General features: G+C 37.0%; 3 protein-coding genes across 4 annotated transcripts in view; 2 read left to right on the forward strand and 1 right to left on the reverse strand.

Annotated features, from left to right (window-relative positions):
- Positions 1–1964: 1964 nt before the first annotated feature.
- On the forward strand, positions 1965–11734 carry LOC107583790 (ankyrin repeat and SOCS box protein 2-like). Of its 2 annotated transcripts, XM_016270110.1 has the most exons (11): positions 1965–2087; positions 5904–6180; positions 6888–7007; positions 7459–7628; positions 7725–7880; positions 8269–8514; positions 8595–8766; positions 8923–8973; positions 10308–10869; positions 10966–11119; positions 11209–11734. In XM_016270110.1, exons 2-11 carry the CDS (start codon positions 5912–5914, stop codon positions 11352–11354), a joined length of 2046 nt encoding a protein of 681 aa, XP_016125596.1. In that variant the 5' UTR covers positions 1965–2087; positions 5904–5911; the 3' UTR covers positions 11355–11734. The 2 variants fall into 2 exon arrangements, with proteins under 2 accessions (XP_016125596.1, XP_016125605.1); XM_016270119.1 differs by lacking the exon at positions 8923–8973.
- A 10245-nt stretch (positions 11735–21979) lies between these two features.
- LOC107583807 (proline-rich membrane anchor 1-like) lies at positions 21980–50984 on the reverse strand. The gene is made up of 4 exons (XM_016270145.1): positions 50170–50984; positions 49147–49297; positions 30005–30137; positions 21980–22230 (listed from the first exon to the last, which is right to left on the reverse strand). Exons 1-4 carry the CDS (start codon positions 50260–50262, stop codon positions 22128–22130), a joined length of 480 nt encoding a protein of 159 aa, XP_016125631.1. The 5' UTR covers positions 50263–50984; the 3' UTR covers positions 21980–22127.
- Positions 50985–71603: 20619 nt separating this feature from the next.
- LOC107583814 (BTB/POZ domain-containing protein 7-like) overlaps positions 71604–72089 on the forward strand; it is a 64828-nt gene continuing 64342 nt past the window's right edge. Inside the window, exon 1 of the mRNA XM_016270158.1 lies at positions 71604–71990. The gene's annotated coding sequence lies outside the window, so the exon portion shown is untranslated. The remainder of the gene's footprint in view (positions 71991–72089) is intronic.

Here is a 72089-nt window from a genome sequence, read left to right on the forward strand (position 1 = left end):
TAACAAACAAACTCCAACTAGTCCAAAATGCAGCAGCTAGAGTTCTTACTAGAACCAGGAAGTATGACCATATTAGCCCGATTCTGTGAATACTGCACTGGCTCCCTATTAAACATTATATAGATTTTAAAATCTTGCTAATTACTTAAAAAGCCCTGAATGGTTTAGCACCTCAGTATTTGAACAAGCTCTTATTGCATTATAGTCCTCCACGTCCACTGCGTTCTCAAAACTCTGGCAATTTGATAATACCTTTCAAAATCAACTGCGGGCGGCAGATCCTTTTCCTATTTAACGCCCAAACTCTGGAATAATCTACCTACCATTGCAGACACACTCTGTCAATTTAAATCTAGATTAAAGACCCATCTCTTTAACCTGGCTTACACATAACACACTAACACATTTCTAATATTCAAATCCATTAAAGGATTGTTAGGTGGCATTAATTAGGTCAACCGGAACCGGGAACACTTCCCATATGTACTTGTTACATCGTTAGAAGAATGGCATCTACGCTAATATTAGTCTGTTTCTTTCTTATTCCGAGGTCACCGTAGCCACCAGATCCAGTCTGTATCCAGATCATATGGTCACTGCAGTCACCCGGATCCAATACGTATCCAGCCCAGATGGTGGATCAGCACCTAGAGATGACCTCGACAGCCCTGAATGTCAGTGGAGACCAGAAGAACTAGATGAGCCCAAGAGACAGATCCCAAGAGACCTTGTCTCCTAGACGGCCACCGGGATAAGACCACAGGAACCAGATGAGTCCTCTGCACAATGTGACTTTGCTGCAGCCTGGAATTGAACTGCTGGTTTCGTCTGGCCAGAGGAGAACTGGCCCCCCGACTGAGCCTGGTTTCTCCCAAGGTTTTTTTCTCCATTCTGTCACCGATTGAGTTTTGGTTCCTTGCCGCTGTCGCCTCTGGCTTGTTTAGTTGGGGACACTTATTTTCCAGTGATATCGTCGACTTGATTATGCAGATACTATTTAAACTGAACTAAGCTGGATGATGACATCACTGAATTCAATGATGAACGGCCTTTAACTGAAAATTTAGTGTTTACTATTGTCATTTTGCATTATTGACACTATCTTCCTATTTAATACTGTAAAGCTGCTTTGACATAATCTGTATTGTTAAAAGCGCTATATAAATAATGGTGACTTGACTTGACTTGACAAAATTGTTTACGAATGTCAAGCAGAATCAAGATAGTTAATAGTCAGAACATTAAAATGCCACTGGTGTCTGTACAAACACGGAGGTGTCTTCTTTCTGACCCTTGGAAGACCTTATAATGAAACAAGGTCACACAAATGCAAAAGTGCAAATCTGCAGACTAACCTAGTGTGTTACACAACCCTCTTGCTTATTTGATAACCTTTGTCAAATTATTCATCCATTATACACAATGACATCTAAAAGGGGCTCACCGTTACATCAGCCCAAACAAAGTACGAAATGAGTTTATAACCTTGATATGTCCACTTGACCTTAACTTAACAGCTTCATCTAAAAATAAGGAATAAGGTATTCACACAATGCTATTCTATGTCCTGTTTGTCTCGTAGCCTTGACACACCTGTAACCTGACACAACAAAAACAGCCAAACAATTTAACCCAGTTAGGCACAAACGGCTTCACTTAACAAAGCCAATATATGAAGGGAAGCCCAACTATTATTTACAGATGCATCTTTATAAATCCACTTCAATCGAGAAATCATCTGTATTGGGTATTTTCAGCTAATATATTTCTGGAAGCACAATTCATTGCATTAGAGCCCAAAGATTTTTTTATATGATCTACACCAGGTCTGCAACCCTTCAAGAACAGCAATAGCTAAGAGGTTGATCTTGGCATACTGCGTATCACGTGTACTCAGAATGCACTCTAAACAGTTGGGTGTGGGGTGACAGTTAAAGGCCTCTCTTTGCAGAGAGCTAAACAGGTCCCAGTGCAAGCAAGTGTCAAGTGTACCACTAGACATTGGGATAAACAAAACAACCTTTCCTGTTTGGAAATCTGACACGTAGTTAAAGAAGGGAAAAGGAAAAGGAAAACATTTTGAAGTGGTAAGTAGCTTGTTTTTTGGTGTTTGTTCTGGCTTGTGTTTGTGTGTTTTGGATGAAGGTGCAGTATACTTTGGTGCATTAATATTGTAAAAATGCTGAGAAGGATCATATTTTTTTAGCAATGGTAATGAGTCACACTCTTTGGTTTAATAAAATTATCTTTTATTTTAAATGCACATTTACCTGCTATTTAAAAAGTTTTAATTGTACGATTGATTTTTTATGCTAAAAATACTTAAAGGGATCATTCACTCAAAAATTAAAATTCTGTCATCATTTACTCACCCTCATGTCGTTCCAAACCACTTTCTTCTATAAAAATATATTTTGAGAAATGTCGTGGGGGTTTTTTGTTTGCTTGGGTTTTATTTTTCTGTCCATACAATGGAAGTCAATGGTTACCAACATTCTTTAAAATATCTTATTTTGTGGTGCAATTATTCTCGTCTAAAACAACATGAATTAATTTAAAGTGAATGATGTTAATACATGATGACAGAGTTTTTAGTTCTGGTGAACTATCCCTTTAAGGGTAAATGTCTGTATATACAAACTTATAAATTATAAATTTCCTGTGACTGACTCTTCAGTTATTTTTTGCATTTTATTGCAACCTTTTCTCAATGAGGCTTGAAAACACACACACACCACATTTAAAACAAAAAATTAAAATGTATTTGTACAATATTGTTTATATTCTATATTTAAAATACATTTATTTCATACAAAGTACAGTTAAAGACTATTGACATATTTACTGACATATCACTCAAGGCTTACTGGTATAAAAATTATAATTAAACTTACAATAATAACATAATTTATTCAACAGTCCTTCTCCCTGAGTTACTGTCTTCCACCATTTTGGAGAGTACCACAGAACGTAGTCAACGTAATCATCAAATTACGTTGATTACATTCTGGGGTACTCTCCAAAATGGCGAATGGCGGAAAATTACAGTAACTCGGGAAGAAGAATTGCTGAAAAAATTATGTTATTATTGTTGTCTTTGCACACAAAAAGTATTCTCGTAGCTTTGTAAAATTATGGTTGAACCCCTGATGTCACATGGACTATTTTACCGATGCCCTTGCTACATTTCTGTACGTTGATCGTGGTAATATCCTTGCTGTCTATGGAGGGTCAGAGAGCTCTCAAATTTCATCAAAAATATCTTAATTTGTGTTCCGAAGATGAACGAAGGTCTTACGGGTTTGGAACGACATGAGGGTGAGTAATTAATGACAGAATTTTTCATGTTAGGGTGAACTAACCCTTTAAATGCAAGATATTTAAAGTGTAACTAAAGTATAATTAAGTAAAATAAGGTATACCAAAAGTACAATTGCAGGGTATTTTTATTAAGCACATAAATATGTAAATGTGTTTGTAGTATACTTAGCATGAAATAGATGTATTTCAAATACATTTTAGTATATTTATTTTTCACTAGGGTGTATATATACATGATTTGGAAAGGCACACACCTCTCTATAAAAGGCCTCACAGCTGACAATGCATATCAGAGTGAAAACCAAGCCATGAGGTCAAAGGAACTGCGTGCAGAGCTCAGAGACCGGATTGTATCGAGGCACAGATCTGGGGAAGGCTACAAAAAATTTGCTGCACTGAAGGTTCCCAAGAGAACAGTGGCTTCCATATTTCTCAAATGGAAGAAGTTTGGTACAACCAGGACTCTTCCAAGAGCTGATCGCCCAGTCAAACTGAACAATTGATGGAGAAGATTACAGATGGAGCCACAGTGCTGTATGAGGCCCGTAAAAAAGGAATTGTGTAGACTGGTGACCAAGAACCTGATGGTCACTCTAGTTGAGCGCCATGATCATATATGCAGATGGGAGAAACCTAAGGACAAGCATCACTGCAACACTCCACCGATCTAGGCTTTATGGCAGTGTGGCCAAACTCAATCCTCTCCTCAATGAAGACACATGAAAACACACATGGAATTTGCAAAACAGCACCTAAAGGACCCTCAGACTCTGAGAAAAGACTATCTGGTCTGATGAACCTCAATTCTAAGCATCATGTTTGAAGGAAACCAGCTCTGCTCATCACCTACAGAGTACCATCCCAAAAGTAAAGTATGCTGAGAGAAGTCTCATGCTGTGGGGTGTTTTTCAGCAGCAGGGACTGGGAGACTGGTCAGGGTTGAGGGAAAGCTGAATGGAGCAAAATACAGAGATATCCTCAATGAAAACCTGTTCTACAGCACTCAGGACCTCAGACTGGGCCGAAGGTACACCTTCCAACAAGACAATTACCCTAAGCACACAGCCAAGGCAACACAGGAGTGGCTTAGGGACAACTGTGAATGTCCTAGAGTAGCCCAGCCAGAGCCCTGACTTTAAGACTATCGAACATCTCTGGAGAGGCCTGAAAATGGCTGTCCACCGACGGTCCCCATCCAACCTGACCGAGCTTGAGAGGATTTGCAAAGAAGAATGGCAGAAAATCCCCCAATCCGTGTGTGCAAAGCTTGTTGTGTCATACCCAAAAAGACTTGAGGCTGTAATTGCTGCCAAAGGTGCTTCAACTAAGTACTGAGTAAAAGGTCTGAATACTTATGTAAATGTGATATTTCAGATTTTCTTTTTAATACATTTACAGAGACTTCTAAAATTCTGTTTTCACTTTGTCATAATGAGGCACGGAGTGTAGATTAATAGAAAAAAAATAATTTAAACAGTTGTAGTATCAGATAGCAACATAAATAAATTGAAAATGTGAAGGGAGTCTGAATACTTTCTGAATGCACTGTAAATATACTGTATATACAAAAGACAGGTATGTACAGTATATGTTAAAAAGACTTGAGGCTGTAATTGCTGCCAAAGGTGCTTCACCTACTGAGTAAAGGGTTTGAGTAATTATGTAAATGTGATATTTCTTTTTAATGAAATGTACAGACATTTCAAAGATTCTGTTTTCACTGTACGTACGAAGTATAGATTAATGAGAAAAAATTAATTTAAACAATTCAGGCTGAAACAACAAAATTGAAAAAAGTGAAGGGGGTCTGAATACTTTCTGAATGCACTGTGTGTATATATATATACACGTATGTGTGTGTGTGTATATATATATTAGTGCTGTCAAATGATTAATCGCGATTAATCGCATTCAAAATAAAAGTATTTGTTTACATAATGTGTGTGTACTGTGTATATTAATTATGTATATATAAATAGACACGCATGTATATATTTAAGAAAAATTTTGTTTATATATTAAATTATATAAATATTTACATGTAAATATTTTCTAACCAATTAATCTCAATCAAATTGCAGTTGGGTTATTTTGATTAAGTTAAAAAAAATAACTAAAAAAACAGCTAACTAACACAAAGCACAATCAAAACATGATGATATAATAAAAAACATGATTTTTGAAAATTTTTAAAAACTGAGTTATCTGTTTTTGCAAATAAACTCTTCCTATATATATATATATATATATATATATATATATATACACATGCTGTATACTAGAGTGAGACTGAAGAACTGATTACATTTTAATAGAAAAAAGTTATTTTAAATTGTAAATATATTTTACAAAATTACTTGTTTAACTGTATTATTATTCAAAAAAAGTCTCGGGCATATGACACTTTTTTTCAAAGATATTACATCAAAAATCTGTCAGATTTACCATTAAATAATTTAGTTGTCTGTCCTAATCAAGCAAGCTAATGAAATTTCCAGTAACAGTTTTCTGTGATAAGTATGCAAGCAAACAGATGTTAGTCCAGTAGTTTAATTAAGTAATGAATGTTTTGATTGTCTCAGGATCCATCATGGCAGCCGCCCGTGTGTCCATGCCGGGTGCCACAGACTCCAACCTGGAATTTGCTGACTACAGTCTCTATAGCAACCTGTCTGATGATGAGCTCATGCAGCTGGCAATCGAGCGAAGCATTGCTGATGCCCAGAACTCTGAGCCAGGCACTGAAAACTCAAAGACCCCTGTTGTTCTAAACAGGCCAGCAGGCCCACGCCGAGCTCCACCATCACATCATCCCCAGCAGCAGACAGAACCAGCTGCGTGTCCAGCCAATCCACCCAGGTACAGTTTGATGGGCTTCATTCAAACTGAAATGAGGTGCCGTCATAAATCAAACTCTCACTGTGAGTATAAAAATAACCAGTGCTTAGTAAATCATACTCCCACTGACCTATCTTTTAATAGATATTAAACATGTTTATTTTCAAACTTATACAGCAAGCAAAATTTTTCTTTTAAATAGATATTTATTTTATATTATTTATGCAAAACAGGAAATTAAGACTGCATGTAAAACATAGAGGTCAGTTTATTGCCACATCAAATTTCCTGTCATGTTTTGATGATTCATCTCACGAGGGTCACAATATCAATTACAGATGCCTACTGCATCTTCTCTGATGACTGACACAGCTGCTTCACACCTGTTCCTCTTCATTCAGAAGCCAACATTGCAGCAAGCATAGTTCAAGTTCACATGCCACCATGCATAAAAATAGAGACCCTATCCTTTGCTGTGCCCCAATCCACTTGTTTAAATTTCCCCTGAAATCTGACATTAAAACAAATCTTCCAGTGGTAGATTTTTGTTTAATTGCAAACTTAACACATAGGTAATTTAATTTTCAAAATACTGTAGGTTAAAAGAAATACCAATTCTGAAAATGATCCCATCCCCTTTCCGTGGCAGCCCAGTGATTGTGCAATAGCTAAAGATCTAATGCAACATTAATTTAACTCATATCAACTCTTTTCTTTTTTGTCCAAAGAGAAACAATAAATCTACAGGATGTGATTTCAGTAAGTCACTTTGTGACTGGTTATGGCAAGCGAATGGTGGCCTACCGAAAATACGATGGAAGTATGCAAGTCGCCCCTGAGCCTGAAGAGTGAGTGATTGCACAATTACATGACAATGTGTGCTCATTAGTAAGCATATATGTAAGAAAAGTGAAAAGATTTTTTCCAAAAAAAAAAATAAAAAATCATACTCACTAAGGCTGCATTTATTTTTTTTTAAATACAGTAAAATAGTAATATTGTGAAATATTATTCAAATTTAAAAGGACTGTTCATATTTTAAAATAGAATTAATTCCTGTGATGGCAAAGCTGAAATCATAAAATGTCACATGATCCTTCAGAAATCATTCTAATATGCTGATGTGCTTCTCAAGAAACATTTCTTATTATCAACGTTGAAAAAAGTTGTGATGCATAAGACCTAAAACTTTTGAATGGTAATATGTTATGTGTTTTAACATTTATGAATATGAGAGGGGTAATGAACATCTCATCTGTGACGCTAAATGCATAAAAGTGAAAGCAGTTTCTTCTTTAGGGAGCTTGAGCCTATTGTTAAGGCAATTTCAGAAGGAGATGTGGGATCAGTGAGACTGTTGGTTAAGCAACCTGGGTGCAACCTCCTTAAACCAAATAAAGATGGATGGATTCCTTTGCACGAGGCAGCATATTATGGACAAGATCAATGTATTAAAATTATCCTGAGAGGTAGAGTGCACTCATTTGACAATTACTCCATTGAACTTTATTTAGCCAAGCTCTATCAGATTGTTCTGGCTTTGATCATGAACACTATTCTCATAGCTCAACCTGGGATGATCAACCAGCGCACTTTAAAAGAGCAGACGGCTTTAATGATAGCTGTGACCAGGGAACATCTTGCATGTGTGGAGCGCCTTCTGGAGAAAGGAGCTGATCCTGATATTGCCAATAAAGAGAAGGAGACTCCCCTTTACAAAGGTAATATCATATTAGTAAGTATATAATTATCTATCTATCTATCTATCTATCTATCTATCTATCTATCTATCTATCTATCTATCTATCTATCTATCTATATATCTATATATAACCTGATAGATATCTATCTATCTATCTATCTATCTATCTATCTATCTATCTATCTATCTATCTATCTATCTATCTATCTATCTATCTACCTATCTATCTATCTATCTATCTATCTATCTATCTATCTATCTATCTATCTATCTATTTTGAAGTTTAAAATCCTGGATTACCAGTCTAGAGCCACATCATTTTATTAAAAACATCAATTCTTAAAAAATATATATTTTTTGTTCAGTGGTGTTATGGAAAATGTTAGCATTTCTATACATATCTGTAGCTTGTGAGAAGGAGAACCCAGCGATGGTTGCCATGTTACTGAATTACGGCGCCTCTGTCAATAAGAACTGTATTCAAGGCTGGACAGCTCTCCATGAGAGTGTGTGCAGGAACAATGTGGAAATCTGTGAGATGCTGATAAAAGCTGGAGCCAAAGTCAGCATGCCCAACATGTACGGAATCACTCCTATCTTTGTGGCTGCCCAAAGTGGAAAAGTGGATGCACTTCGCATGCTTTTAAAAAATGGTAACATTATTTTTGTTTCTCTTCCATTGCTGCTTTGTGATGAAATGCATCTGACATGTAATGCATCTCACCTCATTCAGGTGCAGATCTCAACAGCCAGGCTGCAGATGGAGCCACAGCGCTGTATGAGGCCTGTAAAAATGGTCATGAGAACATTGTAGAGTTTCTTCTGTCTCAAAATGCAGACGCCAACAAGCCAGGCAAAACAGGACTGTTGCCAATTCATATTGCTGCCCAGCGTGGCAATGACAGGTATCAATTCAGAATTCACTTAATAAGAAATTTGTATGAATTAATTAATTTGCTTTGGGAGGAATTTTCTCGGGTCACAGTTTATTTATATGCGAAGGCCATTGGTTGTTAAGAGTTTAGGTTTAGTACATCTCATAATCTTGCATTAATTTTCAGCAAAGACCTCCTCACTTTCGGGTGTACCCACAAAAATGTCAGGGCAACTAAGTAAGTCTCAATGGGTGCTTTAGAGCAGTGCTGTGGCAAGAGGGTGCTAATCCTGTAACCTGTAACCTTAACTCAAGCTAACTCAAGTAGGAGTAAGTGGTTTCATTTGCAAAATACCATTTCAGATAAGTGCTCTTTCTTCTGACACATATGTTATAACTCTTCTAGTTTATTGTGTGTAGGGTCTTTTCTCACCTAACAGTAAAACTAATCATCCCACAGAGTAATTCTTGATAGCATGACATGTTTAGGGATGGGAATCGTAAAGAATTTGATGATCCTGGCTTCCGGTTCCTTTTAACTATTTAAATTCCTTAACAGCTCCATTAAAATTTATTTCAGTATTTTTAAGCAATAAATATTTATTACAATTATTGCATTAGGTGTGTTTAACTGTTAAAAAAACTGAGTAGTCGGCGCCAATAGCCTCGTAGGAAGCGCATTGACATATAGTGCTGAACAACAAGCTCACGGACCTTTCCCGATCCCGTCCCCCCTTTCTGTGTCCCACTTCGCTTCCTGTCTAAATACTGTCCTATCCTAATAAATGCCAAAAATAAATAAAAAAAAAACAACAAAACAAAACTGACTACGCTTAAGGTGTACTGTATCTTTAACTACACACTGTCATATAAAAAACAACCAGTCAGTGACTACAGTCATTTACAGTTAGTTGTAAGCTGTATAAGTTTGATTTATTACATTTATTAGAGGGAATCGGAATACATATTTTGTTTCTGATTCACGAAAAAGAAGCAACTCATAAAACCCATTTATTTAGGAATTGGACTACACTACGCTGTTTTTGATTCACTAGAAAGAGTGAACTCATATGAATTATTTGTTCGGAAATCAAATTACTCTATTTGCGCTTTCTGTTTTGCATTGTAGATTCAGTAGAGGTGTTTTTCTTTTATTTAACTTGAGCACTGCATTTTTTTAGAATGCAGTGTCATGCGCGAGACGCTGAAAAAACATGAGCGCAGTGGTCAAACATGTTTACATAGAAAAACAAGGAAAATGCAGTGCTTCGAAATGCAAAAACTTGTTCTGCATCACTGGCCCCTAGCAAACTCCTTCTCTTCCATACTTTTTTTTATACAAAAAATTTCGGTTCCCAACCCTAGAACTGTTCCTCTATCATTTTATTGCTAATCACTACAAAAGTTTTTCAAAGGTTTTTATATATATTATTAGTCTTCTTATGGAATAATTTTTCCATCTCATAATGGTCATTTCACCCTAACAGAGTCAAATTCTAACCTGACATTCAAGAGTATTTTAGTGTACACTAGCACGATAACACTCAAGAACACACAACTTCTAATTTTCAGTATCATATCCATGCTGATCCCAGCCACAAGCAAGGCCAGAGTGAGACGTACAGGTATCAGTCCCCTCCATTTAGCAGCAGAGCGCAACAGAAACTATATTGTTGAATTCCTAATTGAGGCCGAATTTGACGTCAATGCCATGTTGTCTGAGGATCGTTCTATGATGTATGAAGATCGGCGCAGCACAGCTCTATACTTTGCCGTCATGAACAACAATATCGATGCTACCACCATGCTCCTGAAGGCTGGTGCTAATCCAAACCTGGACACGTTCAACCCGCTCCTGGTGGCCTTGAGGCAGGGTTGCATCCAGACAGTGACTTTGCTGGTGGAACATGGTGCTAATGTCAATGCCTACATCCCAACTCATCCAACTACCTTTCCAGCAAGTGTTATGTTCTGCATGAAGTATCTGACCATACTGAAGTATCTAATGGATAATGGCTGTGATGCCTTGTCATGTTTCAATTGCGTTTATGGCAGCAATCTTCATCCACCTATAAAGACTAGGCGTAATCAGAGATATGATCCAGATGAAGTTGTAGAAAAGGCCTGTGTTCAGGTGCGTGAATCAATCATCAATTCTACATACAATGTAATATTTTTTTCTGAATTGTATATTGTGTATATTGCCACATTTTACACCACTTTTTACTAGTTCTGTGAGGTGATCTCCACCGAAAACTACTCCCGCTGGGCAGGACCGATTATAGACGTTCTGCTTGACTATGTTGGGCATGTGAAACTCTGTGCACGACTCACTGAACATCTGGACAGTTACCACGAGTGGCAGTGCATCAAAGAGAAAGCGAGTATGTGCTCCCATACCTTTTGCTTAAATTATTCATATATGCAAATTATTTCAGTCACCTGTGTATTCATTTGCTGGTTCTGATTGCAGTGCCTCCACGCCCACTCATGCAGCTCTGCAGACTGAAAATCCGCAATCTGCTCGGGATCAAGAGACTGAAGAAAATTAACAGGCTTCCAGTTCCTCCAAGGCTGATCAAATTCCTAAATCATCAAGAACGAGAGCAAGATTTTTAAGCCTGATTTTGAATGTTGACTCTTAGTAAACACAGAGAGAACAATGCCATTAGAAAATCATATTCATCTGTTTGCAGTACTTGCACTGAGCTAAAATTATGGAATAAATGGCTTTTGTTCTGAGTCAGTATTTGCACATATGTACTGCTTAATAGTTTAATAAAATGCCATAAATGTTTATATGTAATTATCAGGCATAAACAGAATTTAGAGAACATGTATTGGATAGATTTAGTAGGTACATACTTTATTTTGTCTGTATATGCTTTTTTTTATGTCATAAAAGCCAAAAATGACACAGGGTGACAGAAAACAGTAACTGTTATTTTTTTGCAATGTAGTAGAAATGTATTAAAGTGCCCCTATTATGCCAATTTTACAGTTCCTAATATTGTTTTGGGAGTCTCCTACAATAGGATTGTCAAAAAACGCTTGTTTTCTCAAAATATACATTTAATATCACCTCAATTTCCAGCGATTCTCAAACGATTCATTCGAAGCAGTTCAAAGATTCAGTTTCTCTAAACCCCTCCTTTCAGTGAGCCCACTCTGCTCTGATTGGTCAGATGGCCTAGTCTGTTGTGATTGGACTACGGTGTACAGCGCGTGTTGGAAACTATACGCCTATTTCAATAGTTCTGTATTTTGAACACTCTATAGAAAATATAAACATCTATTATTTATCATACTTACAGGTTGTGATCGAGTGGAGCAGCTGGTCCAAATAAACAGGATACTGATCCATCTTTCAACAGCAAGCATTTTGTGAATCTGCGTTGAACTCCCCGAGATTAGAGAAGCAGTCGTCAGTAGAATGCCGTGTTTGCGGCCGGCCAATGTAGAACATAGGGCGCATTATGCAAATGTGTTACCCCGTGACGTGTAGCCGTCACGGAAGTAGGATTCGATTTACTAATGACTCGTCTAGGCTGTACAGAGTCGATTCTTTATTTTGGGAGACAATAACTTTATTTATCGTGCACTTTCATCTTTACAACTTTGCAGATCGTTTACATTCACATACAGCTGCATTACACACTGCATGAAAGGCAATATTGGAAATGGCATAATAGGGGCACTTTAAAAGTATTAAGAAATATACTTAATGCTTATGTGTATAGTTTTGTATTTTTACTTTTACTTATTTTCTTAGATGTAAAATGTTCTTCTAGTATTTTGATGGTTTGTTTAATTGGAACGCAAACCAATACTCAAAGATTACTTTCTTGGAATGAATTTCCCTGATTCAGTCAGTGCTTTAAGTTACAGTGACAATTCTTATGTTTGAACAACGTCCAACCAGTTACTCATCAGTATCAATCTACCAATAAAGTGTTAACTATTTGAGTTTCATTTATTCTGCCTTTCTGGGCAAAATGTGGGTTTGGATATCTAGTACTGCTGATCTTATGATTCATGTATGTTGCCCCATGTGCAGGGAGACAAACAAGAGGCAAAAAATTATGAAGTAGGCCTACGCAACAGTCAACTACACTCTTAAAAATAAAGGTGCTTCAAAAGGTTCTTCAAGCGATGCCATAGAAGAACCATTTTTGGTTCCACAAAGAACCATTCAGTCAAAGGTTCTTTAAAGAACCATCTCTTTCTTGCGTTTTTATAATCTGAAGAACCTTCTTTCGCCACAAAGAACCTTTTGTGAAACAGAAAGGTTCTTCAGATGTTAAAGGTTCTTTATGGAACCATTTAGACAAAAAGGTTCTTCTATGGCATCGTGAAGCACCTTTATTTTTAAGAGTGTATTATTTAAAACATGATATTAAATTACAAGTTAAAACAGTTCATGCTGCTTTAATAACTGATTTCACATCATTGACACCAAACACTGCTGGTTCTTATGTGCACAAATAATGACAGATTTTCTTTTCTAGGTGAGGTTGAACAGTCTTTTTATAAACGTGCCATTATTATCGGAATTCACAGTACTATTATTGCACTTCTCTCATCTCAAAGTTGAGACGTTTTGAACACATGTAGGTTTTTAAGTTACAGCTTTTTCTTCCTGTTCCGTAACACAAACTATTTAACTGAATAACGCCGCATTTTTAATTATAAATACTGTAATTAGTTATATAGTTAAACCTCAATATGCATAACTCAAGTTGCAAACTGCAACGTACCAGCTGTCAGATTGGCCCATAGTGTTTTTAAAGACTAAAGAGGATAATAAATAAGTAATACTGCAAAATATATCCACCTTATTTCAATGCGGAAGTAAGCTCTTTTCTGTTCATGTGCGAGACTTCTGGTTCATTAGCCGCTGTAGAGAAATAACGAGAAGAATAACGAAGTGCAGTAAACACTAAAACTGTTTGCATTACAGACATGTGTGTTCATAATTAAGATAATACAGTAAAATAATGTGGTAAGAAACACCAGTTTGCAATATCAAGCAGCAAAACGTGCTGTTTTATACAGCTAAAAATATCTGGAAGCGGATGAGACCAGAAGCCAGACACATTACATTTGCAAATGGCCTCTCTTACAGAAAAATAGTAAATAAATATATCCCTTTTACCAAATAAATACATTTACATAATGTTGTCAGTGATAATGCTGTCAGTAATAGTAAGACAGAAGCTTTCTGTATGCCCTTGAAGGTGGGTGTTGACCCCGACCTGTACTTTTTCAGGTCAGTTCTGGTGGCAGCCAGAACAAGGCACCTTCCAGATGGTCAGACTGCTTGTTGAGAGCAGAACTGATGGCATTGCCCAGATTCCCAGTATGTCCACTCCTTTCCCAGCCAATACTATGCTCTGCTTGAAGTACCTCCCCTTAAAGTATCTTGTGGACAATGGCTGAAATGCCAATTCTGGCAAGGCGCACCTCCACTCCTGTCCTCTTCCAACGATTTTCAAGGCTTGAATAAAGAGCAAACATCCACTGAGGTATGAATGTGAACTGTGTAGTGTGACCACTGATCTATAATAGAGAACATTATATTATTATTATTATATCATTATATATAGATCAGTGAGTGTGACCCTTTTTGTACCAGTTAATGGACTTCCCAATACTGTACCAGTCAACATTCTGCCCTTTTAAAAATAACTTTTATGTATTTTTTTTTAATCATTGGATGTCCTACCTGTCTGCGAGTGTTTGGAGCGTGGCTACTGTAGCAGGCTGAACCAGCCGGAGTGGAAAAATACATTTAGATTAGGAAAGTGCAAGGCAAAAATTGAAGACTTGCCAAATAACACAGAGACAGACAACGGTGTAAAATAAGTATAAACACTAGCAGTTTTTCTTTTACAAGATGGAGGCATTTGATGGAATGTTAGGGTTTCAATCGATACGACGAACTTGCAGAGTTTCTTCTCGACAGGTAAGCTAAACTTAAAGTTAAAAGTATTCTCAATATGGTATTTAAAGTAGCCTACTTTTACCTGTTGAGACATACCTTCACTTCTATAGACTCGTAAGAGCTCGTAATGAAGAGTTTGCAAAGTGTAATGGTCTGGGTGTTTGTCCCTTTAAGACTGTGATTCAGGGTTTCCTCCAAGTAGGTATACAGTAAGTGCAGAGGAGAAGGGTATAACTGCCCTAAGCACTCATGTGTATATGCTGGAGAAACACATTGTACTTTCTATCGTTTTGTTGCATCTTCCTTTAACAATAATACATTCGTTGATGGTGACCTGCATCGTGTGCTTCTTCCATAACACACACCAGGTTACAAAAGGTTGCTTGAAAACATGCTTTATTGTAGCGGCACTGGTAGCACAGAAACCCTGTGCAACATAATTCTTAATGGATTATGAGGTGATACATTTGTGTTACAACACAAAATAATGTTACTAAGGCAACTCTGTCATTTAGAAAAGGCCACTCTAAGTTGTTCTTGATTTCATCTTTCAAGATCTTTCAGATTAGACTCAAGCTCACGTGACACATGCCTTAATTCTGCAGAGCTGGCGGATGTGGTGGTTTTGCAGGTTATAGAATTTCTCGGGGTTAGCAATAAATACACATCACTGAGGAGGAAAGGACCTGAGTTCTCACCAGCAGGGGGCAGAACGGAATAACAAACTCTGTGGGAGCTTTCCTGTGTGTTGTTGCTTTGGCTCACGTTTTCTTCCTCAGGCAATGCTTGAAAAAAGTGGTTAATTTTTATCTGTTTGCTCCTTCTTTTGAGTCTGATCTTGTACTACAGTAAGTCACCATAATGAATACATTCCTAGATAAAAATTAAATCATTCAGTTTAAATCACTCATGATCAGGCTTAATAACTGTCTATTTTAATAATATACTTAGGCCTATTTAGGTTTCCGATTCATATTATTTTTGCAGAATCAGAAATAGATTACAGAGCGCAATTTCCTCTGTTTTAACTTTTTTGTTTGTCCTACTGGGCCCACTTTTTGGCTCAGGTAATTATTTGATATCTTTATAAAATAACCACAGGGTGGCAATGCAACTCCATAGCTAATAAATTGAGGAAACTAGAGGTTCCAGATAAAACACAGTTGGTGTTTATTTTTCATATAGAATGGAAATACACCTTTTTGTTTTGCTCAATATCAAAACTAAACATAAAAATAAAAGACCAATCATAACCATAATGACACTGATTTATGAGAAAAATCTTCAGAATATTAGTTTTGTATTATACACTTATACATACACTCATACTTTAGTATTAATATTTAAATATATTAGATGTATGAATATGATATAGTGTTACAGTAATAATTATTTGTATGTTAATAAATGCAAATGTCAGTTCAATCTAGAGGAAAATTAGTAACACAAAGCACAGATGATTTCGTCATTGATTTGGAAGAATTTTCTCTGTATTTGCTTACCTTGTCTCCCCTTCTCAGAGGCCAGGAACCTTCCATCACTCAATCCCACAACTGTCCACTATCATTAAAATTTGTGAGATGGGCCAAAACGCAACACTCGGTCTTGCGTTTTGGGGGGGGGGGGGTTATCTCCATCAGTTTTCCATTGTGGCATTTATGTGGATGAATGGCCTTAGAAAGGTCAACACTGAACATTGATTACACACCACGCTGTCAGAAGGGCCTGGGGGAGAGGGGTAAGTGGCCATTTGTTTTGTGCAAACTCTTGAATGTCTAGAAATCTTCAAAAAGTGCTGGCAGAAAAGGCTGGAGCATTGTAGGGCTCTCCATCATACTCTGGCACCGTTTGACACTACAGAGCCGTTTAAGGGCTGCTCCCCAGACATCCAAAACTGCAGAGTGTGACTCTGCGGTTTTATTAAATGCATTGCTATTAAAATTAAAGCTAAACCTCTTAAAACATACATTTTCACAGGGCTGCACTGCAGAACATTTCAGCTGTCCAACTTTTATACAGCAGTTAAATAACCAAGAAGTTAATATTGAGTATTTTACATTTTAGTCAATAATGCCCTTATTTTTTGCTCCACCAATGAAAAGAACTCTAAACTAAGCCAATGCAGATGTGATCCTGAGCAACACACATGATGTTTTCATTCCTGAATGAATTCTTCGAATCAGTGATTCAGTGACTCACTTGTTTAGTTCATTTAAATGAATCAGTGTTAATGAACCAATCAGTTAAGTAAACGATTGCATGACTCACTCATTTGTTTCATTCCTAAATGAAACCACGTTTTTGAATAAATCGTTTGAATGAATGATTCAGTGACTCTGCTATTTCACACCAAGGACAATAACTATAAAGATAACGATAAAGATATAGTTCTAAAAATCGTTCTCAATATTAAAGAATAGCAGAGTCCACACCACAACTATAATGATTAAGGCACACAGAAACGATACCGTTGGAATCACTTCAGACCGATTTTTTCCAGCTGATGAACGATATAAACATTGACACCCGATCAGAATCCATCCTGCTATAACGAGCTCGAGAATTTAAAGCGGCAGATGAGCGTGCAATTAGAATAAACCGACGATATCGTTCACTGGTGTGGAGATAATATCTTTATCTTTATAGTTATCGTTCTTGGTGTGAACGGGACTTTACTCAGCTTTTCGTTCCTGAATGAAACCAAGTTTTTGAACAAAATCGTTTGAATGAATGACTGACTTGTTTAGTTTTGAAATGAAATCTCTTATTAAACAAATCAGTTAAGTAAATGGTTGCTTGACTTACTCAGCTTTCTGTTTTTGAATGAATCAAGTGTTTTTGAACAAATTGTTTGTGCATTTTTACACAGAAAAACAATGCAAAAACAGCATGGTGGAATGTAAAAACACATTCTGCATCAACGTCCCCTTATAGTGCTCTTGGAATGTTGTTTGTTCAATAAAATTCAAAGAATAGAACTAACTGTAATGTATCATATATCTGGCTGAATTAAGCCTGAACTGAAGCCAATAACTGCTAGTAACCATGTCGGGCTTTCTCACTTTCGAACCAAGTCTGAAAACATCTCTACAAAGAACAGCCTGTACAACAGAGAGGAGCATTTTTCGCAGATGTTGTTGTTGTTGATTCTGAGGCTTGGACCAATGAGATGCAAATGGGTGCAGCCACATTAGCGGTGGTGCGTTGGTTTTGTTTATAGGGGACAGCAGAAGGATTATCCCCTCCAGTCCATTTCATTTGATCCATATGGCCCAAAAGGCCTTAGCTTCAGCTGTGCCACAGCTTGGGAGCCACGGTTGAGTTTGTTATTGTCTCAACTCAGGCTGAATGCAGTGCTACAAATCCTGGCAATATAATATGCACAGTCAGAGCTCTGGCTTTCTCTCTCGACAATGACAGATAGAAAAGCAAAGCTTCTTTAGTGTTCGGTTTACTTATTTAAACTTCATACGCAAATATAAGTTTAAGGTTTAAATTGATCTATCATTTACATGTGATGTCTCAGTGGAATCATCTATTACAGGGCTGTCATGATAAAGTCATATATCTATAGATTTGTGTCATCGTCTAAAAGTGGACCTCTCTCTCTCTCTCTCTCTCTCTCTCTCTCTCGGTCTCTCTCCTCTCATGAGCAGGAGCTGAGCAGAGCGATTTACAGGCTGTCGGGTTGGCTTTGTTCCCATGTAAGTCAAGTCTCGGTGGAGAAGAGACGCATCAGTGCTCCAAATGGCCCCAGCCGTCTCATTGCATTATCTTCAAATGGCACGTCTGATGGAGAAGTTAGAGAACAGCTCTCCTAGCTTCTCTTATTTAGATATGCCACCCTTATTAACATGTAACACACCTAGTTTGTCCTGTGTATCTTTGTGTTAACCAAAATTTAACACGTTTTCTTAAGTACAAGTCCCTGGTCTTGGGGATTTGTGGTTGTTTATGGGTTTTTGTGCCATGTGATGTCCTCTAAGAAATCTTCATATGGATTCATAGGGTTCTGGGTGCCTTCTCATTGATAAAACATCAACAATGCGTTAATACTGGATCACCTATTATAGAGGGAGATTATGAGGAAGCATTAAAAGCTTTCGAGCAGAAGAGGTGATAGAATCAACTCCTTATTCTGCCAGCGGCCGGTGTGTGGCTGCCTGGAGGGAAAGGAGCTCTGCACACGAAAGCTTGTTGATCATTTCATGAATGCCTGCACTGAAACACACACACACACACACACACACACACACACACACACTTGTATATGTGGTCAGTTGTATATGGTCACATTTATGAACGCATATACTGTAAGTGTGTTTCAGTGTGTGTGTGTGTGTGTGTGTGTGTGTGTGTGTGCATATATATATATATTTGATTAAAAAAATTCAGTAAAACAGTACAAATTATTACATTTAAAATAATTCCTGACATGCCAAAGCCTATTTACTCCAGTCCTCAGTGTCACATGATCCTTCAGAAATCACCTGAACAATATCTTAAAATATTTGAATGATTGAACTATTCATATAAACTTTGACTGAATACTTATAAAACTTATTTTTGCTAATAAAATATTATTTAATACAAAACAATGTCAACTTAATTTGTTTGTGATTTTCAGTGCTTTAAATATATTTCAGAGAATAGTAATGTATAATGAGAGCACTTGGTCTGAATAATATGAAGCCACGGACAGATAGCTTTGACTGACATGAAGCCTCACTGGTGCCTGACTAATTGACAGTGTAAATATTGTCAAGCATTAACTTTTTCATGTGAAAGTGACTGAACGACAGCCTGCTTGGCTGTCAGGTTCTCCAAGCAATTTATCATCCTTATCTACACTGGGGTAATTTATCTTGCTGAACAGAGAAAATATGTTTACACTGCGGTTCTTATAGGAAAGACATCTTGATATTCCACTTTTCTAAATTACTTGTCAAGCAAGGTGTGTCAGCAGACGGAGGTGAAATGACCACATTTTCTCCCAATTTAACTCTTTCACAATGCTCCTACTTGCCTGACATGGAGGTTTTACTGTCTCTGCTAACCCTTTGTTTGAAAAAAAAAAAGAAATGAAATATTATACATCTATTAAAAGAAAACACAACAGTTTTATATGCAACAGAATGAGAGTAATCTAATACTAGTTTTATGAGTCCTTGTTGTTGTTGCTAGGTACGATATTTTTAGTACAACAATTATATTGAGATAATTATATCTCAGATAGCAATTAATGGAATATAATTATCCACCACATACAACCGCAAAACTTTCCAAGGCTGACAGATATCAGGTGTCAAGAGTGTAATGAAGTCATATTAAAACAGACTTAAAAACATATTCTGTTTAAATATTATAGTCTACCATAGACCATATTTTCTGACTAGAAAGCTGCACATGTACAGCTTTTACAGCTGTGCACTAATCTAACCATGAAGTTATTCTGCAAATTTAAATGATGACCAATGATTTTTGCACATAAAAAGGCACCAGATATGATTCAGTAGTACAATTTTATTTAAAACTAAAAAAGTCAGCAAGTTGCAATTAAATTATTTCAATGCACAATATATAATAGTTTTACATTTTGGTATGTGATGCATACATTGTGCAACAACCTCTGATTACTCAAATATACATTAATGGCTTGTTCCAGACAAACAATAACACTTATTCTGTTCTGACGACACATCGACTTATACTTATCCCTATAAACATTTTCTCTTACTCTGTACACACAATAGACTGTCAAGAAGGCAAATATTGATATGTACATTCATGCAATACAATTCTGAGTACCTTATTCAGTATATTATGTACAGTATAATACACATATATCTTCAGTTCATATATTTTGTTGAACGGGTGAATGACTGTACAGTAGATTGTGAGAATGTTTTACAGAATAAGAAGAGTGATATTTGTTCACACAAGCTTGTATGTTATGTAAACATCATTGCTCAGTTGTATATTATGATTCATAGTTCAGTGTTACTATGCATGAACAGTGCATCACTTTTTTTTACAACAAGCTCCTGTCTATAAAAAAGAGGGGGAGGTGCGGATCTAGACACGTTCGATATACAGTTCCAATGAATAATAAATGAAACAATAGAGAGGATCTAGAGTGATACAAGCTAAATTTAGGGTTAAGCTTGTTTGATGAATCACATCTTTAAAGCATCCACTAACCCACATAAAATCACAGTATTAATGACTTTAAAAATAGCTTTAAACCGTCTTCGTAAAAGCTTGTAACATCCTAGTTCTTATGAGTTGCCAAAAAAGGTCAAGAAGAGACTTGATGTGAAATCTAGAATGATTTGCAAACATTCCAAAGAGATGGACCACAAATGTTGACATGAATCACTAATCAAAACACTGTTTTCTGTTATATTAGCCATACTGATTTGAGGAAATGACTGACCAATGTAAAATCTATATATTTCCTAGAATGGAACTTGTTGCACCTATTATGATTTTTAAAATCTCAATCAATTATTCACCTCAAAATAAAGAGTTATCCATATTTCATACTGTACATAATGTTGTCTACGCATCCAAAGATTGCTTTGACATTCACAAAACCTAACAATTTTAGTTTGTGGTGCATTTTATTTTTGGACAAAATAGTACAGATTTTAAGATCAGCTATTTATCAGCCATAACATGTAATTATTCATCAATCCATCCCTAAAACGAATCCATCATGCCTGTTGTTGTTTTTTAATGTATTTATAATTCGATCTCTTTCACGTGTGGGCTACACCATCAGACAAATTTGAATACAAATGTATAGAACGATCAGACTACAATCTGCTAATTATCAGCAATGCTAACTCTAGCCTTGTGTTTTTTGTATTCTAAACATGCACCTCAAGAACTCAATCCTTTCCAATTGCATAGTAACACAAACCGCAATACAGGATCATCCAATCCCATTTGTTGATTGTATCGAAACAATGGGGCCAATGCAGTCATTTAACCATTAAACACTCACATAATCTACATGAGGTGAGAGAACCCTTAATGTTTAATGAGGAACACTGCAAAGACAGAGTTAAAGACAAGAGAAGACAGGAATTTTAAAACATCATTGCATTCAACAGAAAGTGCATGCGTTTATTTAGTTGTTGGTGTTGTATATTGTCCTCAAAGGGGCCCCGGGGGGCCGCCAGATTGAGTCTCGTGATACTCGTGCAGCTGCCAGCATCGCTAAGAGTTTCCATGTCTCCTCAAAACCTGCTTATACTTGCCTATACACGTCAGTCATTACGTATTCACTTTTGTCTTTTCTTTAAACATTATTTTATGTCCCAAGAAGGGCAGCTGTGAGGTTTACCATTCCTAAATTCATAAGATACCTTGTGTCCATCTCATAAACCCAAACAGAGATGGTGGTGCTGTAGGGTACAGAATGTTCAGCTGTAGCATGGCCACTATACTCCAGTGTTATTGGTTTCCACTACCTGCTGTTTACAGCGTGAGCTCATGGCATACTCCCCTCGGCTTGTGCCGTTCTCTTCTTTTCGAAGGGGTTTCCTGGAAAAGAGAACAAAAAGATTAAGCTTCAAACTACTATTTTTGCTCACACTGAGGATGCTATTGATTGGGTTGTAGAGGCTTGAGCTTAGTGCAAAGAAATACAATGTCTCAAAGGCAAACAGAAAAACTAGGAAAGGAAAACAAAGAGTACTTATAGCAGGTTAAATCTGAATTACGTTTTTTTCTGCGCACCATATTTGTTCTATTTTACAATCAATGTTTCAGGAAGCCCGAGTGCACACTTTTAGATGTTTGGGTTGATAAACAGCAGCACAGGGCATCAAAGTGAGTTATTCTGCAGTTTAAATGACTTCCCGCAAGCCGTAATGTCTGCTGGACTTAAAAAGCTGTGGTATGCGCTCTGGCCTGTCCGTTCTTTATTACAATTTGAAATATGCAACCTGCCTGCAGCCAAATGCCTTCATAACTGCATTAAAATCCAGAGCTGCCCAAACAGCGGAGCACGCAGATCCAATCTGTTGATATTTTGTTAAATCATGTCAGTCACATATTGACTTAATGGTAGAGAGGGCCTGAGGTAAGAGCTGAGAGATGGATGCTGGGGATACACATTTTGAAAGATAAAAATGTGATTTTTGATTGATTTGAATATCAGTAAAGGTTTGAATTAGTTGGGGCATATTTAGTGCTTCAGCTTTTGCAAAGTAAGGCTGTACAGAAAGGGGCCACATGAAAGCAGCTATCGACAATGTTCAATAAGCTAATGGAGTAGCCTGATGCCAAACTACCACGTCATTGCTAAAATGACACGTTCGTACAATAGGGCTCAGCGACTGGTTTATGGATGTAAAACTGCCATTCAGAATCTCCATAGTGAAATTGATTTTTAACAATACCTGATAAATATTTTAAGACAGCCTTAATATAACTCGAAGGTTAAGTGCTGAAGTACGCCTCCATAGAAACCATTAGCCTGCTTCCTTTTTTAGTAAATCCGAATTAAGTGAAATCCACTAAGAGGACAGTTACCATGGAAATGACACTAAAGTTCACTAAATTTCCCACCATTACTATTTATTTATTTTTGGATCTTTTTGCTTTGTATCAAATGTTGCAATTATTCAGCTGAGAGTTGTCTGGGTTTCAAGGCTTAGAATTGTATGGAAATAAAAAAATGTGAATTTGGCTTAGAATAAAAAGGGTGCAGTCACCGAGTTCTACAGTAAACACACCAGAAGCTTGAACAATAACAGTAAATACCAGAACGAGAGATTCCACATCACATTAATGATTAGGTTAGGAAAAATATAAATTGTCATGAGAAAGAAAACAACCTGACCTTTACAGAGCCCATCTCTACTGTCTGCAGCACTCTGGGGTCTGTCTGGAGGACAAGTCTAATTTCATAAACAGGGCTTGAGCTCATTAAAATTGACCCGTTTCTTCCAGAGAAATACACGAGATAGCAACTTGTTGAATGAAGGCTGCTTTTGCAGACAGGATAAGATAAAGAGCATTTGTTTTAGCTGACCCATATGAAATGTCATTGGTGTGTGGAGCTAAGCTACAGCTTCAACATCCGTCATTTAAACATGGTCAAATGTTCATGTTTTTGAACCTTGTTAATATTTATCAAAGAATTTAAAAAATAAGAAGAAGAATCACAACTGTTTTCTACATTTATAATAATGTTACTTGAGCACCAAATCAGCATATTAGAATGATTTCTGAAGTATCATGTGACACTGAACACTGGAGTAATGACTGCTGAAAATATTACATTAAAATACTACAGAAAACAGTTTTCGAATTGCAATAATTGTTCACAATATTACTGTATGTATTGTATTTTTGATCAAATAAATGCAGCCTTGCTAACAAACAAACAAACAAAAATCTTGCCAATCTCTAACTATTTCTCTAATGGCAGTATATAACTGTTTCAAAGGATAGCTCATAGTAAACGGTCCAAATTTGTTGACTTTCATAGTATGGGGGAAAAACAGCTGAAACATTCTTCAAAATATCTTCTTTTGTGTTCTGCAGAAGAAAAAGTCATATTGTCTGGAATGACAGGAGGGTGAGTAAATAACAGGATATTTCATTTTTGTGTGCATTATCGCTCTAAATTATCATTACTTTTCCTGCTGTTTGATTAGATAGCATATTATTATGAACATAGACCTTGTTCCTGCTCTTCAGCTTCTAAAAAAGACCTAGTGTTTCAAACCTTGAGCAACAAATACAGCTATACCTTCAACTGAATTCCTTGTCGAGATTTATTAAATGTTCAAAGGTAGCTAGCGCTCATCTGTTGTGATAAACACAGTCTCTGTCTCTTGGGCAGGACTGATGAGACAATCCCGTAGCTCTGCAGGGGCCATCTGTCACAAGATGCCCCAGGCTGCAGGCTTTCCTATAAAGACGTCCTCTTACTTTGCATGATTTACACATGGGAAAAAAACTCTGCCTCATCTGATTTTTGAAGGGTGGAGTGGGGAAGGAGGAGGATAGCAAGAAAAAAATGCAAAGGAAACTTGCTATCCTCCTTCCTTTCAGAAGTCAACACACAGGGAGAAATAAAATAGTTACATTATCCTTGACATAACATTAAATAAAACATAATTAGCTTAACTGAACACAAAGTTTATAGAAGCATATTATAAATAAAAGAAGAGCTGTAGAGCTACACTGTAGGGCAGGGTCACTTAAGGACTGGTCTTTGTCTATTTGACACACTTGACGGCTGGATAAATGAGGAACAATTCAATGCAAATGGAAAACGCAGACTCCATAATGAATAGTCAGATTCTTTAAGCACAGAAGACCCTTTGGATTGATCACATCATCACTGTCTTCTCAATTCACATACATCCTGTCTGGAACTCCAATGCATAAAACTACTGTTTATGCTTTTTCAGCTAAACAGTAATTTTCCACTGAGAGCTTGTTTCTGTCCCCCCTCCAACCTGCTAAAAGCTCATGGACTCCAGCAGTCGTGCGGATGTCCCTCGAGTCGTGTTGCTCTACTGCACCGTGTGCAGATGCCCTGACAGTTTCTCTGTGGACCGCTCAGCTTATGTAACGTGCCAGGACGGGAAGCCAAAAACTCCTTTATCTTTCCCCTGAATCAGCACTGAGCCTGCTCGTTTGCACACTCTCTCTCGCTCTGTTTCTGCTCTCTTTACCACCTTTTCTCACTGATGAACAGCAGCACCTGAGAGGTCCTCATGGCCATTCCCCAGACATTTTAGCACACTGTTTGGTTGCCTGGGTCGTACGTGACCTCTCCTCTGAGATCAACACATAAATCCTGTGGGAAAATTTGGGCCAAAAATAAATGCTGATCAGGAAGGATAAGTTCTGAAGCATAGCTGAAGTTATAAAAACAAGCGATAACTTGTAAGAGCCATTCTCTTCCTGTGTAGATGCCTAAAAACTATTTATACTCTAGTGACAAAGATTTTTATATATATTTTTAAATTATGATTATTTTGAATATGTTAAAGTTTGGTTTTAGAGACATGCTATAACAGCGTGAAACTATTCATTTCTTTATTGAGTGTACCTTTAAAATTCAAAGCTGAATGCAATGTACATAAACAGTCTACATGTAATCATACATTCATATAACGCTCACGGTTTCTTGTTTGGTAAACACAGGTTTGAATCCTCAGTGTTTCAGTTAGTATTTTCTCATTGAAAAGAAGCCTGGAATATCACTGCAAAACCTAAAAAAAGCCACATCCTCACCTCCAAATGTGGGCCTGGGCCCTTAACAATACATGATGTGTAGTACACACATGGCAGAGAGCTACACAAAATATTACAGGTAAAGGTAAATATTTTATAACCTGGCTCTTTGGAATAGGCACCAGAATGTATTCATTTCCTCTGAAAATAAACAGAGTGGGCTGAGATTGTTTCCATACGACTGTAGGATAAGGATAAGGTAAATTATGAATAAGGTAAATGATGCTGTACAACTGTTATGCAGCATGCTGTCATGTCCCCATCCAATCTTAATAAACTGGATAGAATATTTAACACATTTGTCATTAATCATAATACTCAATTATTTTTTATCACAGTATCACAATTAAACAAACTTAGAAGTGATAAAATATTATCTTCTAAAATGAAAGAAGGCAAATTTATTAAACAACATAATCCCATGTTTCCCCCCAATATCTCATTAAAATCTTTTTAATATAGCATATTTTCTTGGGAATATTTATTGATTTATTTTGTAATATCCCTTTAAAATGTGTAAAATTTTGGTTTGTGGCATTGGTTGGTTTGTGTCTTCAAAATTCAAAAGATACTTAAAAAAATAAATTAACACCAAGCTGACTGTCAATCCCTCACTTAGCAATTATTTTAGGTCTTTATTTCTATCATGTTAGGCCTCTTGTAAAGTTTCTTGTCATTTCTTGTAAAGTTTAAGTGCCTGAGCTTAACCAGAGCATATTTATGAAAACCTGGTGTACTCTTTTAGAAATCACAATTTTATTTTTCACAATTATTTTATTTTTTTTAATTAGAGAGTTCAAAAGGTACTGAATAACAAGTTGTCCAATAGTAGTACTGTCTAGAATGTTTATTACCCTCAAGCACGAGTGCAACATACACTAAAATAATAATCAATAAGAGATGTGTTCCAAGGTGTACAGTATGTGCAAATTTTTTACCCTGTGGGAAAAAAAATAGAAAAAGGCTGACAGTACCTAATTTTGCTAATATTTTATTTGTAATTTATAAATATATCTATTTTAGACTATTTTAGCCTTTTTAGCCTCAGTGTCTCATAGAGCACTTTAAACACAAGCCTAAATCTAATAGCATTTTAAATGTGAATGAAGTTCACCCAAAAAGTTATTTTAGGATGTGTTGACTGTAACTATGCATGACAGCATTTAACAGTGCTGCATGTTCAGCAGAGCTAAAAGGGTGGGGAAAAAAGACAAACTGAAGTTATGTTTGCCCATCTTATCCTGAGGGCTCTGAATGTGTTTGTTTAGAGTCTTCGTTATCATAATTACACTACCGTTCAATGACCGGGATGCTTTATCATTTGTTTACAGCGGTCAAAAATCACGAAGTACCACATTTCTCTCCTCTAAGATCTATTCTTCACTATATGCACTGAGCAACTTTTCAACAAAACTGCTTTAGCTTTCCCCTCCAGTGCCTCTAATTCCATTAAACTCATTACAATAAGTGAGCCACACCAGGCTTCAGCATGCAGAAGCCATAAAGCAATGATTGGGGTAATAATCCGAGCCTTCACTGGGACATTTTAGCGACTGTTTGAAGAAGCACCATTTGTGGTGCATCAGTCATTGGGCATAGCTAAATGATGTGTTCGCATGCATATAAAGGAAGGCATTAAACATGTCTCTGTCTTCATTTTGGCAGACTGGGCAAGCTCATTAGTGGGGAAGTAGCTGCCAGCTGGGTTTTCCTTTGGGAATTGGCTTCCTTATACCAAGTTCTCAGGCAAAAAAGAGGCAATGTGTAACAAACGAATTCACCAAAACAGAGCTCATAACAAGTCCCCGTTTAATAGCCAGGAGGGGATGTTCCACAGCTTTCATAAATAAAAGATTAATTTCCAGAAGACTGGAATGTTTTAACTCTAACAGATTGGATCCACCTCCACTAGTTTCACTGGAATATCTGAATAGTTTCAATTTAATGAGAGTAGCTTCGGGATGACACGAACCAGGCCAAATATAGTCAACTGATGCTTATCACATGGACTCTGTTTTTTGGGGGGTGAGGCAATCAGTTCTGGTCCTGCAAGCCAATTTGTCAACAAAGCATTCCAGTTATGCTAAAATATACAGCTATGATGCAGATATAACAACCGTTATGTAAATCACCTTTTACGAAACTATGATTAATGAAACTGCGTACTTATTTAATGTTTTAATTATGCGTGTTACCATTTATCACAAGCAATAAGGCGCAAAAGGTTGCGCAACTACAGTCACAGTTGCACAGATTGCAGGTAATTGCAGTGTGCTGACTCTTCATTTGTGAATTTTACAAAAAAAAATATTGCAGAAACTTATTGCACAATTTCTTCCTCCCGTTTTGCCATGGGAATACCCTGGTTATCACTTGCATGAGACTCCTATGGGCCAGAAATGACTTTCAAGCCATGCAACCAGCCATTAGATGTTTTATAGATGAAACCTGATGATACCTCCTATGTAGACCCACCAATTTAGGAGTGTTGTGGCTAAAGATTGAAATGCTTGAGGATGGTTGGACACCAGCTGATGATACCAGCAAGGATGAGGCATCTAATGATATATCATCATCCTAAGCCAAGTGTGAATTCACTTTTGCAAATAACTTATCTTTTGTATATTTCACAATCAGCACCCAAAAACTAGTAAGGTTTAAACAATAAATGCAGCAATAAATCCTCATGATAAAAAGACAAAGGTTTCAGTGACATGCTGTACTATCACAGATAAAAATGGTATCACAGTGGCTCTCTTTTTACTAAAATTGTCTTCTCTTTATGGCCAGTCTTGGCTTTATATGGGATTTTATTACATGGTCAGGTTTTCACAAAATGGTATGCAGCCAAAAATGTTTGAGTTAACACTATAGCTCTTAAATAAAAAAATTAAAAAAGTGTTGAAGCTACTGCAGAAAGTGATATAGTGATAGCATATATTAAAGGTCAATGTTTTTTTCATTAAAGAAAAAATGCTTACTGACTCCAACCTGGCAGCTGAAAGCTTTTATGATTACCTAGAAGAGAAATAAAAAGATATATGATACAGCAAAATGCAAAATAGCAATACATCTGCTAAATGCATTTATGAATGTATTTCTGCTATATGAATTGTCATAGTTTAGCCCTGGATGTATCAAAGATAGTCTGGGAGCCTCTTTCCTTTTTCGCTGTGTGAGTGATTTGGACTGTCTGAGGCCATTTCCCTGTCTGCAGCTGATTTGACAGGCCTCTCAATTGTTCCCTTGACAGCATGTCACTGGTACCAAACCAAAAAGCAGCTTAAGGCTGACACACCACGCAATGCTTATGCCTTCTACTGCACCATCAGTGCAAAACACATTCCTTTTCCTAACCATAAATCATAGTCATTGTTTTTCCTAATGTAGGAAGGCGACAGCCTCATATCATCTCAACTAAAATAACGACATTCACAATTCATGTTTCAGACAAGAAGTGGAGATATCATCTTTTTGCCTTGTTATCTTGTTAAATTAAGGAAGCATGAAACTGACACTGATAAAACGCTAATGGAATTTTCTCTGTTTATCTGTAGGCTTGTATGGTGCTTTAAAAAACAAAGTCAACATCAACCTAAAGGTATAGTTCACTCGGAAATGAAAGTGTTGTCATCAGTTACTCACCTTCATGTCGTTCCAAACCTGTATGATTTTTTTTTCTACTCTTGAACATAAAATATATATTTTTTTAAAGTTATTTTTTCTAGTTGAAACTTTCTTCAAAGTATTTTCTCTTGTTCCACACAAGGAAGAACTGAATTTCAAACAAAGGCAATGACCAAAACGAACCTCTAATGCTCAAAATGCTGTGCATTTAATATTACATGGCCAAAATTATATAAAATGTGTAAAAAGTTAAACAAATTACACAATTCTCACATATTACTAACTTCTGTTTTTGCTTTTTTTTTTTAATGTGGTTGTGAAGTGAAATGAAGACCAAAAATAAACCAATACAAGAGACAGAATGAAATGCATAAATAAATAAATAAATACATACATACATACATAAAATATCTAAAACTACATCTTATACCTCTTGATGGCCTTGTAGCAAATGATGGCAGTCAGGAGGAGGAAGACCACAGATGCACAGCTTACTGTCCCCAGTACTAAGATCTCCATCTCTCTCCTCCATGGCGTTATGGGGGATACAATGGAGGGAGCCACTGGAAGAGAGACAACGTGTTAAAAAGCATGCAGAGCACAGAACAATAAAGAAAGAAAGAGGATATGCAGGATAGAGATGTGCAAAACTGCATCAACTAGTGGGTCTTAAGGAAGCCCTGAAACAGCTAGACGAAGAGCAACAGAATGCAGGGTTCACATTTTATTTTACACTTTACATGCCATCTAAAGAAAAATCACAATGCTCATGGCAAAAAAATAAATAAATAGAAACTCAACACAAAACAGTGAGATGGCCAAAGACACCTGTGTACATGTGTGCATAGACCAACATTTATGAAGTATTTCTGGAGCTCAGTTATACAGCAAGATCACAGGTGTTATAAAATTTGTTATAAAAGTGGTGCTTTGATACCTGTAGCAAAAGTACATTTAAAGATGCAAATTCACACCTTTGAGTACCTTTGACAGTTAGAAAAGACAGCTTCACTAGTTCATTAATCAGTTGTTGGACCTGTCCCTATAATGTAGAGAACAGTACTTCTACCATTATCACTCTCATACTAGTTTCTTATACCAATACAGTCTGAGTGCCCAATCACAAGGCTGCAGCATTCTGCTCTACTCCATTTATCATTCCATATCCGAGAGGCGCTTTATTTGGACCATTACACAGCCGTCTCATCCAGAAACATATTAGTGCTTCAGGCTGCTCTACCTTTCTCACCACTTTAAAGTTTGGATGAGTTTTCTCTGGTTGGGAACTAATAGTGGCACCCTGCTTTAGTGAGCAGTTTTAATGGTACTTATAAAAATGCACAGGGGAAGGCTAATTAACAAGTTCATTGCCCTTATGAGCACGCAGGGCTACTGTCTCTTCTCTCTCACTCTCCCTTCCTCTAGATCTTTGTTTCTCGCTTTCCATTATCGCATTCCTCACTGTTTGCTTTTTTTCTAAATACCTTTGAGAATTGAGCCTCAGATTCAGATGTATCTGTTCTGAAACTCTGGCTGTTGACAGTCAGTATATGGGATTGGCAACCACATTTATTAATAACCGTGAGTCTCAAATTCTGTTCATGTAACAGCTTACAGTAGCAGCTCAAATACTGTCAGTATGATAGTGACTGAAAAGGGGAAGCTGGTACGGGAGACCATTCTGGAATCATTCCACACATTTTCTCCTCCGAAAAGTCACTAAAGCTTGTTCTGGTCTTGAACAGCCTAGAACCAATTACGTCAAAGGCCGGGAGGCCAAAAACAGCTCAGTCGAGCAAGAATCACACAAATAAACTATAATGCATGATAAATTCACAACCTGTTCCAATGTACATTACATTGCATAAAATCTTTTATAAATATGTGTGAACATTTGGGGGTGGTAAGAATTTATGTTTTTGAAATAACTCTTCTATGCTTGACCAAGCCTGTATTTGTTTGATAAAAAAATACAATAATATCGTTAAATATTTTTACAATGGTAAATAACTTTATTGTAATATATTTTTTAATGTTAGCTTAAACACAAGTTAAATTTTTAGCAGCCATTACTCCAATCTTCAGTGTCAAAGTGATTTAATATACTGATTTGGTACTCAAGAAACTTGTCTTAATATTATCAAGGTTGAAAAGCATTGTGCTACTTAGTATTTTCGTGTAAACCATGATCAATGTTTTTCAGTAATCTTTGACAAATTGAAAATTCATAACATCTATTTGAAAAAGAAAATTTTTCTGTAACAATGCAAGTCTTTGCTATCACCTTTGATTAATTTAATTGGTCCCTGATGAAAAGTATACATTTATTTAAAAACGAAAAAAAAAAAAAATCTTACTGACCTCAAATCCGTGTATCATTCGATCATTTTTTGTTTAATATTGAAAGTAGAAAAATTAGAAAACGGCTCCTTTTTCGTTTTTTTTCCAAAAAACGAATAAACAGCTTGAATATTCGATTTCTACATGTGGGCGGGAATTAAACGCCCCTTTCTGCTGATTGGTCAGCCGAAGATCAAACCGTGCCTTCATCAGTTCTTCTGCAGTATCATGCAGCAGATTTAATAGTCCTCCACTGCTGCAGTGGTACGGATTAATAACCCATTTTATCAATTTAAAATTTTTCATCAAACAATCAGACTAATGAATAGCTCGACACAACTCGTACCAGGGCAGAGTCTAGACAGGGCTTTCTTCTGTGTAGACCAGCGGTTCTTAAAGTGATAGGAGGACCGAGAAATAATTTGCTATAGCCTGAAGTATTTCCAGATAGTAAAGTCGTTTGTTTTTTTTATCATGATACATAGGCCTACTGTGATTTATTCCAAAGTGACTTATATGATGCATTTAATGTAAAATAATCTAAATGAAGCCTTTTAAAAGACGAGTATTCCCTGTGGTTCATGTTTGTGGCATGCACCAGAAAGATGCTCAAGGAGACCAAGACGCGCTAAAGCAGCGCATTCTGTTGTTCTCTTTATTTTTCAAAGGCATGACATTTTGTAGTTATTTTGAATGTAACGTTACACAATTAAAAATATACATTTTACCATATGACTATAAATATTAAGTTAGTATTAAGTTATTTCCCCTCGATGGGGGAAAAAATCCAAGTGAACATCAATCAGTACTCAATATTAATTTAACTGCTTTAAATATGACTGCTGCTTATTTCCTGTGCATTCTGAAGGTATTCTGAGGGTTTGGTGAGAAACAAATGGAAATAGCAAGTTATTATATTTTATGAAAATCTTGCATTGCAGTGCTGCGCACAAGTGCATATCCTTTTGCGATATGCCCAGCTGATGCAAAGAATAGAATTTATATCTACACAGAAGAAAGCAATGTCTAGACTCTGCCCCAGTATGAGTTGTGTCCAGCTATTCATTAGCCTGTTTGTTTGATGAAAAAAATATTAAATGTAGTTGCAATAAATGCGTTAAGAATCCATAACCTGCAGCAGTGGAGGACTATTAATCTGCTGCGTGATACTGCAGAAGAACTGATGAAGGCATGGTTTGATCTTCGGCTGACCAATCAGCAGTTAGGGGCGTTTAATTCCCACCCACGTGTAGAAATCGAATATTCAAGCTTTTTATTCATTTTTCCACCCATGAACGAAAAACGAAAATTTAAGCTGAATTCTTGTCTTTCGTTTTTTGGATAAAAACAAAAAAAAACTAAAAAGGAGCCGTTTTCTCATTTTTCTACTTTCAATATTAAATAAAAAAAACGAATGATCGAATGATACACGGATTACCTCAAACTTTTAAACGGTTTTATTATTATATTATTATAATAGTATATGTGTGAACTCATTACACTCATAAATTCTTACCCGTTGCATCAAAATCAGCTGTTAATCATAGATGCGCTGAATGAAACATTAAACTTGATGTGGTAAATCATAGTTAAGGAAGTTAGTGAAAACGTGGGTCAGTTTTGAGAAAGGTTCACCATTCTTAACAGCTGAGCACTGGCTCCAGCATAAGAATCAGCATTATTTCAATGGAAAAGAGCAGTGGTACACTGTGACACTGTTACACAGAAGAAATACTACATCACTCTCTGTTATTTCTCATTATTCTCACAAACCTCCCATTAATTAAAGGGAGTGAGGTATTAGCCTGGCGCTTCAGAGTATAGATCACTGAATAATTGTCCCTTGGGTCGAGACCAATGCATCAGCAACTTCATATGGGCTTCTCTCTTGCTGTTTATCATCCTGATCGATGCACCCAAGCCTCACTATTTTAATTTAGAATGGATGGAAGAAACACAAACATATAACTGCGGAAATAATTCAAAGCAGAAAGTAACTCTTGTATTGATTACCAAGTCAGATTTTTTACTGATGAACTTCGACACACCCGGAAATCAAAATACATTATAGAGAAGGCAGAAAGCTTCAGGGCAAGTGAACAGGTCTAGATGAAGATGACCTCAGTGACCTTATTTAAATGTCAAAGTAGACTTGTTCATTTGTAAAAACATCTACAAGAGGACGTATACTGGTTGATTACACATAGGGCTGTCGCGATAACCACAATATCGCAATACCGCGCTATTGACGAGCAAACCGCAGAGGAATGCAAGAACCACAGTAACCGCGATTTTTGCGTGTTTTCTTTTTTCGTAAGGTTATGCCCTTCTTATTTTACACTTCATGCATGTGGACTGAATATTAAACAAGTTAGTAATGATAATATAATGCTTACCATGCTGATTTGTACAGAGGCTCCGTAGATTTGCACTTAACAAGCCTAAACAGACAGTGAATGAGAGCGAGATCGACTGAGCGCGTGCGATTACTTGCGTCTGTCCTCCAGGCCGAGTCATATATATTTGTGAAGGTAGGTTGTCATGTCCAAGGAAAGCGAAGTCTTAGCATCGACGCATAGCTGGTCAGCTTAGCCTTCTAAAGTGGCGCTCAAAGTTAAAATGATTTCAACAGCGTGTTTCATTACGTCTCTTTGAATGAATGAATCAGCGTTTTTGAACGTGTAATTGAATGACAGTCATGTTCCACCACCTTGTGGCGCAACACTGTGACTGCACTAACTGACAGCCCGTCTAGAGCATGCAGGAGGAAATATCGATAGAAAGTCTCTTGTCCAGTCAGATTAGAAAATCAGATTACAACTAGGCTGGTCGCATTCGGAGTGTCCTACTTGCTTTTCTGAAATGAGACAGCCTCGATGACGTATGCAGCCTTCGAATGCGACCTCCGGAGGACGCAGCCTTCTAAATGAGACACAGCTATTGTCTTCTGAATATGACCTCGTTAGTTATATCGTAACACATACATACACACACACACACACACACACACATATATATATGACAGTAATACTGCATACCGCGCTATTGAGCCACTCAAAATTACCGCAAGGGAAATTCCCTCACCGTGACAGCCCTAATTACACATCTTTAATACTTACATTAAGACACCATACTGCAAGTACATTTCCCAGTAATTTTATTTCCTCATTTCAACAAAATTTGTCTGCTTGTATAGGCTTCTCTGTGTCTTCTGCTCATGCTCTCTGTCTGATAACTTAGAGCAAAGAGCGAAACGACTAATATTTGATAATGAGTGTACTGTCTGCATGGAAGAATGGTCTGTCCTCAGAAGATTCCTTAGTCTCAGATGGCCCAACACACGCTGTGTGTGGGTGTTTAATGAGAAATGATGGCTGCCCCAAAGAGATGACCTCCAGTGGCAAAGAGCGTCTAGCTTGAGCGAACTCAGTAATTGGACCATTGTGCATCTGTAGGGAATGTATGGAGCACGCAATGGGAAAAGGGACACTGTGATCCAAAAGGAGGTGCTTAGACTCTTAAAAGGATGAAAATTCTGTTATCATTTACTCATCCACGTGTTGATACAAAAGATACATGTCCCTGTACATTTTTGTTCATACAATGAAAGTAAATCGGACCATTATATTGAAAAAACTGAAATATTCTTCCACATACCTGCTCTCGCATAATGCAGAAGATAGTAAGTCATACAGGACTGGAACAACACAAGAATGAGTTTTAATTTCTGGGTAACTATCCCTTTAATTATTTATTCATTTAATATGAATTAATATTTATTATTTTAAATATGTCTACTCAAGTGAGGATTTTAAAGTCGGCATGAAACGGAAGTTACGATTGTCTTTTCTTCTCTACTGTGACGTATATCCGAGTGAAACGGCATCTGAAATGAGAGGGCGGGACTTGATTTCATCCTTCGGGAATTGATTGGATCGTTGGAAGGTGGGGCGTTGCAAACAAAATGGATGCAGATCTGAATGCCAGTTTGCAGTGGTGGGGGATTTCTCTCCACTGGATTCACAGCCGACACCCAAGCATGAATAAATGCTGTAGTTATTAAGGATGACGAAGACGATCAATGGCACAAAACATGCCTAAACAGCGAGAGAGAGAGAGAGAGAGAGAGAGAGAGAGAGAGAGAGAGAGAAAGAGAGAGACCGGAAGAGAAGGTGAGTCGTTTTGAGAGGGAGGTTAACGTTTTTGATTAAAGATTACGAGGGCACATTAAAAGTGCAATAGGTGATTGTCTTCAGAATTTTTTTTTGTTTATGTTGTCTCTGGTATTCTGATCTGTGAGCGTAATATGTGTTCAGGGGGCGTGGCTTTGGACGGCGATTGCAGGGAGGGTGGGACGTTGGCTTTCAGTGCTATCAGGCTAAAGTTAGCATTTTCCAAGATCTCCTACTGCACCTTTAATTTTTTTTTTAAATAATGAAGTACACAGAATTTTTTTTATAATAAACACTACAGAACTCCATTAAAAAATAAGAATTTTCCATTTTGATTTCATGGTGACTTTATTTTTGAAAAGCAGTCACAGTTCAGGAAGCAGGAAGTTCAAGTAGTACTGCAGTGAGTCAGCAGAATGTTGTAGCCGTTCTGAGTGAGGCTCTTTCAAAAAAAAAAAAATTTCTTTACTTCTGTTAGACGCAATGTCTGTGATTACGCGATGTTGAATATATTGTGTGATTCATATAAGAATGTTAGTTTTATATAATTGTTATGGTGTATATTTTCTTAGTTTAATTGTCTTTATTGCCAATTGATAATTTTAAAATTTCATATTTGGTAATTGTTTTTTTTTTACTTTTACAGTTTCACAGTTGAATCATAAACTTCAGAAATGACTTGATGCCTCCGGCGAGGTTTTTTAAATCACTGTTTAACTTGCTAGATTGTTAGATTCCAGAGAAGTCTAATAAGGTCAGTATAGAAATCACTGGACAAAATGTGCTTCAGCTCATTAAGTTTCACCAGAAAAGGCTTATAATATCCAACATTAAAAGTATGGATGTAAAAGTTTAATGCGAGTACCTGTAACTTGTACACTGTGAACAGCATTGTCTCCTGTCTTAATATTAATTAATTAAATATTAACTGTATTAATATTAACGGTAAAAGGTCTTGAGGCAGGTGTGACACACTCTCTATTACGGATTAAAAGTGTAAGTGAGAGTAAACAGGGAGAGATGCAGAGACAGGTGAAAAGCGTTTGGTTAATAGTGAATATTGCGCGACGCAGCGAGAGTGAAAAAGCAGACTGGTAATTAATATTGCTATTTAAATATGACAGGCTCGTAACTCCTAAGACATGGGAAATACAGCTGCAAATGGACTTTGCTTTTTCATTTGAAATTTGGCAGTCACTGTGCGTTCGCGAAAGCGAAAATGCAAACGCTAATGCAGGATTTGCAATTGCATTTGGATTATGTCACAATTTATGCGTCCACATATTGAAAACGCAATTGAAAATACAATTTGCTATTCTATTTGAAAATTGTCCGGAATATCGTTCCATACTGCAGACCTGGATCACCTAGGATTTAACTGAAAGCCCCCACTCACATCCTTTGTCGCCCGAGCCACAGACCACTTACGTTTGATCGCAAGCGCAAGTAGGGAGGGCCTCCGCTCTCCTTCTACAATGGGAAAGTCTGCAGGCAGAGGGAAGGAGCAATCGTGGGCCTCCATCCCTGTGGGTGGCTCATCCACACTCATGACAAAGTGCATCCGAGCAAAGGTCAGTGCAGAGCCTTCAGGCAACTGCTGCTTACCCCATCCTACCTAGTTAGTCATACTCAAACAGGAAAAACATCACTCCATCATCCAATGATGATGAGTGGTGAAATGAAAAAAATAAAAAGTGAGTACAAAGATGATTCAAAAGCTGTGGGGGTGTGAAAAGCTAGATGAGATGGTGAGGGTGATCGATGAAGGCGACTCTCTGAAGTCTCTGGCACACATCCTAAAGCCCTCTTTAATTAAAGCTAGGAGCCTTGTGCAGGGCCAGACCTGCGAGCACATCCTGTCCGTTCGGTTGAGGGGATGTGACGGAGCCAGACCGTGACTCCTGACATTCCTCCACAACTCCTGACATTTGCCAGCGGCATTGGGCTGGATGCTCAAGAGGGAGAGCACGAGCTAGAATAAAATATTACGTGACTTCAGCAGTGTCTTCTGTTCATGTATCTACACATGTACATAATCACTATGTTTTTAACAACAATTTCTTTGATTTTATTTGTATTTTCAAAACATATCAAAGATACTTTTTAAGATACAAGATACTTTTCTTACTCAGGATAGTCACTGGCTGTCATTTTTTGAGTTACAGTAAATATTGTTACATAATTTGCTTGCTAAATGTTCCAGGCAGCTCATGCTGCACCACTGAAATCTAGTCCCGCCCAGATAGGAAAGTCTGTGGATATTTTTCATAACACTTCTCATTTATTTTGACCTTTGGTGAATACCGTAAGCTAATTTTCTCGTTGTGCAACCTGGTGCACTTTCATTATGAATTTAGACCTTTTGCCAAGTTTCTGAGTGAAATAACAGTTGGTCGTTCGACTGCCTGCTGGCATCCCATCCAACATAAAAAGCTAATTAAATCAATAAGTAGAGCCCGATCCCGGAAACTACTCAGAAAGAACACTGTAGTTGTAGGTCACGATTCTCGCCTAAATTAATTCCTTCCCTTAATTATATACAAGCATATAAATAAATGTACCACCCACATTCAAACAACAGACCAACCTGCTTTATTGAAACAGAGATCCCAATCCCACCTGAATCAGGCTTTTTATGTAAATCCATTTTAATTCAGAAAACGAATTCCGTTCTATCAGTACTTAGTGATTAGGGCTCCGACTTCTAGTTCTCTTTTACAATATCTCAGTTTAATTATTGATATACTTTTTTACAATTTAAAATCGCAATTAAATGCAAGTAGCTATAGATCTTTACTTCCATTTGAAATGAAAAAGAAAATCAAATGGGCAGGGACTTTGTTCCATCCATCGGTTGTTGATTAGATTTTGACTGTTGCACTCACAAATAGAGGCAGATCAAAATACAAGCTTGTAATTGATTGTAAGAAAGGGGTGTAGTTTAAGCAGACTAAATGATAGGAAATATCATCATGATACAAGTCTGTCATTTGACAGGAAGATCAATTTATAACATTTTGATTTATAATTACAAATTATGCATAGATGAACCATTCACAAGCATTTAGAACATTTCATATGAGCAATTATAATAACCAAAAAGTTTGGTATATGAGTTTGTAAAGTATGCCAGACCAGAAACACAATCAATCTTCAAACATATGGTATCCTGAAGTAGGCAAAACAACACAGCGAAGACATGACACAATGAACAAAGTACATAACATTAAATCCTGATTCTAATCAAGGCAGCAATTTGTTTTATCTCCTGAGATATGCGCCCATCCCAGATAGCATTGTTTATATCGACAGTTTTAAAAGCCCAGTATGTTACTCCTACCTGGCACTTTACTTTTTTATACTTCTTTATACTGTAGATGTTACCTTCATTTTTCATCCAGAGTCCTCACCTGCATCATAAAGTGTACTGTATCATGAATTAGTTGGTAACAAAAGAAAAAAAACTAAAAGGTGAAGAAATGCCTAGTAATGTTCAATGTTCAAATACAGAAAAAGGAACACTACAAATAAAACATTCAAACTAAATGCAAAGTGCTGCATCATGAGAATTGTGATCAGCCTCTCTAGTATGTAATTAACCTAAACTGGAAAGTATTAATCAGCAGTGCATTAAAAAGCTTTATGGCCTCCCTTCCAATCTGAGACTATTTGAGGGTCTTGAACTTATTTGCAGCTTACAGTACCATCATGTGCACAGAGCAACTGCATGGCTTTCCGCCAGTGATTGTCAATCTGCTAATGCTCCTCGATTACCAATGTCCTCTCAAATAAGACAAACTGGATCATGGGGAATCAATCCATGCAACATTAGCAGATAGGCTCGACAACACATTGGACAGAGGGGAAGGTGAATGCACGAGTGTGTGAGTAGAGGTGAATGGCTCCTGATTCATCAGATTCTCTACTTTATGCCAGGTGAATTTCTCAATTTCACAGTCAGCGAAAATGTCAGTAGGTGTTACACCCCTCATCCTTCTGCGCTATGGTCCAGTCATCAGACACCGGACAAGATCTTGTGAGTATGAGGGAAGGTAGCTTTAAATTTCCTTCAGTGTTTGGAAATATATTTGAACAACAATAGAATGAAACATCTGATACCTAAAACGAAAACAAAAAATTTTTTTAAAACGGGCCAGGTTGACCAGCTTCTTTAATCCACACTTAGAAACACTAAAATGTATAAAGTAAGTGGCTTTATTCTGAAGTATATTTGTCAAAATAGAAGGTTATTCTGTGAACACAGAGCCAAAATTCGGTAACAGTGTATACTATACACCAGGGTTCCTCAATAGGCGGCCCGCAGGCCACATCCGGCCCGTGAGAGAATAAAGTTTGGCCCGCGCTAATTTCAAATAATGTGGCATAAAAATTCAAACACAGCATCAGAAAGCTACATGAACTTACATCGTGTATGTACCACCCACATTCAAACAACAGACCAACCTGCTTTATTGAAACAGAGATCCCAATCCCACCTGAATCAGGCTTTTTATGTAAATCCATTTTAATTCAGAAAACGAATTCCGTTCTATCAGTACTTAGTGATTAGGGCTCCGACTTCTAGTTCTCTTTTACAATATCTCAGTTTAATTATTGATATACTTTTTTACAATTTAAAATCGCAATGAAATGCAAGTAGCTATAGATCTTTACTTCCATTTGAAATGAAAAAGAAAATCAAATGGGCAGGGACTTTGTTCCATCCATCGGTTGTTGATTAGATTTTGACTGTTGCACTCACAAATAGAGGCAGATCAGAATACAAGCTTGTAATTGATTGTAAGAAAGGGGTGTAGTTTAAGCAGACTAAATGATAGGAAATATCATCATGATACAAGTCTGTCATTTGACAGGAAGATCAATTTATAACATTTTGATTTATAATTACAAATTATGCATAGATGAACCATTCACAAGCATTTAGAACATTTCATATGAGCAATTATAATAACCAAAAAGTTTGGTATATGAGTTTGTAAAGTATGCCAGACCAGAAACACAATCAATCTTCAAACATATGGTATCCTGAAGTAGGCAAAACAACACAGCGAAGACATGACACAATGAACAAAGTACATAACATTAAATCCTGATTCTAATCAAGGCAGCAATTTGTTTTATCTCCTGAGATATGCGCCCATCCCAGATAGCATTGTTTATATCGACAGTTTTAAAAGCCCAGTATGTTACTCCTACCTGGCACTTTACTTTTTTATACTTCTTTATACTGTAGATGTTACCTTCATTTTTCATCCAGAGTCCTCACCTGCATCATAAAGTGTACTGTATCATGAATTAGTTGGTAACAAAAGAAAAAAAACTAAAAGGTGAAGAAATGCCTAGTAATGTTCAATGTTCAAATACAGAAAAAGGAACACTACAAATAAAACATTCAAACTAAATGCAAAGTGCTGCATCATGAGAATTGTGATCAGCCTCTCTAGTATGTAATTAACCTAAACTGGAAAGTATTAATCAGCAGTGCATTAAAAAGCTTTATGGCCTCCCTTCCAATCTGAGACTATTTGAGGGTCTTGAACTTATTTGCAGCTTACAGTACCATCATGTGCACAGAGCAACTGCATGGCTTTCCGCCAGTGATTGTCAATCTGCTAATGCTCCTCGATTACCAATGTCCTCTCAAATAAGACAAACTGGATCATGGGGAATCAATCCATGCAACATTAGCAGATAGGCTCGACAACACATTGGACAGAGGGGAAGGTGAATGCACGAGTGTGTGAGTAGAGGTGAATGGCTCCTGATTCATCAGATTCTCTACTTTATGCCAGGTGAATTTCTCAATTTCACAGTCAGCGAAAATGTCAGTAGGTGTTACACCCCTCATCCTTCTGCGCTATGGTCCAGTCATCAGACACCGGACAAGATCTTGTGAGTATGAGGGAAGGTAGCTTTAAATTTCCTTCAGTGTTTGGAAATATATTTGAACAACAATAGAATGAAACATCTGATACCTAAAACGAAAACAAAAAATTTTTTTAAAACGGGCCAGGTTGACCAGCTTCTTTAATCCACACTTAGAAACACTAAAATGTATAAAGTAAGTGGCTTTATTCTGAAGTATATTTGTCAAAATAGAAGGTTATTCTGTGAACACAGAGCCAAAATTCGGTAACAGTGTATACTATACACCAGGGTTCCTCAATAGGCGGCCCGCAGGCCACATCCGGCCCGTGAGAGAATAAAGTTTGGCCCGCGCTAATTTCAAATAATGTGGCATAAAAATTCAAACACAGCATCAGAAAGCTACATGAACTTACATCGTGTCTACACCGGACGCGAGCGACGCAATAAAGTACAAGAACTCATAATCAGTGATGCCGTCTTGGATGCGGCGCGACACGACAAATCCCCGACAGTAAACTGCTGTCGTTCAAATGATTTGCAATGCTTTGTCGTGTCCAGTGTAGATACGATGTGACAGCAAAAACATGGCGAGTGTGTAGAAAAGAGTGACTGATATCGTTGTCATGGAATACATGTGTTGGTTCGCAGTGAGTTCACAGTTTTAACATACAAGTTTGCTTTAATTTATTTTCAAGATCTGAGGTCAAATCTATTGTTGCTTTCACTATGGCTATAAAGAATAATATTCAAACTCACATTAGACACTTTTAACATTGAATAAAGCACATAATCATTACCTGAGATTATCACTGTCATATTTTGTATGTTGTTTGTAGTGTCTGGACCAATCAAACACACAATATATATTTTGTTAGCTAGATTTAACAAATACTCTGTAACACCCCACAGTTAACAAGTCATATGAGGACCTATGGACCCTCCCCCCCCCCCGAAATGCGTAACACCCCAGGAAGCCGAACAGGCCCCTGGTTCCATGGCAACCAACGCGGATATCACTGGGTTTATTGCCCAGTGGAATGTGAGCAGAGAGACTCTCACTGCATTTTCCATAGCAAGAGGTACAATGCACAGTAGAAATTGACTTTTCTACTAATTAATTCATAGGAAAACCTTTCTTTGAATGATCAGTGTATCCTTCAGGTCATCGTGTATTTTGTCTTTGAGATTGTATACTGTTTTATGCAGGCTTATGATCGAAACACTCACTCCTGTCAGCTTACATATATATATAACCCTACCATGTTTAGTATCTATGAATTAGTATTCGGATGATCTAATTGAGAGTGTATATTGTATGTCTATACCTATGCAACATATTAGTGTTCTAAGAATCTTTATTAGTTTGTGCATCCACACCCCAAGCGAATTACATTTGCAAATGACCATGCCCTCAAACAAAGGGTCGTAAAACCCTCCAGCAATTGCAACCTCCCGCTTGGAATTTCTTACTTTCTCATTGGACAAGCCCACCTTGAGAGGCGTGACTCTTCTCCGACCTTAAAGGCCCACACCAGGGACCCTCCCCGAGTCGGTGGTTCTGTTAGGTTCTGAGAAGATGTGAGCTCCGATGCTCCAGGACATCCTAAGTTCGTGCCATGCTTCGGCCTCGACCTTTCCATTCATCAAGATTCTCTGACTCAAAACTGGTTCTTTTCATCGACCAACTTCAGCAAGGATCACTGGGACTTTCAGATTGCATCAAGCCTTTCTTTCAGACAGACGAGACTTGCAAGTATCCAAACTTAGTCTTATTAATTGATACATTAGGTATCATTTTCACCTTGTTACAAAGGTGTGTTTGAACTAAGAATCTGATGTTTCCCTTAGGTGTAAATCTGCTGAATATGCAAATGGTTCCATAACTTCATTCCTTATTTCTCTTCTCTGTACTGAGTTAAGCTTTAACCCTTTCCTATACCAACTGTATGCGTGTGTGTGTGTATGTGTATGTTAGACCAGTTTATGTAGTTATGTAGTATGTTAGACTAGTTTAAGTGTTTATGTAGTTAATAAAACCTTACTTGTATCACACTTGACGTGGTTCATTGTTTGCTCATAACTGGAGTCACTTAATCATGCAGATTTATGCTACAAGCTTTTGTAGACTTGTACAGTAAGGAAGTTATTTCCCTTAACCAGGAAATTAACGTTCTTAAAATTGACAAGACAGTTGACCCTGAGAGGTCAGCTAAATATCTACAGGGGATCTAAAATATTAATAATTACTTATAACTAGTTATGATTCATTATTCATATTTCCCATGAGCTGATTTGTTACATGTTCCTGCCGCGACGTCGCAGAAAATAAAAAACGTTCCTAAAATAGAATCCCATGTCGCTTATTGTCACGTGTTGCTGTTGCAGATGGTTAGGACAAAAACTACATGAAAAAGATACTTTTTATCGCATCGTGTCTGGGACACACGGTGTTACAGTTTGATCCCCCCAAAAAAATCATAGCATAAAAATATTAATACTGACAAATCTTATAACTGAATCTGCAAATAGGGAAAGTGGAGAGAAGAGATCCAGTCTGGGAATGTGCAGGAACAGTTGATTTGCATGGCAGGTATTATTGGCAGAATTCGGCCCTCGGTGAATACTAATTGAGGAACCCTGCTATACACACACCTAACCCAATTCACTGAGAAATAAAACAAAACAAGACACTATAATAGTTCATTGTGAGTGACCATGTTAGCATTGCATGGTCACTATCATTTAAGTGTGCCGATCTTTAACTGTGGGATCCTCGATCATCCACCTATTTTCATACATTGTTATATAATGTAGCACTTGTATAAAAGCAGAGTCACTGACTGCCTTTTTACTGTGCAAGACAATTTTACACTTCTGACACAGCAAATTTCCCTATAGCAAGCTATCCTACTTGCACACATTTGAATAATTCAGAAGTGTGATAAGAGGGAAAATATTCTGCAATTGGTCACAGTGTACAAGCAAAAACATTGCCTGGTATCTCAGAAATGTGTCATCACCTGCCGTGGTTTCGCCTGATGGGAAGATACGGAAAGATATATTTGTTTTGCTTTATTTGTGTTTTGTGTCACAATGTGTTTTTGATTTGGCTACACTTAATTACTTCCTAAGATGCTGAAATGTTTAATGAATGTTGACATGCTTAGAATTAGCATAAACAGGCAGCTACACTTGCAAGACAACACAGCCCTCTGGACAGGGAGACATTAGCTTTGCTTTTTCTCTTCTTTACTTTGATTGTCAGGAGGGGGAGTCAAGCTGACAGGCCCGGGGGGAGAACGCCTGACAAGAGGAGAGAAGTACATGTCATTTCAAAGCACTCCATGTTATCCTGTTGTTTTTAGGCAGCAACTTTCTGCTTAGATTAAGGAATAATATCACGTTCCACAAAACAACTAGTTCAGTGAAGTAGGCCTATATGTAATTGTTTATGAGTAGAGTAGCTTTATTAGTGATAAAAAAACAGTCAAAACAAACCATTAATCTGAAGATATGGACTAGATATATGATTGAAGGGTCTAAAGATACAAAACCAAGAAAAGCAAAATGAAGATTATTTTCATGTTATGTCAAATAACCACTAAATGGCAGATTTACATATTTTACATATTTCATTTCATTTAAAATAATGTTATACAGATTACCTTTAAAGTGTGTGTGTGTTATATCATGACAAAGGTAATGTAAAAATAGAGGAAATTCCACTTTCCTTCTTGCCACCACTACTGCCACTGCAAACAACATTTTGATTGATGCATAGGTTAGCACCATAAAAATAAGATCAAATTCTTCGCACCTTAAGCGAAAAGCCTGCGAAGATGGGCTCTCGGTGCTTTTAGGTTACTAGAATTTGTCACAATGGCAATCCTAGTGTCTCTGAACACCTCCGTGAGGTTAGCAGAGTTAGCCATGTGTTTCTGACTGCCACGCATGCCCTTTTTTGGGCTTAAAAGTGTGTGTTCTTTTCCAAGAGCCCAGGAGCAATTCCATCTAATCTACTTCCCCTCATCTACATCCTCAGCAGTTCTGCTAAAAATAGATTCAGACTAATCTCGAGATAAAATGTGTACACTTCGGTAATATTCTGGGTTCAATCAGTACTATGTGTCTGCTCCAATGTGGTTTATAATGAAGATAATACAATAGAAAGCAATACAGCATGACATTATCCATTGTGGACAATAATTGGCCTGGACGAGCTGGAGAAGAGGATGTGTAATAAATAAGCTGCTTAAAAAATATCTTATTGCTTTAATGGTATGAATCTGGTCTTTTTTAGTTTGTTGTAATGTCAATTGCTACCTTATGAATCTGTTTATCCAGCAGGATGCTCCTGATATTCAGCCAAAGTCAAACTTGCATTTTAATCCTACTATTAGGTTTAGGGCAGTAGCGCTTTTTTTTGCAGTCAGGCCCTCTGAATCTGCAACTAATACATTCCTCAGTTTAAACCTTTTATCGCTGCTTCAATAACGACAGGTGTGGGAGTCCTCATTAAACACAACTTCCTCATGAATAATTTTAATAAGCTAATGTTAAAGCCATTTCGCCCCTAAAGGCAAAGCATGTCACAAGCCTTCAATTGGTTACTTATCAAAAACCGCCTTTTACAGTTAAATCTTCAGCGCACACGCTGTTGTTAATAGCTATGTTGCATTTGGCCCTCAAAACATTTAATGTCACAGTATGAAAACATAATATTAAATCCTCTCAGGCTGTTCATGCAAAGTATTGATTTTGTTTGCTTCATATCTGAAGATGTAGCAAGCATGTATGCATGAGGCAGGTATTGATGCAAGGCACATACTAATGTATTTGTCAAATTCTTACAAATGTTTTTCCCAAGAGCTTGCCGTTGTTGTGAGAGTAGTTGTTGTGAGAGTGCATTACTCGGCACAATATGTAATTTTCGCCGCTAGAGGGCGCGTATTCAAAATAAACAAATAGACAAAGGCCTAGTTTGATGACGCTGTGACTGAATGTAGAATCATGGGAGTTGTCGTCTTCATCCCCACAGCCGACGCAATCCGACAGGACTCGGGCAGAAATCATGTTCATGGATGAGCTAATGATTTATTAACGTAGTAGAACGAGGCCGCTGTGCGAGCGTGACACACGGCTCGAAAGCAGCGAAGCTTTTATTATGCCACAGTCGACCGCTTCCGCTCCTTCCGGTCGTGCGTATGTAGGGGGGGAAAAAAGCAGCGCTGTTTTATCATACTAGATACATTTGAAAGTTCTGTTATAATGCTACTCTGTGCAGTCTTCACTGGTCTATTAAAGCGCACAACATATTCAAGTGTCTTTGGTGTTTCCATGTTTCCTATAAAACAAAACCGGAAATCGAGTCATCGTTATGAAGACATTGGCAAGCGACACAATGACACTATGGACACGGTCCGTGTCACTAGTTAAAATCGCTTATTTCTCTGGATTTAAACACTCTTCGAAGCATTTGGGATAATGTAAGTACACAAGTCAGCAAAATATATAACACTGTTCCAGTGGTTTTTGGATATTTTAATTAAAAAATCTTACATATTGTGCCTTTAAAGCAGAAGGCTAAAACTCCAGAGGCAGATTGATTTCACAACCCTTTCAATGCGGAGGCCTCATTGATCTGGCTTTCCTCAGCACCTGACAGGGACCCCTGATGACAAATCTAAAATTTCCACCTCCTGTAATGAAGGGGATTGAGCTTTGTGTCAATTGTGAGCAGCAACATAGTTTCCGGCCATGTCCATTTCTCAAAACAGGAGGTGTCAGGAAATGAAAATTGTTTCAGCAAGAAGGACAATCTATTAAACTGCTTATAAGATACCTTCAAATAGACAGGGACAAAATCAGATTAAATGAACTCGCCTGTTTTTCTGGCAAAGCGTGCAGCCACAGCCAATTCATTTATTTTGGAGGATTGAACTCACTGCAGATTCTGACAACATGACAACACTGAGATCAAATCAAACTTGTTAGAGGAAATCCTAGATCGCAAGATTTATGTTTGACGCACAGAAAGGTACAGGAACAGCTCTCTGAGGTGATGCAGAGAAATGCTTTTGAGCTTAGAAACTGCAGAGGTCAACATTTGCCAATGTTATGAACCAACTGCTATTCATAGTTTTCACGTGACGTCACAGCCTTATGGGAATGCCCACCTGAAGGGCAAAACAAAGCTTTCTTCCGCTGCCAGCCAGTTTGTACTAAGTGCTAATGTACTAAGACAGTGATATTAAGTAGCATACATGTTATTGATGATGCCCACTGTTTACAGGCAAGCAGATGCACCCAGAATATAAATGCAACATGCCAAATTCAAAACAGAAAACCATTTAAAGAAAATATTTAATGTGGCTTTAGACAGTGATATTGGAGGACCAAACTTAATATACTCCTTATTAATAAAACATACTATGTACAGGCAAGCGGATGGACCCAGAATATGAACCAACACACAAAGTTTTATGTTCAGCGTTTTCCCATAGAAAACCATTATAGAAAGAAAATGCTTAACATGCACATTGCATTCACATTCTGGGCTCATCTGCTCGCCTGAATATAGTAGGTCTCATAAATAAATTTTATACTGAATATCACTTTCTTAAGGTGCGGTCACACTAGCGAATCTAGGCAAAATAAAGTGAGCATAAAAAAGTCCATTGTCAATAACGTATTGATGTACAGACCACTTACTCACACACTGTCAAACCAAGCAGCTTTGTTTATACAATGGCCAAATCAGTCCTAATAACCTAAAATGTTTCAATACAAACATTCTTTCAACAGTAGAAAGTCAGTCATACAGGTTTTGAATGACATGAGGGTGAGTAAATGAGAACAGAATTTTGATTCTCTTTTGAGCCATGTTAATAAGTATTTTAGAATGTTTTGGTGATTGAAATACCATGGTAGGTAATGTCATATACATATATATCAGATATATCAAGTGCCTAAAGCTTGCAGTTTGTTCATATACCTTTGTTTTTCTACTTTTCAGAGGTGGTCTAAATATTTGTAGCTTGAAACAGATGGAAAATTGACATGCCTGGGCTGCAGTTCTATGGATGTTCAGCCCTCCAGGTCGCTGTGCCAGTCATGTGACTGAAAACAATGAAGTAAGACTGCAGAGACATTAGAGGGTAGCACTACTCACCAGTTGGACCCAGGAGCCTCGGGGGTGGTGGAGGAGGGGGTGGAGGGGGTAACGGTGGGTAGGGCCTACACTGGCATGGCAACTGGCAGCTCCCTTCCAGCGGTGCCACTGTGGTTCGGGAGCATGATTTCTGGAGCTCCCCTCTCGCAAACTAGGGAGAAGAACAGAGCACAACTTAGATTTAGTTTTTGACACTTTCATCATCATGCCATGTATAGCACAGCAAAAACTGCAATAGTAAAATGAGATTTTTCGCAATAGCCCTTAGAATTTACAATGAAGAGAACATCATAACAACACAAGCACTCTCTCGTATTTTCTCTCCGCATGCTGGCGAATGGGAGCTCCCTCCCACTAAAGTGGAGACTGAAGGGTGTGTGGAGGCTGAGGTCTCTCAAAGAGAGCACCCACCCACACCGCAGAGCCTCAGACCCCCAGAAGAGTGGGAGTAACGAGGGGTGAACCCTGACACTGCCACCCCCTAATAGGCCATCCAGGAAACACTTCTCCTAGTCTTGTGAGCCCTGTTGCCACGGGGGACAGTAGTAAAGGACCAAAAGCCATCTCTCCAGAACTGAACACTGTTCAGTATCTATGATTTTAGCTGGTGCTGGAACCAAGAGGAGGGGATGCACTTTAAATAAAATGTAGTGCATACTAGTGCACTAGACTAGTAGTAAATACTACTATTGTAGAAATACTAGACGTGTAAGGTCAAAATATTACACACAAATGTCCATGGATATTTTACTTTAAGTGCATCAGTGCTATCTAAATCTAAACATACTGATTAAACAAAAAAATTATATAAATGCCATTTATGATTTTATAGTTGCCACCTGTATCTGACAGTGCATAGGTATACAACTGCATAAGTAGATATCTAAATAACTAGATATGTTCATACATTTAAGCGCAGTAGAGATTCACAGTGACCGTTATGCACGTGCGCATCCGCGACGCTCAGTTATTGAACCTGACAACGAATTATTATAAACGACTGAACTGCTCAGTCCAACTTACCTGAAATAACGGAAAAAACAGTGAGAGAAAACAGTGACTTAACAAAAACGGCAAAAAACCCAAACTGAGCGGCAATAAATTTCGGATAAACATTCCTCTTCTGTCTCTTCACAGTCCACCTGGCGAGGACGCGAGTCTGAGGCGCATAAAAGTCATTTATTATCCGCTTCTCAAGGCTTACCAACGATGTTTTCCCCGAGTTTGAGCAGACACGGTCTCTGAAACATTCTTGTCCAATTAAAGCAACAATAATTGGTGACATGGAAGGGTTTGAAGCGACATATGAAGGACGCTAGCACTGCTTCTGAGGAAAGTTGTTGATCCTCCGCGCGCTGCCGTGGCGCGTGCCGTTTCAACCGCACAAGAGTTCCAAAGCAAAGTTCTCTCCGCGCGCGATTCTGTGTGAACCGAGCGCTGAATCAGGATTCATTTCTTGCCAGGCATGATAAGAAGATGTCAGTTTAGTTACTGACACTCAAAACGCCACGGAGAACCCACGCTGACTCGGTTGACTCGAACGCCGGTGCTCAAGTAGGTACCAAAACTGTAGACTGGGGATTCACCTCTTCATTACTTGGACAGCACCACCTGACGTGAAAGCGTCCAGTGAGAGACGCGCGCAAAGATAACGCACTATTATTAATGTGCTAGCCATTTACATTAGCGACGTAGTCACACGTTTTCTATCGCTTCCGGACTGAGATAAAGCGATGTATTTAACGAGGACCCTTAGGTTAGGTTTGGTTAGGTCACGGCGTCAGACAGTGAGCGTGTATTCGGGGCGAGTTGAATGTACTCTGCAGAGCAGACAGACACAGAGCACATGAGGCAGTGAAGGAGAGAGCCGAGGGGGAGGGGGGCGGTTTGCCATCCACAGCGTTTGTTTAGGTGGCAGAATTTTAATTTTAGCTTGCGTGGTAAATTAAAGGCCGTTTTCTGTGGATGTATTACCATTCACATGGGATTTGATTAACAGAGGAAAATATTTTTTAATTAAGAGACTTCCATAAATGATCCAAATGCGTAGTTAGTCTAATTCTGAAATAGGACATGGAATGCCAAAATAAAGCAATTGTAACTGGCAGTAAAAGTGCTAAAGTACTGGAGCAAAGTGCAATAAAATCTCGAAAAGGAAGTGCAGGTGCCAGTCTATAAACAGTTCTAGTCCAGTTAGGCTTGTGTGTGAATGATGATTATTGGTTGATGGATCAAAAACGTGGGTATTTTCTAATTATTACATTACAAATCATAGTGCACTAGTGCTAAAACTACAGTTTAGTCCAGTTTAAAGCTGTGTGCTTAATGATATTACATATTCAGTTTTTAAGTTTTCGTGTTTGAAGCTTTAGATCATGGAGAACACACTTCTGTTTGTTTAACTTTATATGTGCACTTTCATTTATGTATATTTTCTGCTCATATACAACTGGAAAAACAAGACTATTGCTCAGTGGGAATGGTGTATTTTGTACCTGAATGCCACTCATATATATGTATGTATAAACAATGTTATTATATTATATTACTATGTAGGCTATATATTATTATTATTATTAGCCTATTTTACCATATATACATTAAAGACAGTAAAGTATTTTATAAAGGACAGTATTGAACTTGATCCCTTGTAGGCTTTTTCATTCATGAAAATTTAAATATGGCATCAACCCTGCTTAAGATCCATATACCTAAGGATTTAAATAGAAACAGAAAGGCATGACGAATGTTGGTTATATATAGACACGTTATCAGCAAGATCTTTTTTGTAATCTGAAATATGATTTAAGTTTAATTCCTTCTCCCACCTCTTTCTCTACCAAACTACAGTGCGTGGTGACAGCTTACACTTTTGCACTAATACCCCCTCCTTCTTCAGATTTAATTAGACTGAGAAGCCCTCTGATGTGATCATCCTAAATGAGGTTGCTCCACTAAATCACCAAAGCAATAAATTCCACCCAGAATAAATTGAATCTTAATTTATAGGTCTTGTTTTATGGACTGAGTCAGAGTCTGCCAGCACCTCAGACACCATGGCTCCAATGTGTTGCTTCTGTTTAATTACAGCGATCATTCATTGGCTCTTAAATATGAACCGGCCGATATTTTGATTTATTCCCTTGGTAAACACCACCAGGATTATTTAGTGCAGTTTAAACACACCTTTATCTAACAATCTGAAAGTAATTATGGTAATTTAAAATATTATTTAGTCAATACTTCATATTAAAACCCACCTCCCTGGGTTTACTTTTCATAAAAGATCTGAAAACCAGTGCAAAGCATCTAGAAATGCAGGCACCATACATGCATTCTCCTGAGTGCTGGACAAATTTAGTCAATATGGAATCAATGTGAGTGCTTGGTTTTAGTGATAGGCTCTAGTCCAAGTTAATGCCATTTCATTAGTTGAGAAATGGCATACTGCAGAGTAGATTAGAAATAGGAAGAGAGGTCGCCGAACAGGGAGGGCTGTATTCAGACAATAGCTGATCCTACTGCTTGATGCCAGGAAGTCCTGCTTGGTTTGCAGCAGTCCTCTCCCCTGCCTGCTGACCAACCCTAAAGGGTGCTGTAATCTAGTTAAAAAAGAGATTGATGGCTCTGTGTACATTAAGGTAGATCTGTCCGATTGTTCATCCAATTGAGTCCAGGCCATTAGGCCCGTGTTCAATCAAGATGAGCTCACACTGCTTCTTTTCCTTCCTCTCCATCTTTTCAATTTGTGTTCCTTATCTCCCGGACTTGAATTCTTTATTTATTCTTCCTCACCTAAAGAAACCCCTAGTCTATTCTGGGCTTTTTTTCTGCTGAAGATGGAATTGAATTGTGAATCAAACTGGCTGCAGTGAGTATTCTCTTTGGCAGATTCAATAAGGATTGAGGGAACGTTGCACCTTAACATCCCTATAGTTCTGTCTCGAGTTGGCGCCAGCTTCATGGCAATAAAGTAGTTTTGCAGACCACCTGAATGCTCTTGGTAGACAGTATGTCAATGGTCTTGCTATAAAAGAGATCAAAAAGACCTCTGGGATTTAATACTTTGGTAATTGTATAGGTGTACTCAAACAAGATGTTAGCATAACACAATCTAAACTGATCATAACTAAAACTTTAAACACTCAGTCTTTAGCCTATTTTTGGGGTCTTTACAGCTTGAAGACAAAAGGCACCACAAGAGATAGTATTTTAATATTTTAATCTCATATATTCATATTTTATTGATCCTGAGGTAGCAATCCTAAAGTAGGCTAGTTTTCTTTTGGTCTCTCAGAGGCCATTGCCTTCTTAATTTATATCTCTGTGCATGTTTTAACAAATATTTGTAGACAAGTTTTGAAAAGCCAAAATTGACTTTCACAATGAAAATGATCATGGTTAAAGCCTTTGCTGTTGTCAACGACAAAATGTTCATGTTTAATTCTAAGAAATAATGTGGTTCCATCCGTCTTCTGAAAAGTAATTAAAATGAGGACCATCTTGCAAAGCTACAGTCATTCATAAGTACATTGGCAATTATCTTCATTTCTAAATAGAATTGGTCACTCATGCAGAAATACTATACTATGAAAAATTAAGCAATTCAAAAGTGTGCTTGAAAACATTATTGATGATAAGCCACATGATTATGTTCTTTCATTATGCGCAATTAACATTCAGAACGCTACAAAAAGTCAGCATGTTATAATTTAGTTGTCGACTTGCCATGAACCGCTAAAGTCGAACACAAATTTTACTTCATGCATACTTTAAACTGAATATGTAATTATTCAGATAAGTTGCTACAAAATATTGACTTAAAAGATTATCTTCTAACTGTTGCTCCATCTTGACAGTAGCTGACCAGAAAAGAAAAGTGACTGTAAATAAAGACATTACACTAATTCACAGTATAGCACCCTTTGTAGTAATGTTGAGAATACAACATATACTTGAGCTCTGAGAATGGTTTTGCCTATAATCGATTATTCTGTAAAACGTTAATTTATTTGTATCCATTCTACATTGTCATTTTCAGTGCCAGGCTTTACACCTGGCTCAGTTAGAGAGTTTGTTTTACAACCTGGCATGTTTTCTCCCATAGTTCAGTTTGTTTGGCATATATGAATGCATACTTGCACTCGAATCCGCACCAAAATGCTCAGTGCGAGATTGCCTGAAGGAGGTGATCTCAACTCAGCCTGACTGAAAACGAACATGTTTGCTTGTGATGATGACTAAGCAGTCCGACCCAAAAGATTAAACAAACCAACCTGTATCATAATTCATAATGGGAAATCCTTTTCGTAAAAGCAGCATTGTCTGATTACTTACTGCTTCACAAACACAAACAAATGATCTACAGGTCTGAATGATATGACCTGGATTAAAGCACTGTACACTTCAGTCATTTGTTTCATCACAATGTTTGATGTAAAAATCCATGTATACGGATAAAAAACTTGTGTATAAAAGATTGTGGCCTTTAGATGAATCAAACAATAACAACCTACCTCTTACTCTTGTCTTTCAAATAAGACTTCCACACCACTGCATTACTCCATGTCAGCTCTAATAACATGTTGCAGAACATTTCTTTGTGCTTGCGTGGTCTCTCCATGATGTAATGCTCTGTGGAGAGCACTTGGATATAATGCAGCTGAAACACAGTGCCCAACCTTGCACGAGTCCTGGGGGGTTGCATGGGTAGACTGTGTCCTGAGATGGAGGGAGAGCGGTGATGATAGATGATGTTGTGACAGCCGTTCGTTTCTTGCTGAGTTTTTTCCGCCCCAGGTCAAGGAGTGAAGTGGAGTGGAGTCAGCACAGCCATGGTGCTGTGATTTAAGGCCTGTGCTTCAACAGTAAATCGATCTGAGTGGAAGAGCCTGAGTGGCCAGCAGCAGAGAAGCAAATCCAGCAAGGTATCCCTCAGCTCCCAGGGAGCACATTGCACTTTCTGACAGGATAGACGTAGTGCTACCAAAAGCCTCTGCAAGCTCATGCAATCCCTAAAGTAAATCACTACAGAGCATGTCTACAGAAAAGTCTGTGCTGTGATATAATGGATAATGATTTGCTTTCCTGTGCAACATGTAACTTTGCCAGAGTCATTTTTTTACTCGAGCATTTAAAATGGACAGCTGTACCACCTGAGCCTTTTTAAATACTTTTTTAAAAGGCTTTTTTAAAATAAACGATGAATATTATATAACATTTTAAACAATATAAACTACTTTAAGTAAATGTAAAGCAATTTATGTCAAATTTTTAATTTGTATTATTTTAATAATTGTGAGCAGGATAATTATGCAGTGCCTGTTCATGCAAGCAGTGTCAAGCACCAAAAGAAGCACTATAAAATTTGTCAGTGCAACTTGTGTACTATATAGAGTCAATGCAACTTCTGCACAATACAGACTTATGGTGCTCTTTGACGTATGGAATACTTTTTGTCCTTTGTGAATGATCTGAGATAGCTTCTGAGAGAGTAGTAGCCTATATTTTCATTAGGCTTATAGCCACCGAATATTTACTCTGTGATTAATGGTCTTTTACCTTTTTCATGAGCCAGTTCATCTCTCTTCTAACTGTCAAGGTAACTTTTAAATCTAAGCTGAAAACAGCTTTAAGTGCCATTGCTGAAGGATACTTCACTCTCTACTGCGAAAGATAGCTAATGGCACTTTACAGATAACAGGACACAAGTGAAAAGCTTTTAGCATTAGCATTATCATTAAGAGGTATTGCATCATATACGTCTTTGCATTCACCTCCGTTGATCTTTGCGTCATGTCCGACAACAGAGTTTAAGTATTTTCCACACATGGTGAAGTCCTGGTCTTGTAATTGCTATAAGTACCGTAGATGTCCATGAATTAGATCTTACGGTAGCACAAGCAGAAATAAACTGTAGGCGTTCTGAGTTGAACTGACATGCAAATTACAGAGTCATTACTTTTACACAGAAATGAAATGCTTGACTGGACCATTAACACCTCATGACTTAAACTAAAGTCATACCTTAATGTTTATACAGTGGTGTAATTGTGCAATTCTATAGGGTTTTTCCTATGTCTGGTACAACATATAGCATAATATCTTGAAATGTATCTATATATGTTCTGCTTGCAAGCAAATTATTGTGTCAGCAAACATGGTTCATATTGACTGGTCGTCGATGTGGAACTAGGTGATGTAGTCATGGCATCTGCCAGCTTTTGTCCAGGAACATTACACCTGGACGTTTTTGGTTGTCTGAAAGTGATTAATTACTTTTATTAAACAAGGATGCATTAAATGTGTCAAAAAATAAAATCCATTTATTTTAAAATGATCGGCTTTATTCTAATTAAACAGGTGTCAAATGGATAAAACTTAGACATGATCTGGGGAGATTTTTTTTGTCTTATTTATAATTGTTCTATTTTGGAGTAGCACACCAGGAATGATGGAGTCTGGTGTGATGAATTGCTGACCTGACCTTTGTCCTTGCCATTCTGATGTATCATCATCGCCTGGCTCAACAGCACAGGTCAGTCCAGAGAACAAATGGAAAGATTATAGGGGAGTGAGGGAGGTGAGTTGTCAGTAAAATACAATGAGTTGATATGTCAGAATGTACAAAAATAACCCACTGTAACTGACACACACACACATGCCGGGGGCCTCATTTCCATTTCTTTATGTTTCTTTTTGCTTTATTTTCATCTGGCTCTCCCAAAATAATGTGATGTCTATATAAAGAGATGGTTCACCCAAAAATAAAAATTCTGTCATCATTTGCTCACCCTACTGTCGTTCCAAACCTGTATGACTTTCTTGAAGATATTTTGAAAAGCATCTCTGTGCTTTTTGCATCCATACAATTAAAGTTAATGATGAACAAAATCAGTTGAACAATTCTTCAAAATGTGTTCTTTGGTAACATTTTAGTATAAAGACCAGTTCTCACTATTAACTAGTTGCTTATTAGCATGCATATTACTAGCACAGTGGTTCTCAAACCTGTCCTGTACACCCAGCCCTGCAAATTTTGTATGTCTCCCTCAACTATCACAACTGATTCAACTCATCAGCTCATTAGTGGAGACTGCAAGACCTGAAGTGGGTGTGTCAGATATAGGGAGACATACAAAACGTGCAGTGCTGGGGTTAATTCATGGAGAGGTTTGAGAACCCCTGTACTAGCATATTGGCTGTGTAGTACTTATAAAGCATATATTCTATACATCCCTATTCCTACCCAATGCCTACAATTAACAATACCTTACTAAGCAGTAATTAGGAATTTATTGAGGCAAAAGTCATAGTTAATAGTTAATTAATAGCGTGAATTGGACCTTAAAATAAAGTGTTACCTATTCTTTTGTCTTTTGCAAGTGAAGGAAAATTCATAAAGTAAATTTATTTAAATAAATTTAAATGACATGAGGGTATGTAAATAATGAGTAATGACAGAACTTTCATTTTTGAGTGAATTATCTCTTTAAAGGGGTCTCAGTTTGGTTCTTTTAAAGAGGACTCAAGTGTGACAATAGCCTTGGTCAAATCTATTTTTTCTTTGAAAAATGTCACAGTATCAAATGTCAGACCATGGCAAAAGATCAAACAGGGCTTTAGTCCAAAGACCTTCCAGAGATGGATACGCTGTGTATGGTATCGCAAGTCTGCAGAGGGGAGATGTTTATTTTCCTGAAAACTAGCCGGCCAACATCAATAGCAAAAATTAACATGAACAACGTGGTGCAATCTTATGTGTTAGTGTCATCATGCAGTTTGTTTTTGATACATCAATTAGGGCCTGAGATATCAGTCTGTGTCCTTGTGTTCCTTTGAATGGATTAATGACTTCTTTTCATTTATTATCTACAGGTATGGGCCTTTGAAACGATGGATGCATTGTTAGCTCAGCCATTATTAACGCCCAGGTTCCAGCATGGCCTGCATGATGAAAGAGAGCAAAATGAATGTGATGGTAATAGACATAGATCCACAGCTGTGGGACTGAGGGCCCCTCTTTGTAACTGAGCTTCTATTTCAGTTTGAATAATTGAACTTTGATAGCCAAGAGCACCTTGTTTCACCTTTTGTCTGTCAGACATTAGCTAGGTATCGTTTAGACTGGAGTGATCATGGCATAGAATTGTGTTTCAAATGAAATTCCAGCACAAAGAAGTTTTAATGATTCAGAAGCAGTTCTTAAATGATATTCTCATTTCACAATTTCTTGGTTACCACCCTAAATACTAGAAAGTTTTCATTGAAGATACTTTTTCTTCATCTTCTGTGGAACACAAAAGAAGATATTTTGAAACATTTTTGTTTATACACAGACAGTCAATGGGGTCCAATGTTGTCCAACCATTGATTTTAATTGATCGGGCAAAAACAGCTGAAACATTCTTCAAAATATCTTCTACTGTACATAACAAAGATACAGGTTTGGAACAACATGAGGGTGATTATATGATGAAATGTTGCAGATATATTATTAATATTGTGTTGTGTATGGTTATTTATAGAATGACCAATACAATTATTTATTATTTCCCTTGTGACTGGCAGGATGGATGTTACCAGCCCAAAGCCCTTGTATAAGGATCTGATGAGCAGCATCTCAAGTGGATCATGGATTGTGACCAGCTTTGATCATATATAGCAACATTTAATGTGAGGGATCAGTGGCAATGGAACAATAAAAGTGATTGAAAGTGATTGTATTTGGAAAAATTAGACCATAGTTAATGGTAGCCATTGACTTCCATAGTATTTTTCCATACTATGAAAGTCAATGGCTACCGTCAACCATTTGTTTACCAACATTCTTAAAAATATCTACTTTTGTGCTCCACAGGAGAAAGACACTCATACAGGTTTAGAACAACTTGAGGGTGAGTAAATGATAACAGATTTTTCATTTTTGTGCGAACTATCCCTTCAAAACTTTATATTACACTTATCATTCTAGTTAACGTCTTTGGTGTGAACAGGCCTTTAGCATGATCAAAGAAGTTGTGGATTTTTTCCCCAGCCATCTTCACATCGTACATTCTACAAATGCTACTATGTTTTAATTTTGCATCAGACTTGCGTTCACTGCACAGTTATCAGTTAGTATCAATGATCTTTTTACTGGATGAGAGAAATTATTTTAAATGTCAGCAAAACACCTTTTCCAAGAGTCATAATGTAATGTTTTCTGAGAACTCAGACCCAGCTGTGAGAGGAGTCTGGAAACCTGGGCAGGACAGAGAAAACTCCTGACTGTGGTGCGAACAGTGGACAGTGAGTGGGTTTCTGCTGCCAGGTGCATCTGGCAGGGTAAATTACGTGACTGATTTACCTCATCACAGTGGCACAGTTGGTTGTGGATAACGGGGCATGAATCATGCAGTGTCCTCCAGAGGGGGGTCACCACTTTCAACGTTAAATCCTGTCCACTGTGCATCTTTGCAAGTTCGGGGTTTGTAAGATTTTTTTATGTTTTTGAAAGAAGTCTCTTATGTTCACCCTGACTGCATTTATTTGATTTGTGTGGGGGGAAATTACGTACAATATGTTCTTATTTCCTGTGATCACAAAGCTGAATTTTCAGCAGCTATTCTTTAGTGTCACATGAACCATCAAAATTTGGTAACATTTGTTATTATTATCCATGTTGAAAAAAGTTTTTAAAAAAAAGAAGGATTTTTTGATAAATAGGCGGTTCAAAAGAACAGCATTTATCTGACATTGAAATTCAACAGGTCAACAGCAACTCAGAGTCAATGACCCAGAGCAGTGCTGATGGCTGGCAGATGCCACTGCAGATCTTTGCATCCATCACATGGTGGTCTAGAATGGTGCTTGCCAACTCAGAGATTTACATACTTGCTATTAGCTTTGATTCATGGTATAAGGTTAAGTAAATGTTCTAGCATCACTGTCAGGTTTATTGTACACATTGTTCCCATACAAAATGAGATCTAGGCACTAAACAAAAGAACATGCTTTCCATGTATTGTTAACTGCATTTTAAATAAATCCTTTGTGAAAGAAAATCAATTAAAATGTTTGAACAGCATGGACACATTAAATCTTGGGACAGTGAGGCTTAATGTTTTTGCACTAAATCTGGCACTCAGTTACAAATGAATGCACAACACTAGATGTTTCAAATCTGAGCTCGAGTTAATGAGATGCAGCTAAGCCTAGAATCCTTCAAAAATAGTTTGATTATGAAGCTAATAGATTTTTACAAATAAGCGAACATGTTGGTAAACCACACATGAATGCTGGCAGGCTAATTAAATATCCCAGTAATGTGTAATCTGACCACAGATTTTATCTAGTCTAACTGAATCAGTCCCAAATCCTAATGGTAGGAGTCAGTTCCTCTTCTAACATAAAGGGCACTTTGTCCTATAGTCATGTTTTTTCTGGTCTCACTCACCATCAAGTCATCGCATCAAATCACTGATCATCTCAAGTGCTGTCACCAGCAGATACTGCACATAAATGAAGTTGAAATACTATACATTCAAATATATAAATATGGGGGTTTCAAATGTCTTGAAATTGATTAAATAATGAAATATACACCTATAGAATGTCTACGATTTAACAACCAAAAGCTACAACTGAGATAAGTATATGACTGAAATATCAGATGATCTTATGTTTCCAACACGATAAGTGGATTCTGTCAGGCTTTCTTAATGCAGCCACAATCTGGCATTCACCTATTCAGCCTTTTCATAGCTACTTATGCATGCAGAAATCTGACATTTCCAAAGAGTAAAAATTGCGAATGCATAAAATCCCCAGCTGTCTTTGATCTAATTAAGCTGAGTTTTCATTCCTCGTTTGTCATTTTGATTCAGTCTATAGCACCCCAGTCAGGCAGAGCCATTGACTGAACTCAGCCTTGAAATGTAATGTAGCCTACCAAACGTGATTGCACACATGATGTGAATGCTTTTTGAATGTATGCCCATCAACAACACAGCATTATACAACTGTTACTTCCGGTCTTCAAATCTGATTCGTTAAGTAGCGTTCCATGAGTGCTGAATATAACAGTCTAACAGCACTTTTACTGTTTGTACCACTCTGTTTATTTGTGTTTGCACATTCAAGACATTAATGGTGGGCATTTTTCAGTGACTCTTTATGCGGGTTGCATTGTTACAGTAAAGTGACTGTCTTTATCAGTCAATCATTCATTCACTCAAATGATTCATTCAGAAACACAGTTTTATAAGTCTTTCCATTTGAGTCATTGAATAACTGATTCAAAACGCATTCATTCAGGAACAAAACGTTACATTTACATTTGTTAAATTAGCAAATGTTTTTATTTAAAGCGATGTACAAATAAGGATTACAACAAGCTATACTTGTCTTTTTTGAGTGAATCCACGAATCATTCAATCAACCAATTTGTTCAAAAAAACAAAATACTTGCTGTATCGGAAGCCGTAACCCAGATTTACTAATCCATTACTTCATTAAAAGTCCACTGAATTAGTCAATGAAAATGAGTGAGCGAATTAAGTGTGCCGGAAGTGCTGCGAGGGAATTCATTTAGCGCAATGCATATTCTGTTCTCTAGTGGCTGTTGTGTATACATCGGTTGTACAGTATACTCACTATTGAGGTGCATTATGTACGGTGGTCCAGTAGTGCACAACACAACAAAATTTGCACAACACAATAGAAACAAGCCACAACAAAACAAAATTAGCACAACACAACAGAAACAAGATTTCATTGTGTTGTGGAGATTTCATTCATTATGTTGTGCCCTACTGGGCCACCATAATTATGGGACTGAATGAGTGCACTTGAAAATGTCTTCTGTCGTTTTGGACACCACTACAAATGGCCACCTCATGAAATAGTGCACTTGTTAATTTATGAAAGAGACTCATTGTGAGTGAATCCTTGAATTATTCCCTCAACTGATTCTTTCCAAAAAATAATTCAAGTGAATCCTTGAATAATTCATTGATTCTTTCAAAAATTTATTCATTCAGGGACGAAACACCACTATTTCACAACTATAATGTTGTTCTTCTATAATGTTGCTCTTTTTGTTAACATTGTTTGGACTTTGCTTTCATTTGTGTAGCAAAAATACATTATAATATTGTGTCTGAATTAGTCAATATTAACTTTTGCTGTATTCAGCTGTTGTAGAAAAGCAGTGTCACACTCAGTCATTCGTCTGAATATTAGTGAATATTAAATGCACATGTTGCCATTTGCTTTTTTTAAGAATCACAATCTAAGCAGCATTAACGTTATCTTAAATCATAAATATTTTTCCTAATTCATTCTCAGAAATAGGACAATAGTTTTGTTTCTGCAAGTCACAGGGCCACTGCATAAATGCAGCTCTGGCAAAATAGGTGCTCTTTAACAGATGTTCTCATTAAGCAGAAAGTAACTGCCAAACAAAAGCTGTTGATCCAAAAATAACACACCATTGCCTTGAACAAGTTAGAGAAATGGCACTGCTGTTTTTACACAAAGGCTCCATCTGCTGGGGGCATTGAAACACCAAGTCATCTCTCAAATGCTAAAGATGATCTGTGTACTCTTAAAATATCATACTGTGCCCCTTTTGCTGTCTTTATGCTGATTTATGTTGACCACCGAGGCTGTTTAACATTTCCAACATGAAGAACAGATGACTCTGAAATTTCAAAGCCTCTTTGAATAGATTTGATTAGTCAGCTTTTTCATATCACAAAGCTACGTACAACCTTTATCAAACTAAGCAATGAGTTCAGTGTTGATAATAGCATTTATCTCTCTTGTGAAGCTGTGATAATGGCAATGCAGTTTCAGCAATGTTTTTTTTCTCCTTCTACATCTTCATGCTGATACTAAATTATAAGAAACAAAAGTATGTAATGCACAGAAGCAGACAAGATGGGAATAACACAAAAGGAGGAGATTGTGTTAAAAAAAAAAACCTGGCCTCACTTATTTTCGTACTGGTCATATCTTAGATTTGTGTCTATATTTATTAAACTTTTAGATGACTATTTTTAGGTTTTATTTTGAAAGTAGAGGCCTACAGTAAAAACGTTTTGATGCATTATTCATCTGGATAAATTTAGAGGTGCTGTATTAAGACGGGGTACTCAGACTATGGTCTGATGGTGCTGTGTTCTGGGTTGGACAGGGTTACATCCTATTTATTCTGTGCCCTCTGTGCTATTAATAATCTGCCACTCGGATGTGATAGTGGCTTGTTTGGGGAAGCCCCTAAATGCAGAATGCGGTTCATTTAGGGCTATGCCTGTCTCGCTGTTTGTGCAGCATAAATTTTTCATGATGTTTTGTTTTTTAAAAACTGCCGTTACTGGACACAATGTTTAAAAAAACGGTGCTGCTTTTCAAGACATGTAAATGGAAAAAAAAGTAATCTAATCTAGAGACCTATTCTTTAAAACATTCTTCAAATGATCTTTTTAAATATTATTTTATGAATTTTTTCATTTCATCACATTCTAGCTTAGACTTCCTAGTTTTAGCCTGAGTAAGAATTAAGTTAGTACAAGGAAAAAGACTAGTTTAGTACCCTTTTAAATGTTTGTATATTTATTTATTTACTTATTTATTTGGTGTCATCTTAAAAGATTCTTATAAAACAGCCATTCTATGTTACTGAATTTATGTTTCTTAAAATATGTAAACATTGATTTATATATTTTAATGTTTATATTAACATGTTTTTTATATTTGATTCACTATTAAAAATAACTGCAGATTTACTATAAAATCTTACTTTAAAAGTTTTGTGTGCATAGTTTCATTCACTACCAGTGTTACACCACAAGAGAGCACTGAATCAGTGCACTTGATGTAATTGGCTTCTGTGTGCTGGAGTTTTCAGTATACTTAACCTTATGTTGTGTTCCAGTCATTTTGACCCAGGAGAGATTTTCATTTTCCTGTTATGTTATAGCATTGGACTTAAACATACTGACCTTGCTCTCACAGGTTATAACAACTTCTCTGTTAAAAAAAAAAAAAAACTTTTCCCACCTTGTTACACTTGTGGTGTTCCCATTCAAAAATAACCAGCCTACAAAAAAATAGTTTATGAATTTCTCATTATGCTATATTATTACCAAAAACTGAATTCAATCTTTTTTAGGAACTTGTTTTCTCTCAGTTAGCTTAGGTTTTGTAGTTGCTTTTGGAACTGATTGATCTTAGACCTCATTGATCTGAAATTATGCAACCCAGTTTTTGAGGGAACACTGCCAAAATGATTAAATAATGCTTTTGCATTAATGCATGAATTCATTTTACTTACTATTTTTTTTCTTTTTCAATCTTTTTCTGCTCATAATTACTACTTCAGCTTTTGTTAGGTGTTTATTTTATAACATTATATATAATTATATATAACATTTTAAAATGTTGTTGTTTTCACTGATAAGTACAATATATAAACAAAAACAGGGTGAAAAGGATCTCGCCAAGGCATAATCAAAAAATAAATAAATATGAAAATTCAATTAAATTTAAATTTCCTGCAGTGTGGGAAAGCATGAGCCTTATGACACCTTAACTGTGTGTACATCCTCACAGCAAGCACATACAAACACACACACCCCCAGAGACCAATTCACCCAGAGCTCACTTATTTATCATGCACACACACACACACACACACACACACACGACTGTGGTCACGTATCTTCTATCTTGCTTATCCTCGCCTTAAGGCACTCTGTGTGTTTTAAGCTCTGTGGTAACATTTAAACCTAATCACTGTCCATTTACATGCTTGAGAACTCATTTTATGTTTTGTAATGCATGAATGCACAGAAATCAAATAAATCCAGTCCTTTCACTCATAATTCTTCTTTATTAAACAGATATGCTGAAGCAGAGCAGACACCAGCACAGTCTTATTTAGCTGTGAGCAGGAGGGAAAGAACATTCTGTCCCGAGTTGTGGGAATATCAGGAAACAATGTTTGCTCTAGAGACAGTATTGCTGCTATTTACATGTTAATCTTTGAGAGATCAGCTGCAGCATGCCAGAGAAGAAAGGAGCATAAATCTGTTTTATTTTCAGTATACAGATCAGGTGCACATTATTAGATCTTTCTCAAATTAATTATATATAGCATCAGTTGTCACATTTTTTATATTTGAACACTATCTGAAAAGCAACAGGAAACAGTGGGTTAACGATGGATAATATGCTTTTGGTAATGATAATAAAACTCTGCTTGACTTTCCATAATCAACAGAGCCTAACAAAATAACCATTTAGTTTCTCTGGAACAATTAGCTGCAGGTCTCACAAAACTTGGGGGGTCTGCTTGTTCCATTTCACTGTGGGTCGTTTTAAAGAAAGGAGCATAAATCTGTTTTATTTTCAGTATACAGATCAGGTGCACATTATTAGATCTTTCTCAAATTAATTATATATAGCATCAGTTGTCACATTTTTTATATTTGAACACTATCTGAAAAGCAACAGGAAACAGTGGGTTAACGATGGATAATCTGCTTTTGGTAATGATAATAAAACTCTGCTTGACTTTCCATAATCAACAGAGCCTAACAAAATAACCATTTAGTTTCTCTGTAACAATTAGCTGCAAGTCTCACAAAACTTGGGGGGTCTGCTTGTTCCATTTCACTGTGGGTCGTTTTGAGCTTCACTATACTGGATTTTTTTTTTTAAATCTTCTAACTGGAGACACTGGGATGAGTGACGCACTATTGAATTTGACCCAGGGAAACAAGCTAATCATAATTGAAGTAGTTAAACTACAGTCAAGCTGCTGTTTTGAAGAAGTAGTTAGCTGCATTACAAGATACTGACAAAAAGTAGCAAATTACATCAAAGGGGGTAATATTTTCATAATTACTAAACAATAAAATTGTAAAAATGTAGGCCTGTAAGTTAATCAGAAGTACAGGTGCATCTCAATAAATTAGAATGTCGTGGGAAAGTTCATTTATTTCAGTAATTCAACTCAAATTGTGAAACTTGTCATTTAACAACAATCAGTGTTACAGTATTAAATTTGAACAGGTCTATGCTTACCACAACAAAAACATCTGGGACTTGAATTGGTGAATCGTTTTGTTAATCCATTCATTGAAATGAATCATTGAATGAACCAGACTTTTCAAAGCAATGTGAGTGAACTGGCCATTTAGGATGAACCGATTCACTAGAATGAATTAGACTTTCTATTGCTACATGTGGGAGAGAGGACCTTTTATCAGGAACCGATTCATTAGAATAAATCAGACTTTCCAGGGTTGCACGCTCATGAGAGAAAGGACTGTTTAAGATGAACCAACTTAGTAGAATCAATCAGACAATACTACAGTAGACATATGAGAGTACTATTTAACTGCTGGCATTTGATTACTTCTTAAACTTAAACAGTAAAACAGCAATAAAGTGTTTCACTGCATAAGTACTCAGTTGATAAATTAGAGGAAAAGATATATTGCAACAATAGCTTTCTGCTATCATGCTGATATTAAATGTAAAAGCATCACTATAGTTTAGTTTGCTAATTTCCAGTTCACGGCACAGGGTTATGATTTTAAAATGAGGGTGAAAAATGATAATATAACAGCAAAACAGACCAGATGTTCAGGTTATTTTGTTATGCGTTTCTTAAGACTAGGAATGTATCTTGTTTCCTTTATAAAGATTTAAGGAAACTTATTTAAACAATGTTAGAACAGAAATAAATTCATGTTATCACAGTGAGGCTGAATCTCAACATTCCTGCTGTTCTGGAAAAATAAACAAACAATGGGGATTCTAAAGTGCTTGAGACCAGGGTCATTCTCTGCAGTCTTTGGAAAATGAATGTATCCGAATGTCCCTACACTTAGAAACTTATTTTAGGGACTAATTGAGTCTCACGTCTAGATCTCCAAGCCTATGCTACTATGCTGAAAAATGTTGGAAATAACAGAGAGAAGATACAGGGCATTTTATTTATATCCATTTTGCTGGAAAAAAAAATCTTGCTCATCTAAATATATTAAATGCCGATTAATATTCCCCTTAGCAGGCATGAGTTAACAAAATTAATTAAACACATATCTGGGTAACAATGTATAAGGTCTCATTAGTTAACATTAGTTAATGTATTAACGGACACTGACAGAGCAATACATTTGTTCTAGTATTTCTATAGCTCAGGTCCATTAAATACTATTAACAAAAACAAATTTGATTTTAATAATTTATTATTAAATGCTGAAATTAAAATGAACCAATATTGAATTCACTGAATTGAATCTCTTTTCCTGGCATTTCAAATGTTTCAGCATAAATTTTGGGAAAAAATTACAAAGTGTACATGAGAACAGCCTCATTATTACAGTCAGAGGCGGACAGTAGTGAAGTGTTTTTACTTTGCTGTAAAAGTACTTTTCAAGTGTCTGTACTTTATCAGAGTGTTTTTCTTTAGAACATTTTACTTCGCAACATTCCAAAGCATTATATTGTACTTTTTACTGCACTACGTTTCATATTAAATATAATTTAATACTTAATTATATTAGAAATCTAATACTTTCTTACGTTTACTCAAGTAAAAGTAATTCAAAGATTTACTTGAGTACAAGAAAGTACTACATTTGTAATATTCTTAAGTATTAATGGTAAAACAAAAAACTGCTTTTATTTATGAAATGTAGTGCAGTAAAAGTATGATATTATGCTTTGGAATGTAGTGAAGTAAAAGTTTTCCAAAGAAAAACACTCTGATTAACTACAGATACTTTTTTAATTTACTTGAGTAAAGTAAAATACTTCACTACTGTCCGCCTCTGATTACAGTGATACATTTTTGACCGCAATGACCTTAGCCTGTCATATAACAGGGTTTCCTTTGCTCCAAGGAGGATTGAAACACTCATGGACAAACATTGACCATATCATGTTTGTGTTTTGGATGTTATCAAGCACATCAGTGTTCTGTGTAGTTTCCTCAAGTATACAGAACTTTCGAGATACTCCGTGTGGGTGGTAGCTTGCCATTTAGCCTGCAGCTATCACCTTGCAACTCTCCTGAAGCTAAGCAGAGCTGAATCGATACCTGGATGAGAGACTCCTGGATAAACTAAGGGTAGCTGCTGGTGTTGTTTAGCCCAGCAGGGGGTGCTCACCCTGTGATCCGTATGAGTCCCATTGCCCCCAGAAGTGGGATACTATACTCTAAAAAGGAACTGTGCTTCATATTAAATGTTCAAACAAAGTATTGACTCTTTGTGGCCATGAAAAATCCCAGGGTAATGGTTTAACCCTGGTGTCATGGCAAACTTTGCCCACTGTTCATCTAATAACCTTCACCTATGAATTGGCTGCATCAATCTGCTTCCTTATTTAGTCTCTGCTCCAAATTATGAGACATTATTGAAGTGATTTTTCTCAAGAAATCTAATTTCTATGTATATTTCTTAGCAGTGCCCCCAAGGCCAGAACAATCAGCACAGTGAAAACACAAAGTTTTCAACCAAAAACAGATCGTGTAAAAAGAAATTTTATTACAGGAGAAAGCATACAGTAATTTTGCATGTAATAAGGGCCACAGTCCTAAAGCATTAAACACCAAGGAATGAAAGTTCTTGTTAGATTCAAATGGGGCCAACTTCTCCCTCCAAATTGGACAATTGTATTATTGGATAATTTTATTATTTTATTATACGCGTTATTATTGTTATTATTATAATTTTATTACTTGTGATGTTGCTCATGTTTTAAAGATCTCAATTTTTCACTGGAGGTGAATAATGCTTTAGAGGCAGCCAGGTCTGTCAGTGGTACACGACACCCAGTAAGTTGACCGCAACGGGGGTGTTTTTCAAGATGGTGGGGGTTTGGCTCTCTGACGATATTCTGGGATGTGGTGCAGAATCCACCCAGCGGGGGCCAGGAGGGCAACGGCAAACACAGACATGATGAAGAAACTTTGCTGCGGAAACACACATGAAATTTAACAGCTTTGAATACTTACAAAATTTGCACTGCTATTTAATTTAAAAACAGTAATATGTAAAATATTATTACATTTAAAATACTTAACTTACTATATATATATATATATATAAAATAAGATAAATATAAACTTATTAATGTATGCATTATTCCAGTCTTTAGTGTCACATGATCCTTCAGAAATTATTATAATATGCTAATATGCTCAAGAAACATTTTCAGTGTCAATGTTATTATCAATGTTGAAAAGGGTTGTGCTGCTTAATATTTTTGCAGAAACCACAATTTTATTTTCGTAAATAGAAAGTTCAAAATAACAGCATTTATTTTAAACAGAGATCTTTTGTAAAATTATTAATGTCTTTACTGTCGCTTTTGATCAATTTAATACATTCTTGCTGAATTAAAGAATGAATTTCAGTCAAGAAATTAAAATCATACTGACCTCAAATCTTTGAACAGTTATATAATGACTATATTTATATTACTAACTATGTGAACCAATATGATGTTTGGATGGTTTGCTTGATTTGACATTGTTATTCTGTTCTTGTCTAACCACAAGGATTATATTCTTCAATACAAGGAGTCATCCAAGTTAATCCCATTATCTCCATTGACCTCAGTTAAACTAATGTTGGCTGATCCCTTGAATCTTTGCAACCTTTTAGGATTTTGTAATTTTTTCACTCACCCCAGGTCCGATCTTGCTTTTGGCTGGTTTGCTGTAAATGCTGGAGTTGCGTTTCTGGACAATATCCCTCGTCCTGTTGACAGTCACCGGCTGCACAGCTCCCCTCAGAAAGGTCAGCATCCCACCAGCTGTATGGGTCAGCACCAGTAAGTCTGGATGTGTCTGAGAGAGAGAGGCTAAGGCAGAAGGAAAGGGGGGATGTTCACTTGGTGCAACCCCTGGGTTTCCTGCCTCGGGACTGCTGAAGAGAAAATAGATGTATCCTGTCATATTATAGACTTTATCTCCCAAAACCAGCCCACTCTTTGGGAGGGGCCTAGACAAATTGACCACCTACCCAGTCTATTAACTTTTCTTCAATGCCCCTTTTGACAAGATGTTAATGAAACGGCAGACAATAACATCATATTGTCCTAGATTCAGTGTAATTTAGATTTAAATGACATAATCTCATGTTGGACCGCTAATCTATTAATATAATTAAGATTTTGAACTTTCCTTAACCTTACAGGTGATGGACAAAGCTCATTTTGGCTCATACTGTAATAGTCCCACAGATCGTAACTGTATTTTCTTCTGTGATTAATGCCTTGCTTTGCAGACGCTGTTTGACAGCACATGAGTTCACAGGAACACAGGTAGCCAAAAAACACCTGGCTCTCTGCTTAGTGTGCATTCAGGGCTGTGTCCAGTTCAAAGAGGTACAAATTACAAGAGATCTGATTAGAGGAGCAGATTAAAGGGAGATAAAAGTGCAGAAAGTGGTGCAGCTGGCTGTGTGTTCTGTCAGCTGTCAGTAGGGCTTGTGGTACTGCACTTCATTCATGTTTGGTGATCACATTACAGAGGCTGGTCTTTCATGTTAGAACACCGCTTGCCATTCAACACTTCCACAGTGGATACACCCTACTCATTGTTTGGTTTATGTACTGGGTGTGAGCAATTTTTTTGTGTGTCCTGTTATTGTGCTATTTTGATATCTTTGGTGGAAAGAAGATATATTACCAGAGGATTTTTTTTTAACACCACTAAATATGAAAGTAGGACAAAACCATCCTGAAACCAAGATACTGTCGTTTTTTTGTGCTTTATTTGAAAGCATAATCCCCTACCAGCCTTTGTTGGTGATAGTGAGAGATGTGTGTGAAGTTATTGAAATGAAATTAAGTCATTTTATTATTTTTTTAATCAACTTCATCCAGATTGGCATAGATTATGAATGACGTCATAAAGATTTATGCGTAATTGTAGGCCATCCATCTGAAGCCACCTAGTGGACAACAGTTCAATAATGTGGTGTTGTCGCCCTCCTATGGGAAAAGCCTGATGACAAAAGATTATATTATATTAAAGATTATTATATTATATTATATTAAGAATTATGACACATTAATTAATTAATATATGACATAGATTAATTCTAAAATTCTATATTTATTCTATATACATATAATATTATTATAAGGTGTTAAGTGTTATAATAAAAAGGTGTTATAATTATATATATATGTAATATGACTCTTTTGTAACATTATAAGTGTCTTTATTTTTGATTATTTTACGTTTTAGTTATTCCAGTTAAAAGAATCTTACCGACCACAAATTTAACGACAGACATTGTGTGCGTGTGTGTGTGTGTGTGTGTGTGTGTGTGTGAATAGGTCCAACCGACACAGAAGACTGATTGGACCTTTTTGCTCTATATGCCTCATCCGAGCTCGAGCAGATAGGTGGCGTAGCGACATTGCTAACCAAATCCTGACGCTTAGCCCTCCCCTCATTGTTTTACAGAATAGGAGGGGGATACAACACTACATGTAATATATGCTCACGGCAAACTGAAAGCGAAGAGCACAGACTCTATTTGAGCTGTTTTGTTGTTGAACGAGGCATTAAAACCGACGAATGTAGTACGGATGGTATAACGTAAAAGTACTAGCAGCCTGCTAGCGCTTCATATATGTGTTTGTATGTGTGTAACGTTATGTGTGTGTGAACCCGGGACGCGCAGAGGATTTTTTTACTCAATAATACTCTACGAAAGAAAAGTGCGAGAGATTTTGCTCGGCTAAGCAAATATCAAGTCGCTGGCTTGGATTTTGGCTCGTTTAATGAGCAAGAAGAGAAGAGAGGAGCAGTAAACTTGACTCAGGTAGGGTTGAAGGCATTTTTTCTCCTTTTTTGCTTTGCTTGCTAATCTGCCATGGCGAGCTGCTGAATTAGCTACATTTAACGTACAGTTGTGCCCTGT

This window comes from Sinocyclocheilus grahami, unplaced genomic scaffold (genome assembly GCF_001515645.1).
Source record: "Sinocyclocheilus grahami isolate Dianchi unplaced genomic scaffold, SAMN03320097.WGS_v1.1 scaffold5.1, whole genome shotgun sequence".
NCBI lineage: Eukaryota > Metazoa > Chordata > Actinopteri > Cypriniformes > Cyprinidae > Sinocyclocheilus > Sinocyclocheilus grahami.

Bases quoted from the DNA above. Each gene is read 5' to 3' on its own strand.
- LOC107583807 (XM_016270145.1), bottom strand. From the start codon at position 50,262: ATGTTTATCCGAAATTTATTGCCGCTCAGTTTGGGTTTTTTGCCGTTT. The intron at 49,298-50,169 runs GTAAGTTGGACT...TCTTCTCCCTAG, and splicing joins TGTTTTTTCCGTTATTTCAG to TTTGCGAGAGGGGAGCTCCA. The intron at 30,138-49,146 runs GTGAGTAGTGCT...TCTCTCTTCCAG, and splicing joins GAGGCTCCTGGGTCCAACTG to TGGCTCCCTCCATTGTATCC.
- LOC107583790 (XM_016270110.1), top strand. From the start codon at position 5,912: ATGGCAGCCGCCCGTGTGTCCATGCCGGGTGCCACAGACTCCAACCTG. The intron at 7,008-7,458 runs GTGAGTGATTGC...TTTCTTCTTTAG, and splicing joins GTCGCCCCTGAGCCTGAAGA to GGAGCTTGAGCCTATTGTTA. The intron at 11,120-11,208 runs GTATGTGCTCCC...TTCTGATTGCAG, and splicing joins GTGCATCAAAGAGAAAGCGA to TGCCTCCACGCCCACTCATG.